At 31.8% G+C, this 72,089-nt stretch overlaps 2 protein-coding genes and 3 non-coding genes across 5 annotated transcripts; 1 reads left to right on the top strand and 4 right to left on the bottom strand.

Moving 5' to 3' along the window:
* Positions 1–23,045: 23,045 nt before the first annotated feature.
* TRNAN-GUU (transfer RNA asparagine (anticodon GUU)) lies at positions 23,046–23,119 on the bottom strand. Its single transcript has one exon. It is a non-coding gene; the product is annotated as a tRNA-Asn (tRNA).
* Positions 23,120–24,250: 1,131 nt separating this feature from the next.
* Positions 24,251–28,948, bottom strand: LOC139887909 (uncharacterized). Its single transcript, XM_071870957.1, has 8 exons — positions 28,549–28,948; positions 28,434–28,441; positions 26,275–26,329; positions 25,624–25,753; positions 25,387–25,556; positions 25,015–25,306; positions 24,825–24,865; positions 24,251–24,545 (listed from the first exon to the last, which is right to left on the bottom strand). Exons 1-8 carry the CDS (start codon positions 28,946–28,948, stop codon positions 24,385–24,387), a joined length of 1,257 nt encoding a protein of 418 aa, XP_071727058.1. The 3' UTR covers positions 24,251–24,384.
* Positions 28,949–36,806: 7,858 nt separating this feature from the next.
* Positions 36,807–41,175, top strand: LOC139887908 (endo-1,4-beta-xylanase 5-like). Its single transcript, XM_071870956.1, has 7 exons — positions 36,807–36,867; positions 38,336–38,382; positions 38,469–38,691; positions 38,833–38,996; positions 39,466–39,564; positions 39,645–40,424; positions 40,801–41,175. The coding sequence occupies exons 1-7, from the start codon at positions 36,807–36,809 to the stop codon at positions 41,173–41,175; spliced, it is 1,749 nt and encodes a 582-aa protein (XP_071727057.1).
* A 740-nt stretch (positions 41,176–41,915) lies between these two features.
* Positions 41,916–41,986, bottom strand: TRNAG-GCC (transfer RNA glycine (anticodon GCC)). The gene has a single exon. It is a non-coding gene; the product is annotated as a tRNA-Gly (tRNA).
* A 2,197-nt stretch (positions 41,987–44,183) lies between these two features.
* TRNAP-CGG (transfer RNA proline (anticodon CGG)) lies at positions 44,184–44,255 on the bottom strand. The gene has a single exon. It is a non-coding gene; the product is annotated as a tRNA-Pro (tRNA).
* Between the last annotated feature and the right edge of the window lie 27,834 nt (positions 44,256–72,089).

The raw sequence follows: 72,089 nt of genomic DNA, 5'->3' as shown, positions 1-72,089 counted from the left end.
ACCAGTTTCAGAATCAAATACCTAACCAATATTATATGCCACCACAAAACACCTTTACTTACCAAAATCCCATGATGATGAATCCATACCAAATTCAAATGTTCCATCAACCTTACATGCAACCACCCAAAAGATGTACGTATAAGAACTTCCGTGATTGCAAACCCTCCGAGTTCTCTGGAAGTACTGATCCGACTGTAACTCTCAATTGGTTGCGAGAAGTTGAAAGGGTATTTGAAGCGTGTCAGTGTGAACCCGAGCTGAAGGTAACATATGCTAGTAGACTGTTGAAAGGTAGGGCTATGATTTGGTGGGATTCTTTGATTTCTAGTATACCAAAAGAGCAAGTGAGTATGGTCACATGGGAGCAGTTTCATGGGAAGGTGTGTGAACAATATTGTAATCCATTTGATATGAACCGAATCAAGACTGAGTTTCTTGAAATGAAGATGACACCTCAAATGACGATCGATGAGGTAGTAGAGAAGTTTATGGATAAACTGAGGTTTGTACAACAATGGGTGCCAGACGAAGCGTCTCGTATTCAGCATTTTGTTAATATCATTCTGCCTGAGTACAGAACTTTTGTTAGAACAGCTACATCATTGTCTCAAGCTGTTGTGATGGCTAAGATGGTAGAAAGTGATGTTCAGGCTGCCAGAAATAGAATGTTTGGTAATGTGCTACAACAAGGTGGGCAAGTATCTGGTCAATCAGGATCTAAATTTAAGAAGTCTAGTGGGTTTAAATCGAAGGGTAAAAGTGGTCAGAGTAGTACTGGATCTGGATCAGGTAAAGGGAATTGGTGTCACACGTGCCGATCTTCTCACAGTGGTCAGTGTTCTGAGGCTACAAGAAGGTGCTTAAAGTGTGGTGTGGTTGGGCATGAGTCTTCAGCATGTCCGTATCCGAATAGTGTGTGTTGGAGTTGTCATAAACCAGGGCATTGTGCAGTTAGTTGTCCATCGAAGAGTGGTAGTTCCGGGGCAGGGTCAGGGGCGCGTTTAGCATCAGCCGTAGGGTCAACTGCCTCGAGTGGGCAGAAGAGGAAGAACCCTCCAACAGCAGAGGTAACGGATATTTATTCTTCACAGTTCTTTTGTTCAATTCACGGTAATCAATACACATAAGCATGAAAATTTTAGCGGACGCATTTTTTTACAAATTTGCTATAATTCGCTGTCAGTGTGTCTAATCTTGATGGGAACACTATTCTAACTTGGTTTTTGCTGTTCTCAGGAGAAAAGGACAAGGAGGAAGCTCAGAAATAATAACTGAGCAGTTGCTGGTAATTGGTGAGTGGGTCTATCTACGGATAGAGTTTAAGTAGCATATCATGCTACTGTGGTTGACTCTTTTACCATGCATAGTGTAGGAATTGCCATGATAGGATAATACCGTTTGCCTGATGTTGTATGTGAATTATGTGTACACTGTGTGAATGGCACCAGTCGGGCCTAGGGAGACTGGGGACTCGAGACCGTGCCTGGGAGAGGTTAGAGTCCGTATGAGGTCAACCGTGCCTAGGGGATGTTGGGTCCATAGGCTACTGATTGTAGAGTATAGTGTGAATGATGCATCCCCTGCATCTGGAAAACTATACTGTGAATTGAGTAGCAGGGACTATCGGTAGACTCAAGTCCGATCAGCTAGGAGTCGTGTGCTCGTACAAGCCGCCGATCCTCGTATTGTCTTATTGTATGCTAGTTGGTAGTTAGCATGTGTTGTTGTTAGTATATAGCTTGTGTGTGACTTAAGCTATATCTGTTAGATAGATTCCATTCACTTAGCGGTGCGCTAATCCCCCACATGTTTCCCCCTTTGCAGGTTTAGGTACTGCTAGTCGGGATGGGTATGGATGCAGAAGACATGTTTGACAACCCAACTCTGATGTGAACTTTTGTATAAATAATGTTTTGTAATAACGTAACACCGTTGTGTAAACTTAAACTTAATTACTCAGATTAATGTAATGACGCTACTTATAGTGTGTTAGTTAATAAAGTCTTCCGCTGTGTGTTAAAAAAAAAAATGGCCGGTGTTACAAGTATGATTGTTTTGATTTATATGAAAGAATGGATACTGTTGTGAAAGTAGGGAGTATAGTTGATGATTGCTGAATCAGTTTCGAAAAATGTAATCTATTAATTGTGAATTTATATATCTCTCGGGTATTACCTACCCGTTAAAAAAAATTTCACAATTAATATTTTGTACAAAAGAAGTTTATTACAGTCTTTATGAAAATATATGTGTATATTTTCTTTAGATGTAATATAGATTTAATGAGTAAATATTAAATTAAACTCATTTGTTTTATGGTTGGAACTAGAATTGAGTAATCCCTAAAACTTTATAAATTGCATAAGTATTTCTTCAATAATATTGAAATTATGAATCATTACTTTGTTATTTGTTGGTTTACGTGAAATTCTTGTGAACTTCGTAAGGTACGAATGATGTTATTTGAAAAGTTTCTAGTACATCGATGATGAAAGTGTAAAATCAAACATATATTCGAATAATACACTTGATTTATTATGAATTGGATTTTTATTGAATTGAGACAGAGATTGAAATTAACGATGGTTAAGTTGCGGATGAAGGACGTACATCATTGCATATTTGTAATATGAATTAACTGAGTAGTTAAGATTCACACATAATAGCTTAGTATGGGAAGATTTATTATGGTTTAAAAATTTATACATATAAAATATACATATAAATCTTTCGATTGGAAATGAGTTAATACTTCATAACTCGTTGATACAATATATTTGTTGTTGATTCGTAATGATGTCCACAATGATTCTTGAACTGACAGAGTTTGTGATGTTACAGGTGCTATTGATTCTGACGATACTGACGGCACTGACTGTGTTGATGATGCTACGGTCCTGTTGATGCTGTTGGTAAAACAATTCTAGCTTGTAAATCGTACACCATTTTCGATCAAAGTTTCTACTCTACCATCTCCGTTCACTCATCCGATTTACGATCAGAATTAAATAATCTCTAAGATTTTAGAGATTACATAACTGCCGCAGAGATATCTCTTCAATGAAGTTTATGAATTAATACTTCATCGTTTGTTGTTGTTGATATTCCTGGATATTTACAGGCCGTATGACGTTGATGTTTGAGATACAGATTGTGATGTTGCGGTGTGAGATGTGGATGTTGTTGTTGGTGGTGGTGATGGTACTGTTGGTGTTGCTGATGGTGGTACTGTTTATGCTGTTGGCGCTGCTGCTGGTGTTTGTAACCTTTGTACCATATTCTCCAAAGCCACTACCCGAGCGCGAAGCTCGTTGACTTCTTCTATTACACCGGGGTGATTGTCGGTTCGGACGAGCGGATAAATAAAATCTATAATTTGGTGTAGTATGCAATCGTGATGAGATACTCTAGAAATAAGAGAAAAAATGGTGTTTCGGATAGGTTCGCCTGTAAGTGCTTCAGGTTCTTCGCCAAGAGGGCAATGTGGTGGATGGAAGGGATCACCTTCTTCTTGTCTCCAATGATTAAGGAGGCTACGAACCCATCCCCAATTCATCCAGAATAGATGATGACTAATTGGTTGATCCATTCCGGTCACACTGCTTTCGGAACTTGAGTGGGATTCCATTTCAGAATCCGAGGGACTTGAACTAATGACGAATTCCATTTCATACGATTGAATAAAGAATTTTTCGATATGAAATGATTTTCCGGCTATCGGGTGGTATTCTAATTATATAGAGCAAAAGGTTTCGTAGATTACGGAGGAATTTACTGAATATGTCAGGCAAAGTTTACAGTAACAGATACCCTAAGATATGAATTATCAGATACGCTAAGATATGAATTTTGTCTATACACTATTCATGCAATCAATGCAATAAGATGTGTCTAGACTAAGAATGATAAGCAGGTAATTTCCGACAAAAATGATGAGCAAAACTTTTGACATGCAGACACGGTCGAAGTCCAGACTCACTAATGCATCCTAACGACTATCAGTTAGACACACTAATGCAGACCTGGTTCGCTAAGACCACCGCTCTGATACCAACTGAAATGACCCGTTCATATACACTATAAACGATTCATAATAGTTGATTACATCTCGAGGTATTTGACCTCTATATGATACATTTTACAAACATTGCATTCGTTTTTAAAAGACAAACTTTCTTTACAACGAAAGTTGACGGCATGCACACCATTTCATAATACATCCAACTATAATTGGCTTAATAATAATCTTGATGAACTCAATGACTCGAATGCAACGTCTTTCAAAATATGCCATGAATGACTCCAAGTAATATCCTAAAAATGAGCTAATGCACAGCGGAAGATTTCTTTAATACCTGAGAATAAACATGCTTTAAAGTGTCAACCAAAAGGTTGGTGAGTTCATAGGTTTATCATAACAATCATTTCAATATATTAATAGACCACAAGATTTCCGTTTATAAATATATGTACACTCGCAAGTGTATAAAAGTATTCTATAAGTTGTAGGCACCCGGTAACAAGCCTTAACGTTCATGTTTTACCCTCTGAAGTACACCAGATCAGGCGTGTTTAAAATAACCTCGAAGTACTAAAGCATCCCATAGTCAGGATGGGGTTTGTCAGGCCCAATAGATCTATCTTTAGGATTCGCGCCTACCGTACATAGACAAGTAGTTTAATGTTACCAAGCTAAGGGTATATTTCTGGTTTAAACCCACGTAGAATTAGTTTTAGTACTTGTGCCTATTTCGTAAAACATTTATAAAAACAGCGCATGTATTCTCAGTCCCAAAAATATATATAAAAAGGAGCAAATGAAACTCACAATACTGTATTTCGTAGTAAAAATACATATAACGTCATTTAACAAGTGCAAGGTTGGCCTCGGATTCACGAACGTATCAATATTGAGATTCAATATTGCAGGAAAGTACGTAGACGCAACGGAGATGATAAACGCTAGATTGACCTCACGAGCATACCCATTAACCATACCCATCACCTCCATAGCTATAACCCATAATTTCCTTAGCTTCGACTCATTCAAAAAAACTATTTTGAAATCACTCGGACAGCACTCCGTCGTAATATTTTATGTATACTAATAATATCTTGAAATAATACAGAGCAAATATATATATTTATATATATAAATCGATTGAGAGAGTTTAGAGAAATATATTTTCAAGTTTCTATGAAATAATGAAACCTACTGAATTCTATTTATAATAGATTTTTGAATTATTAAAGTGAATTATTAAAGTATGAATTATTAAGGTGAATTATTAAAGTATGAATTATTAAAGTGAATTATTAAAGTATGAATTATTAAATTGAATTATTAAAGTATAAATTATTAAAGTGAATTATTAAAGTTAAAGTAAAGTAAAAGTAAAGTAAAGGTAAAGTTAAAGTATATAGTAAAAGTATAAAAACTATGTATGTATAATACGCGTATAAATATATATAATATTAATTTAAATCGTTATATATATTTAATGAAATAAAATATAAATATCATTATATTTATTATACTGGTTAAGTAATGAGTTGTCAAAAGTGATTCTAGATATTTATAAAAGTTATATACGTTTTAATAATAAAGTTCTTTTTAAACTGAAAACGTCTTTGTACGTTTGAAAATAGATTAATAGAATATTATGGAAACCAATTCTTCACTAACTTTTGTCTAACTTTCGTAAATGTCACTTTTTATTTTTATTTATAAATAGCTTTATAAATTATTCTGAATATCGTTAAGAGGAATATATTTTCTCAAATCATAGTGGACCTTTCAACAGAGACTTGTAATCATAATTCAATGTTTCTGATAATTCAATCATTTAATATATATTTTTTTAATTTCGTTGAAAATCATATTGAAACAAATACGTTCATGTAAAGTATTATACGTTTAATACTTTATTAATATTCTCAAGTTATAATATATATATATATATATATATATATATATATATATATATACATATACATATACATATCTATTTATATATAACGATTCGTGAATCGTCGGAATTTGGTCGAGGTTATAATGAATGTATGAACACAGTTTAAAATTCTTGAGATTTAACTTAACAAACCTTGCTTATCGTGTCGAAATAATATAAAGATTAAAGTTTAAATTTGGTCGGAAATTTACGGGTCGTCACAACGAACAATGAATATGAAGATATGTTTTGATGATTTTGAGTAACTGATAGTAAACGAGTATTCTGAGATCAAATAGGGACCATAATTTGCTCTGATGTTTCAATTTAAAATGGAAAATCAACAGGTATTTTAATTTGCTATTTTAAAGGCAACAATGTTTCAAAATCAGCTGCTCTGATGATTTTGTTGTTTTAATTTTTTTTTTGTGAGAAGCTAACAGGTATTTTAAAATGGAAAGTAAATATAATTATATTATAAGAATTTTTAAAGTAAATATAATATAATTATATCATAAATTTATAAATTTAAAAATAAAAATTTTAAGAATTTTTTGCGCCGGTGGTCCCTTGTTTTTAGTGAATAAAAGAGTAAAAAGACGATTATACCCTCACATGCATTGCACATGACAAGGGTTAACGGACCTTTTTAACAGAAATTTGACAGAGGGACTCGAATTGCAAAATTAAAATAATTAAGGGACGATGATTGCCAAATTAAAAACCAAGGGACCAAAGTAGCGATTTGGAGTATAATAGAGGGACCAACTGAGCAAAAAAGTCTTTCGAATAGCCAATAGATGTAGCAAGTAGTCAGGACCCTTTAAATCGGAAGCCCACAACTCGCCACTAACAAATTCAACTATTACTACGAATCAGAAAATTTTGGATGTCTATTAATTTAACCGCTTAAAATAATTTTTCGTCGAAATTTAAAGAAATTTTAGAGAAGAAATAGAAAATTCTATGTCCTAAAAACTAGAGCGTCGAGAAATAAGAAAGAAAAAGGGTGCGTCGAAAAGCGTCAAAAAATAAAAGGTCGAAAAATAAGCGTCGAAAAACAAATAGTCGAAAAATAAAAATAAGAAAATAAAGCGTCGAAATTTAGAATTCTAAAAACTTAAGTCTAAAAGTTGCGTCTAAAGGTATTAAAGCTTAAAAGTGTAACGACCCGTCAAAATCGCTATTGACGCGGCACGTTAATCATTGATTTCACAGTGAGGTTTTGACCTCTATATGATACGTTTTGATAAAATATTGCATTCATTAAAATAAGTGACTTTCTAAACATAGAAAGTTATAAACATGTGGGCGAGTGCTTAGGTATAAGCAAAACCCCAAAATACATAAGTCTTTAATTTACAGGTTGACATCACAGTCCAATTATTTATTACACAACGCAGTTTTATTTTGAATGCAATAAACTTTGTACAAAGCATGAGAGACTCCATGCAGGCAACAAGCACATCACAGAGGAAGCATTCTAAGGACCTGAGAATAAAACATGCTAAAAAGTCAACACGAATGTTGGTGAGTTATAGGTTTAATTGCTCGAGTCATAAACATATATAAAGATAGACCACAAGATTTTATCAAAAGTTTATCAATAGATTCTACGTAACAGAGCACCCTGGTAACTAAACTTAACGCTATAGTGATAATTACCCCATTCGTTTTAAAACACGCAAACCAACGTGTCTTAAACTCAAATAACATACGTCTGTTAAAAGGCTAGCGCTCTAGCTCGGACGGGGATGTCAAGCCCTATGGATCCATATACAATTATTCGCGCCCACCAGTCCATATCCTATGTACTGGCAGCTACTAGTTACCAAAGCTAAGGGATTTTCGGTTTAACTCAGTGTAGAATTTTGTATGTACTTGTGTCTTATTACGTTTAAAATAAATTGCATGTATTCTCAGCCCAAAAATATTTAAAGTATTTAAAAAGGGAGACTATAACTCACAGTTCAATATTGAGACTCAATATTGTGGGCAAATTGCGTAGACGTAATGATGGTAGACGACTGTATGGTTGGCCTTGGATTTAAGAACAATACCCCGAACAATACCCAATATTTCCTTATTTTAAAACGGTTTGAAACCCGAATTAAAACACCCTCGTACATACCTTATTATTATTAAACTTAAGTTAAAATTAAAATTATAATTATAAATATAAATATTGTTTACAGAAATAAGTGAAATTTTACGTCGAACAAGTTGGCCTTTTATAGGCATATTTCCTGAATTTAGTCCCCATGCGATCGCATGGGTTTTCAGTGCTTTTGCCATGCGATCGCATGGCCGCCTGAACCCTTTTTGTTTGCTAGTTTGTCGACATCAAATAGTGTTTACTGTAGCACATGCGATCGCATGGGTTTTCAGTGTTTTTGCCATGCGATCGCATGGCCGTCTTTTCCGTTTTTGTTTGCTAGTCCGTCGACATCAAATAGTGTACTGTAGCAAATAGTGTTTACTGTAGCAAATAGTGTTTACTGTAGCAAATCACTGTAGCAAAGTCGTTTTCACTGTAGCACTGTAGTAAAATACGGTTTCACTGTAGCAAATAGTGTTTTACTGTAGCAAATAGTATTTTACTGTAGCAAAGTAATTTTTACTGTAGCAAATAGGGTTTTACTGTAGGAAAGTCGTTTTTACTTGTACATATATATATACATACATATAATTGTTCATGAATCGTCGAGAGTAGTCAAAGGTAATTGTATATGTGAAACAGTTCTAAAATTTTGAGACTCAATCTAACAGACTTTGTTTAACGTGTTAAAATAATAAATCGTATAGAGAATTGGTTTAAATAAGTCAAAAACTTTCGGGTCATCACAGTACCTCCCCGTTAAAGAAAATTTCGTCCCGAAATTTTGAGTAGTACCTGTTTCATGAGCGATATCAGTGAACAAATGTGGATACTTTTGCTTCATTTGATCTTCACGTTCCCAAGTAAACTCGGGTCCTCGTCTTGCATTCCAACGAACCCTAACTATCGATATTTTGCTTTGTTTTAATTGTTTGACCTCACGGTCCATGATTTCAACAGGTTCTTACAAAATGGAGTTTATCATTAATTCGTATTTCGTCAAGAGGAATTAAGACATCCTCTTCAGCTAAACATTTCTTCAAATTTGACACGTGAAATGTGTCGTGAACACTACTAAGTTCTTGCGGTAGCTTTAATCGATAAGCAACTTCTCCAATTCTTTCGGTGATTTCAAAGGGTCCTACGTACCTAGGACTTAACTTTCCTCGTTTACCAAATCGTACAACGCCTTTCCAGGGTGACACTTTCAATATGACTTTGTCGCCCACTTGAAATTCTAGCGGTTTTCTTCTTACATCAGCATAACTCTTTTGGCGACTCATGGCCGTTTTCAATCGCTGTTGTATTTGAATGATCTTTTCGGTGGTTTCGTGAATAATTTCTGGTCCAGTAAGTTGTCTTTCTCCTACTTCACTCCAACAGATAGGAGATCTGCACTTTCTACCGTAAAGTGCTTCAAATGGCGCTGCGTTGATGCTCGTATGATAGCTGTTATTGTATGAAAATTCTGCCAACGGTAAGTGTCGATCCCAACTGGTTCCAAAGTCAATCACGCATGCCCGTAACATGTCTTCCAATGTTTGTATTGTTCTTTCACTTTGACCATCTGTCTGTGGGTGATAAGCGGTGCTCATATCTAATCGAGTTCCCAATGCTTTTTGTAATGACTGCCAGAAACGTGATGTGAATCGGGTGTCGCGATCAGATATGATGGAGATAGGTACACCATGCCTGGAAACTACTTCCTTCAAATATAGGCGTGCTAATTTCTCCATACTGTCTGTCTCCTTTATTGGTAGAAAGTGAGCTAATTTAGTTAGACGATCAACTATCACCCAAATAGTATCATGACTACTTGTAGTCCGTGGCAATTTCGTAATGAAATCCATGGTTATTCTTCCCATTTCCACTGCGGAATTTCTGGTTGTTGCAGTAATCCTGACGGCTTTTGGTGCTCAGCTTTGACCTTTGCACACGTCAAACATTTGCTTACATAAGTAGCAATTTCTGTCTTCATATTTGGCCACCAATAAAACTTCTTGAGATCGTGGTACATTTTCCCATTTCCTGGGTGAATTGAGTACCTCGTTTTGTGTGCTTCATCCAGTACTAGTTGCCTTAGATTACCATGTTTTGGTACCCATATCCTATCAGCAAAATACAGGGTTCCATCGGCTTTTACTTCAAGCTGTTTTTCTAACCCTCTGCTCATTTTGCCTTTTTCATTTTCTTCTTTTAAAGCCTCTAACTGTGCTGCTTGAATTTGCTTTGTGAGATCAGTACGAATTGTAATATTCAAAGCTCGGACCCTAAGAGGTTTTACTCTTTCTTTTCGACTTAGGGCATCAGCTACAACATTAGCCTTTCCGGGGTGGTAACGGATTTCACAATCGTAATCGTTTAACAACTCTACCCAGCGACGTTGCCTCATATTGAGTTGTTTTTGATCAAAAATATGCTGAAGACTCTTATGGTCAGTGTACACTGTACACTTGGTGCCATATAGGTAGTGTCTCCATATTTTGAGTGCAAAAACTACTGCTCCAAGTTCCAAATCATGCGTCGTATAGTTCTTTTCATGAATTTTTAGTTGTCGTGAGGCATATGCGATAACTTTTGTGCGTTGCATTAATACACATCCTAAACCTTGGCGCGAAGCGTCACAATAGATCACGAAATCATCATTTCCTTCCGGTAATGACAAAATGGGTGCAGACGTTAACTTCTTCTTTAATAACTGGAATGAGGATTCCTGTTCCGTGGACCAATCATACTTCTTTCCCTTTTGAGTCAATGCAGTTAAAGGTTTGGCGATTCTAGAGAAATCTTGAATGAATCTTCGGTAGTAACCAGCAAGACCTAAGAATTGGCGAATTTGTGTTGGAGTCTTCGGGGTTTCCCATTTACTAATGGCTTCGATCTTGGCGGGGTCAACTTTAATTCCATGTTTACTGACAACATGGCCCAAAAATTGTACTTCTTGTAACCAGAAATCACACTTCGAAAATTTTGCGTACAATTCTTCTTTCTTGAGTAACTCCAGTACCAGTCTTAAGTGTTGCTCATGTTCTTCCTTGTTCTTCGAGTAAATCAATATGTCGTCGATAAAAACAATGACAAATTTGTCTAAATATGGTCTACAGATGCGATTCATTAGATCCATGAATACTGCTGGAGCATTAGTTAATCCAAAAGGCATGACTAGAAACTTATAGTGACCGTAACGAGTTCTGAACGCGGTTTTAGGAACATCTTCTTCCTTCACTCTCAGTTGATGATATCCGGAGCGTAGATCAATCTTAGAATAAACACTTGATCCTTGCAATTGATCAAACAAATCATCAATCCTCGGTAATGGGTACCGATTCTTGATCGTTAATTTGTTTAATTCTCGGTAATCTATGCACATTCTCATAGATCCATCCTTCTTCTTGACGAACAGAATAGGAGCACCCCAAGGTGAAATAGTGTTTTACTGTAGCAAAGTAATTTTTACTGTAGCAAATAGGGTTTTACTGTAGGAAAGTCGTTTTTACTTGTACATATATATATACATACATATAATTGTTCATGAATCGTCGAGAGTAGTCAAAGGTAATTGTATATGTGAAACAGTTCTAAAATTTTGAGACTCAATCTAACAGACTTTGTTTAACGTGTTAAAATAATAAATCGTATAGAGAATTGGTTTAAATAAGTCAAAAATTTTCGGGTCATCACAAAAAGGAATTCTATATCCAAAACAGCAATAACTTAAAAAGTACTAAAATCTTAAAACTGCGTCGCAAAATTCTAAAGCACCTAAATCTTAGTCTAGAGAAAAAGCACTTAAGGGATTTTACGGCAAAGCCTAAAAATATAGAAATAAAAATAAACTATGGCTTTTACTATATCTTAAAACTAGTTACGAGCGATAAAAATACAATTTACGAATTAAACGATTAAAAAGATACGAAATATAAAAATAAAACTTAAAGTTTATAAAAGTACAATTTTTATAAAAGTACAATTTTTATATTATTATTTTATAAAAGTATTAATAAAACTAATTAACACTTAATATTACAAATTAATTAAAAAACTAAAACTAAATATTAAATAATTAAACCCTAATCTTAATTAATAATAATAATAATTATTAATTACAACCCTAATTCGACGGATCCAATGTTTCAGGCATGTCAAATCACTCCATGCGATCGCATGGAGTATTAGTTATAAAGTCATGCGGACGCATGACCTGCGGATCCAATTCAAATATTGGGCTGCTACAGTGTAGTGGCCCGATTACTTTATATATATATATATATATATATATATATATATATATATATATATATATATATATATATATATATATATATATATTTTCTCTGTTTTATATTTTTGTAAAATATTTATATAAAACTTATAAATAAGAAAAATTTAATTATTAGTTTTTATAACTTTTCACAATAAAAAGAAATATAAACTTTTTAAATTTAACTAAACTTAAAAATATAGAGATATATTTTTTTCTTTCTTGATTTTATATTTTTGATATTTAAAACGAATTTTTACAAAAGGAAATTAAGACTTAATAAAAAAAATCTTTTTTATATATATATAGCGTTTCGCTTTCGGGTCCTCGGCAGCGGCGCCAAAAATTACTTGATGTTATGCGAGGTGTATACGAAATAGTTATATTTTTATTACGAAATACTATTAAATACGATACAATTTTACACAAGTTATTTATTTATTTATAGAGTGGATATACCTAAACCTTTCTACAACACTTATAGGCAGTGTACCTAATCGTACAGTAGTGTAGTTTTTAGTAAGTCCGGTTCGTTCCACAGGGAGCTAGCAAAGTTTAACGCTATATTTTTAAAACTATATTTGTATATATATATATATATATATATATATATATATATATATATATATATATATATATATATATATATATATATATATATATATATATATATATATAAGTAGTATTATTATTATAAAAGGGGTTTTTACCGTTTAATGACCGGTTTGTCGATTTTATGTCTTAAGTCGCAATTAAAACCTAATGTAAAATATTAAATATACAAATGACTTAATTTAAAGCGTAAATTAAATGACGATAATAAAAGTGCAATAATTTAAAGCGCGATAAATAAAATGACGATAAATAAAATTGCGATAATTAAAAAGTACGATAATTAAAAGTGCGATAAATAAAATGACAGTAAATAAAAGTGCGATGAAATATGAAATAAAAGAATTATGCTTATTTAAACTTCCGTAATCATGATGTTTGACGTGTTGATTTTTTGTTTATTACCATTGGTTAATTGTCCTTTGTCCTGGATTATTCAATATGTCCATCTGGTTTTTGTCCATAACAGTCCATCAGTCATAAATATAAAGTGCGAGTGTCCTCGTCAATTTATCCTTATATCCGAAGTCAAATATTCCAACTAATTGGGGAATTAAACTTTAACAAGGTTTTAGTACTTTGTTAATAATTACGCCAAGTGTCCTTGTACATAATTCACCCTTGTTTTAATGAGTCCATTGACTATTAATCCATTCCCGTATCCGGTCAAATGAACGATTATTAGTACTTATAAATATCCTGCCCATCGTATCCGATCGAGTGTATATGGTTATTTATAGGTACGTCCAATTGTAAATCTCTATATTAAATTAACGAACTTTCATTCAATTAAACAAATATAAAGCCCATTAATAGCCCATAGTCCAATTTCCACAAGTGTCGGTCTTTTGTCCAAACCCCAATTATGGTCCAAACCCCAATTACCCCGTCTTTAATATTTAGTCTAACATCACGATTACTTCGATTTAAATAAGCATAATAATAACTTAGCTACGAGACATTAATTTAAAAAGGTTGAACATAACTTACAATGATTAATAATAGCGTAGCGTTACACGGACAGAATTTCGACTTACACACTTACAACATTCGCCACTATAACCTTATTATTATTAATTTAAAATTAAAATTAAAATTATAAACATAAATATATATATATATATATATATATATATATTTGAGAGTAAGAGAGATTGATGAAAAGGTGTCAAAAAATTCGGCCAAAACACGCGAACTTTATAGGACCTCAGCTGCTACAGTGATCCATGCGACCGCATGGATGTTGTGCTTCCTGGCCATGCGGTCGCATGGCCGCCTTTTCCTGGTGACATATGCTTCCAAAAACGTGGGCTGCTCGAGTTTTATAATATATATAATATAATATATATAATTTTATATGATTAATTATATATTATATTATATTCTTGTACTCCGTTGACTTGTAATTTTAGCTCCGTTGCGTCGCGCGTTGAGAGTTGACTCTGGTCCCGGTTCCAAATTTTCGAACGTCCTTGCGTACAATTTAATATCTTGTACTTTGCGTTTTGCGGCTCGTACTCTTGTAACTTTTAGACGTTTCTTATCAATAAATTGAACCACTTAGATTGTACTTTGTACTTTTTAGCTTTTTGGTTGTTTGCGTCTTCAAATCGTCGAATCTGTCTTTTGTCTTCACCTTTTATTATTTAAACGAATATCACTTGTAAATAGAACAATTGTAAATAAAAGCTTGTCTTTCTTGAGGGATAATGCTATGAAATATATGTTCGTTTTTAGCATTATCACTGAACTATAAAACAGACATATGCTATTTGAGTTTAGTACATGTTGGATTGCGTGTATTGTACATGTTGGTTGCATGCATGTTAAAACAAGGGTACTTATTATATATATACGTTAAAGTTTAGTTACCAGGGTGCTCAATTTTGTAGAATATTTTGATAAACGTTTCTGGATGAAACAACTGAAATCTTGTGATCCACCTTTATATACAGATTATGCGCAATATTTAAAACTATGAACTCACCAACCTTTGTGTTGACACTTTTAAGCATGTTTATTCTCAGGTTTCTAGAAGTCTTCCGCTGTTTGCTTATACGTTATACAAGCTATGTGCATGGAGTCATACATGCTTTATTCGAGAAAACTTTGCATTCACAAAATCACCATGTAACTTATTTTGACTGTAACGGATGTAGTATTGTAAACTATTGTTTACGGTGATTATCTATACGTAGAAATCATCAGATGTCGAAAACCTTGGATTTATATATTCATTTATGGTGTGCCTTTTCAAAAGAATGCAATGTTTACAATACGTATCATATAGAGGTCAAAACCTCACTATGAAATCAATGAATAAAGTACCGCGTCAATAGCGATTTTGACGGGTCGTTACAACTAGTATCTATTACATACCTCTTTTATCATCAAATGCACCCACACAAATTAATTAATTAATACAATGTATGTTGGTTGAGATTTTCTTCGTGTAGGGTAAAATAATCATTAACCGGATATATCACTGAATCGCGGTATCACTTTATGAAAGTAATTATTTGACCCTTACTGTCGAGGTTACACGAATATTACTTTGGAAAAAGACATAAATCGAGGAATTATTCATAAAATGTATTATGTGTTTCGTTGTGCCTATCTTCCATGTATCGTTTCTTTTTATATAGGCATAAGAACTTATGATATTTTATCGGCCAATTAAAATTTCATAAAGTTCCTCCATAATGGTTAACAAGCAATTTCATGACAATTCCTTAATGTCATTAAAATTATAAGAATAAGTTGCAAATTCATGTCATTAAACCATAAGATAATTTTTAGGACTAGTGTTAATGATATTAACACACAAGTAGGTTATAAGACTATGTCTTCATGAAATTAATTAATCCAATTACATTACATCACAGAGTGGTTACAATACTAGTCTTAATGTTATTAAAGCTCAATATAGTAGTAAACTGCTTGTCGGTCCGATACATTTTTCAATTACGTGTTGTTTGTTTTTTAATATGTTTTTTTCTGAAGATATGCCGACCATGTCTATAAAGAAGATGTGGTCTAAATGTCTGTATGCTCAATAGTGAAGTCTGTTTGTTTTATGTCTGCAGAATAACTAATTATGTCTGCAGCACTTAGATGCACATTTCTAAGTCTGCGAGATTGCAGACAGAATATGACATTATTTTATCTTATACTTTCAGAAAAATAAACAGTCTGCTGTAAAAACGTCTGCGAACGCGCAGACATAAGACATAATAAGGTCTACAAATTGAGAAACAAAAAACACCTTAATGAGTGTACACTACATACCTCTTAACTCATTTTCAAGTGGAAGACTCAAATCATTCAATTACGATAAATTGTCAACAATGTATCATTCTTAATGCATAATGTACAACAAAAAAACAATAACCACCGTTCTCAAAAATGCTTGAAATTGGTTTGGGGCATTACCCTACATCATTGGCGCTAGTAAGGAAGCTTGCTAGTAGTGGTACCAATTTTTAACGCGAGTATTGGCGTACCATTGCTAGTGTTCTTAGCGTTTTGGCATGTTTATTATTTTCTTTGTCATATGTTTTATGCCCTGTTGGCTGGAACAATGATTTAGGCTCGTAGTTTTATTTTTCGTTTGTTTAGCTTTGGTTGGACATCCTTTGTATTTATTGTACTCGTTGATTTTCAGATCAGCTAAAAAGAAAGAATTTTTCTAAGCATAGCCCTAAGAGCTATACTTAAATTTTTAGGACATGCATTACATGGTTGTAACTAGTTCAAAAATACCCCACTAACTTGCTAAATAAGCACCTTTCTACACTTTTTTACTATAATTCATGCAAACAATGTTTTCTTAAGCATAGCCCTTAGAGCTGTATTTAGAAAACCGCAAAATAAAATAAAATAATAAGACACTTATAAAATAACATGTAATAATATTTCAAACTTGTCGTTTGGTTTGATACCGATGTTCTGGTTGGTTGTTTAGTTGGCCAAATACTCCAACATGTTAATATAATTGTAAAGACTAAAGATTATTAGTATTAGTATTAATTATTTATTTTCATAAAATATGAATAGAGAATGTCAAAAAGTTGAAAAGGGATAAGGTAAGAGACCTGCACTATTATATATTTATGTAGAAGTTTCACATTAACTTTTAAACATTTTTAAATTTATAAACAGTATGTTAATTAATTAATACAGTATAAAAATTACATATGAATTAACATCTTTTTATCTTTAAACAATTAACATTAACATTAACATTAACATTAACATTAACATTATTCTCTATAACATAATTATCACTATTCACTTTAAATAACTAGAACATAATATATGGTCGATGGGCATTGAAATATTAAGAACATATTGATGGGAAAATAATCACAACGGACAATCTACAAAGCGGAAACAAACCCGTTTGACCAATACTTTCCCGACCCGTATGAACCCGTGAGGAAACTAACAAACAAGCTATATCAAATCCAACCCAAATCAGTCCCCAAATCTGTTCCAAATCAGTAGCAAATACGAAATAATCAAGCACACACTAAAACACGAGACTTTTTACGTGGAAAACCCCTCAAAATCGAGAGTAAAAACCACGGGACTCGTAAGCCACTTAAATTCCACTATCATCAACAAAGAGAGCAATACAATAATTCTTCTCTAGATCAACTAGAGGCATACAACATCATCATACTCTTGAACAACAATAATCAACAAGTATATGAAACAATTAAAGACAAAAGAAGAATTTCATCACCCAAAATTCTGCTACTGTTCGGCCTGTTGTAACTCGAGCTACAGAACACTTGAGACGAATTCAACGGTTGAAAATGTTGGCACTGATGTCAGGAAGACACAGCCCAAAAATGAAGAAGATTCAACGGTCGGATCTCCGGGGATCGAAGGTTTTCTGGCCTGCTGTCACTGTAGACGGGAATTGGGGTTTTGACTCTTTTTCTTGATCTCTCTGTGATCTTTCTTTCTCTCTTGATGATGAAAACAGCTGCACCCAATTGAAATTTGAAATGCCCTCAAATAATTGACCAAGTCAACCAACATTTGGGCCTAATTTGTTGGGCCTTGGGTTTGGTTTTAATTTCCTCATATTTGGAAACTAAATAAAATACCCAACAAATCTCCCCCTTTTCAATTATGAGGAAGGAATCGCCATCCCGGCGATCGAGCAACATACCTTGAGCTTCTCACTTGCTAAAGCCTTTGTAAACATGTCGGAACCATTATCATCGGTGTGAACTTTATCAAGTTCAAACGAACCATCTTCAAGACGTTCTCTAATCCAATGATACCGCACATCTATATGTTTTGTCCGCTTATGATACATAGAATTTCTAGCCAAATGAATCGCACTCTCATTATCACAAAGAACCACATATCGTGATTGCTTAAACCCAAGGTCTTGTAGAAACCTTTTCATCCACAATAGTTCTTTGCACGCTTCTGTTGCTGCCATATACTCAGCCTCGATTGTAGACAATGCAACACACTTTTGTAACCTTGATTGCCATGAAACTGCTCCCCCTGCGAAAGTCATCAAATATCCAGAAGTGGATTTCATGTTATCTTTGTGTCCTGCCATATCTGAGTCTGTATAACCAACAAGCACCGGCTCTCCATTTCCGAATGTGATACCTAACTTTGAAGTACCTCGTAAGTATCTCATAATCCATTTAACCGCTTCCCAATGCTTCTTACCCGGATTTGACATAAACCGACTAACAACACTTACCGCATGAGCTATATCTGGCCTAGTACACACCATAGCATACATCAAGCTACCAACTGCTGACGCATATGGAACTATATCCATCTCCTCAACATCCTCCTTTGAAGTAGGACAATCTCTTTCTGTTAGCTTAAAGTTGTTTGTAAGAGGGGAACTAACCACTTTAGCATTCTTCATGTTGAATCTACTTAGCACCTTTTCAATGTATTGCTCTTGTGATATATGTAACGTCTTAGCACCTCTATCTCTAGAAATCCGAATGCCAAGAATCTGTTTCGCTGGCCCCAAGTCTTTCATAGCAAAAGACTTGCTCAATTCTCGCTTCAACTGCGCAATTCTTTTAATATTTTTACCAACAATTAACATATCATCAACGTATAACAACAATATGATGAAATCATCATCACCAAACCTCTGAAAGAAAACACAATGATCTGAAGTTGTCTTTCGGTAGCCTTGCTTTCCTATAACCGACTCAAACTTCTTATACCACTGTCTCGGTGCTTGCTTCAACCCATATAAACTTTTCTGAAGTCTACAAACATAATTTTCTTTACCCTTAACCCGAAAACCTTCAGGTTGCATCATGTAGATTTCCTTATCCAAATCACCGTGAAGAAAAGCAGTCTTGACATCCATCTGTTCAACCTCAAGATCAAGACTAGCAGCTAATCCAAGAACCACTCGAATAGATCCCATCTTCACAACCGGTGAGAAAATCTCATCAAAATCAATACCCTTTTTCTGGCTGAATCCTTTAACGACTAACCTAGCTTTGTACCTTTGTTGTGAAGTAAGCTCATCTGTCTTCACTTTGAATACCCATTTGTTTCTCAAAGCTCTCTTGCCTTTAGGTAACTTCACCAGCTCATAAGTATTGTTCTCATGCAAGGAATTCATCTCATCTTGCATAGCTTCACCCCACTCTTTCTTATGCTCATCTTTCATTGCTTCTGAATAACATTCTGGCTCTCCCCCATCAGTAACTAATACATACTCATCAGCAGAATATCTAACAGAAGGATGACGGTCTCGGGTAGACCGCCTAAGTGGGACAAATGGGGGCACATCTGGTACTGGAATCTCTACCTGCTCCGGAGCATCACCAACATCAGTACCATGTTCATCATTCTGAACATCATCTCCAACATGTTGTGGAGTAACTGGATCCAAATCAACAAGATCAGTACTAGGTTGAGGAACTGAATCTGTCTTCTCAACATCTTTTAACATCTGATCTTCTGTAAAAACAACATCTCGGCTTCGTATAAGTTTCTTCTGAACTGGATCATATAACCTGTACCCAAAATCATCTTCACCATAGCCGAGGAATACACATGGCTTAGTCTTCATATCAAGCTTTGATCTCTCATCTTTGGGAACATGAACAAAAGCTTTACATCCAAAAACTCGTAAATGATGGTAAGAAACATCTTTGCCGCTCCAAACCCTGTTAGGAACATCAAAACGCAAAGGAACACAAGGGGTTAGATTAATAATATGAACTGCCGTATTTAAAGCCTCACCCCAAAAGGAATCGGACAACCCTGCATGTGAAAGCAAACATCTAACTCTCTCAACCAAAGTTCTGTTCATCCTCTCTGCTAAGCCATTCAACTGAGGTGTCTTTGGTGGAGTCTTTTGATGCCGAATACCATTCTCCTTACAATAAGCATCAAATCTGCCAATGTATTCACCGCCATTATCAGTCCGAATACACTTGAGTTTCTTCCCCGTTTGCCTTTCAACTAGTGCATGAAATTCTTTAAACTTCTCATATACTTGATCCTTTGACTTTAAGGTATAAACCCACACCTTCCTGGAATGATCATCGATGAATGTAACAAAGTAGAAACATCCACCAAGTGTCCTAGTCTTCATAGGCCCACAAACATCTGAATGCACTAGATCAAGTATGTTCTCCATTCGAAAAGGAGAATGACTCTTAAACGCAACTCTGGTCTGTTTCCCTGCCAAACAGTGAGAACACTTACTCAAATCAATACTACTAACACCCGACAACACATTCTTCTTGAACAAGATAGACATCCCCTTTTCACTCATGTGGCCAAGTCTTTTATGCCACAACTCAGTAGAATCAACATTGTCCACTGCGTTAACAATGTTCTGGATGATCTTCGGACGCGTGATGTATAATCTTGAGTCTTTCTTGCCTCTTCCCACTATCATAGAACCAAGAGTTAGTTTCCAAATACCATTACCAAAACCGTTATAATAACCATCATCATCAAGAATGTCTGTTGAAATAACATTAAGTCTCATATCCGGAACATGTTTTACATTATGCAAAACTAACTCCATTCCCGTGTCAAATTTCAAACAAACATCTCCAATACCAACGATCTTTGATAACCCGGCATTACCCATCCTAGCAAATCCATAGTCACCTGGAGTGTAAGATGAGAAGTGATCTCTACAAATTGCTACATGACATGTAGCACCACTATCAACAATCCAACTCGTGTCATCATGAGTAAGATTGATCATATCATAATCAATACAAACAAAGAACTCATCCGTAATAGTGTTAACTTCAACCTTATCATCATCACCACCATCACTTTTCTTTTGTTTATTCTTGTCATATGCCTTTTTCTTCTCATTCTTCAACTTTGGACAATACCACTTTGTGTGCCCCTTTTCATGACAATTATAACACTCAACGTTAGCAAATTTGCCTTTGCGTGAGCTGCTACGATGATTGCCTCTTTTACCCTGACCTCTACTATGACTTCTCCCCCGCGTTTCTGTGACCAAGATATCTGACTGTGAAGAGGAACCTTGTGACTTTCTTCTCATCTCTTCATTCAAAATACTACCCTTAGCCAATTCCATGGTGATAGTACCATTCGGTGCAGAGTTGGACAAAGATGTCCTAAAAGTCTCCCAAGAGTCCGGTAATGTACCAAGTAACCAGAGACCCTGAATCTCATCCTCAAACTTGATACCCATACCTGTAAGCTGATTTATAATACCCTGATATGCATTTAGGTGATCTGTAATAGGAGTCCCATCATGATACTTCAAAGCCATCATCTGCTTAATTAAGAACAACTTGTTATTCCCAGTCTTTCGTTCATATAACTGCTCAAGCTTTTTCCATAAGGCTTTAGCATCAGTCTCCCCAGTAATATGATTCACAACATTATCATCAACCCACTGCCGAATATACCCACATACTTGTCTATGCAAAATTTTCCATTGAGCATCAGATTTTTCCTCAGGTTTATCCTCAGTAAAAACAGGCAAATAATAATCTTTCACATAAAGAAGATCCTCCATTTTACCTTTCCAAACATGATAATTTGAACCATTTAAACTAATCATTTTACTTGTATTAGCTTCCATCTTTCACACAAGTCAAATCAAATAACCTAGCTCTAGATACCAATTTGATGGGAAAATGGTCACAAAGGACAATCTACAAAGCGGAAACAAACCCGTTTGACCAATACTTTCCCGACCCGTATGAATCCGTGAGGAAACTAACAAACAAGCTATATCAAATCCAACCCAAATCAGTCCCCAAATCTGTTCCAAATCAGTAGCAAATACGAAATAATCAAGCACACACTAAAACACGAGACTTTTTACGTGGAAAACCCCTCAAAACCGAGAGTAAAAACCACGGGACTCGTAAGCCACTTAAATTCCACTATCATCAACAAAGAGAGCAATACAATAATTCTTCTCTAGATCAACTAGAGGCATACAACATCATCATACTCTTGAACAACAATAATCAACAAGTATATGAAACAATTAAAGACAAAAGAAGAATTTCATCACCCAAAATTCTGCTACTGTTCGGCCTGTTGTAACTCGAGCTACAGAACACTTGAGACGAATTCAACGGTTGAAAATGTTGGCACTGATGTCAGGAAGACACAGCCCAAAAATGAAGAAGATTCAACGGTCGGATCTCCGGGGATCGAAGGTTTTCTGGCCTGCTGTCACTGTAGACGGGAATTGGGGTTTTGACTCTTTTTCTTGATCTCTCTGTGATCTTTCTTTCTCTCTTGATGATGAAAACAGCTGCACCCAATTGAGATTTGAAATGCCCTCAAATGATTGACCAAGTCAACCAACATTTGGGCCTAATTTGTTAGGCCTTGGGTTTGGTTTTAATTTCCTCATATTTGGAAACTAAATAAAATACCCAACACATATTTAGAGTTGTTTGATGTTTATTTCAAGTATATTGGTATTAATTATCTTGTACGAATTCCAATTTCGCATCAAAAAGCTGTTAGAATTTATAAAACCTCAGCCTTTACATTTGCACAAAGACTTGATTATAAAATTAAATAAAATGAAAAACGCGCTAGAAAGACTTGATTATAAAATTAAATAAAATGAAAAACGAGCTAGAAGGAGGGCTTGAACCTCCGACCTTGTGGTTAACAGCCACACGCTCTAACCAACTGAGCTATTCCAGCTTTTGTTTCACCTTGTCTTTCGAATATTATATATACCATATAACGCAATGTCGCACGTAAATCATTCATCTAATCCACCAAATTGAATAACATAAACATAATCAAACTCCGCCTAGCTTCTAAATTTATGATCCAAAAAGATCATTTTTTCAAAAATCATCAAACTAAAAATATGGAAGGACTAATTCCAATGTTAGTGCATTTCATGAAGAAACAAATGTCACACAATAGCTACGGTTCTCTTTCAGCCATCTTACCTCGCAGCTAGTTTTCATTGGACCTTATGTGAGTTCGAATATTGAAGGTTCATCACATCATCACACTAGATCGGAGTATCAATCACCAACGAAGGATTACATCAAACGAAGATCGGGATTTGGTTGTATGCCACATTCAAAGAATTTCAAGAGAAGTTTTGGTGGTTCTACTCCAAACCCCTCAAGTTTCTAAGTCCAAAAAGTGGTGAAATATTAAGACATTGAAATTTATAAAACAACTTTTATTGGTTGATCAATCAATTGTAATATAAGGTTCGTGTTGAATTTATGAATTGTATAATCATGTACGTGTGTACATCTTTATTACTATACTAGTATAATGAAAATAATGGATAATGGATTAATAATGATTATTGAATCATCTGTTTCGTATTAGTTTTTACGTGTCCTCTATTTTACTGCATTAACAAGTAAACATTTCTAATTGACGATGTCTACAAGGTATACTGTCATTCAGGGCAATGTTCAATTAGAATCTTTGACTCATCCGTATTATGAATAATTATGCGCTTAATCATTAAGTTTTATCAAACAGACTCTTATTTTCATTAAAAATATATACGGAGTAATATATACAAGACCTATTAGTAGTTTAATCCCCAAATTCAAAGTGACAAGCTGAATCAATAACTAGTGCTGGTCTTTTAAGCAAGTCAAGCTACAATAAGCTAATAAGTGATTAGTAAAGTAGTTCATTACTTAGCCCATTAATTCCAACGCTTTCATAATCATAAAACTACAATATTACATATGCAATGCATACAATAAACTTACAATAATCATAATCATAATCATAATCATAATCATAATTATACTAAACCAATTCATAGCATAAACTTAATTAATAGCGCTACAGTTTACTTGCAGGACATAAGATACTCCAAAAGCAAATTCTTTCATCCTTAGCTACATGAAACGCAGTCCTACAGTAACAGTTTACGATTTCCCACCGTCAACTCAAAAGTAACCAAGAACATGATGCACGATTCAAATGAAGTTTTTTAGCGTACCCATCACTGAAAACTCGACTTCAACAATAAGATTATCATTCAACAAGAAGCCATTAGCTGTGTCATTGAGTTCACTCAGTGTCATAAAAGACGAAAAACCCCAATCATCATCCGAATTGCAGAACCAGTTATCAGTTTCTGCAATGTACATTAGTACAATCATCAATAGTTACATAATACAAACATCATGCAGAAGACATATTACCTATATATCCAAGATGAATTTTGGTATATTAGAATGCGGTTTAATATTCTGTTTCCAAGTGTTGAACAACATATTTAAGCCTAATATTAAGAGAAACTAAGAAGATAAGATACTTTGACTTTTGACCCGAAACTTGAACTTTGCATAAACTTGCCAACCATCAGGAAACGAAGAGGCATCATGAACACATAAATAGATCGATAAATGTGTACCTTTCCCAGCGTTAAGTCCTTTGGGATAAAGCGATAGCTTCCTGTGTGTGTGAGGTTCCATAAAAAAATTAGATAAAAAAAATGACATTATTAACAAGTCGAACGAGTGCTTTGTTTTAATTTTAGAAAAATAAAAAATGGCAAATGGAATTATTAGTGAATATGAGAAAGTAAAAGCCTATGTATGTACCACTTGACTTTGCCAATTTTGAACACTTCTGAATACAAAATTTGTTCTGTTACAGCTGAGAACTTCTCGATTTTCCAGGTGTGTTTATTCATATTTGCCGGAGGTTTTGTCATCAACAGGCATCGATCTGCTTGCGTAAATGCCGGAACTGCAATAACCTCGACTCCAAACACGCATGAATCATTGAATAAGTACCCGTTTCCACTTTCCATAAATAACTTTAATGATATTAGTTCGTTAAAACCCCATTGTTTCTTCCTCTCATGAAACCTTGTTCTGTTTCCATCAGCATCTATGAACGAACAGATTAAGAAAAAATGAATATTTTTTTTTAAAAATATTCAAGCAAAACATCAATGGAAGGAAATTTACCTTGAAAAGTAACGTAATTTTGACGTATATGATCATAAACAAAAAAACATACATCAACGCAAACCTCCCACCCTTTGGGTAAATTTTCAGTGTCGCATATTACCGCATGCAACGCGATGTGCTTTCCCTCGTTTTCATCATCGTTTCCATTTGGATACAAATCTAGTCTCCTGAATTTCAATTAAGGAGAAACTTAATAATTGCAATTATGCAAAGAGTTTAAGATAGGGAGCTGACCATTTATGACCACTGGCTTCGAAAATATCCGATTCAATCCTGAACGTTTGAGCTTCGAGAAGAAGGGAGAACGTCTCGATCTTGAGCATATAGTGTGCTGGTTCATGTTTTCTTTTTGATATAAACATACCTGCTGCAGAACAAGACATAATAATCCTAGTTGATTAATTACCCAAAAGCAAATATCTTGGTTAAAAAACATCAATTATACTTTACGGATAAGTACCAACTTTATGATTACTACAGTATGTGAAGCGCATATATGCTTGTCTGATTCACAAAGATTTCTGTAATTATGCAGCTTATTTCACAATGTACAACCCCAAAATGCGTAACTTTGAACTCTTAATATAAAACCCTCATTACATCATCATTATCTTCTTATTTTTTGGATTAGCGAGGAAACCCCCTATATGAACGAGCAAACTGGCTCCCCCATAGAGGGTAAACCTCGGGTAATCAAGCCCCCGAGCGCAAGACCTGGTACCGGGTGAATTGCGCATCATGCGCACCCTCTAGTCACACTCACTTTCTAGTACCGGGTGAATTGCGCATTGGGCTACCCGGTGTCCACTCAGTCAAGCCTGCGTGGTTAAGTTTATCTTCTTATTTCACTAGTCAATAAAAAAATTTGATCCAATAGGAACACACACACAAAAACTGCAAATAATGCAACAAGCTTAACAGCAATATGGGCATTATCATTCTGTAACAAAAAAAATATTAAGAAAAAAGTGGCAAAAAAAGGTAAAAAGATACCACCTTATACAAATTATGGAATTATCAAACGGAGTGAAAGTTCAATTTTCCACACACTGAACAGTAAAATTTCAACTTTTGACAAACTTAAGGATCTAATTACAGTTACAAATTGAACTTCAACACGTTTGAGGAGCGACTAAAATTTTAGTTATCCCTGAAATTAAACATGGAGAGACCGAAAACCCCTAATAAAAAAACACATTATAATAATTCGATATCCTTACTGATCAACAATAACATTTCTTGATAATTTTGATTAGACTTATATGCATTTCAAAATTAAAGATTACCTCAAAATCTGCAGTCACAAGTTTACTTTACTGATTGGTGGTTTTGACTTTGAGTTGAACTTCTTTCACTTCACACTTGACCGCCAGTTGTTCACTTTTATTTTTCTGATGATGAACCTCTAAAAACCCGGAGAAGATTTGTGTACATGGGCTTTATCATTTATTTGTATAATTGGGCCATCCTTTTTATATTTCTTTACATTGGGCTTTTATTATTCACTTTGGACTTGATGTATGTTATTATTTTCCTCCGACTCGATGTATTAGTGACTTTTGAATTTTCATCTTTTGTTTTCGTCCAAATATCTATTAAGACCAGTTATAACAGAGCGTTAGATCGATTTCATCAGACGAGGTGACACAAATCTGACGCCGGTAAGGCTTCTAACGCAGTGTTACCGGAAACGCCTATCGAGCGTTAGTCGAAAACCTGACGGAGAAGGAGACGAGTGTGAGGGAGATGTGGAATGCTACGATTGGTTGATGCTTATTGCCCTTCCTTTATTTTATTCTTACTTTTTTTTTTTTTTTTTTTTTTTGTTGCTATTCTTGCTTCTCCTACTTTAAATAAAAATGTTGGTTGCTTAACTTTGAAGAAGAAGAAGCAGCAGCGATGACATACGGAGTATATTTTATATTTTAAGTTTAAAAAAGAAGTCCATAATTTAATTTATATTTTGCTTTGGGCTAATATATTGGGCCATTTTTTCTCAACATTATTTTAATTTAATAATATGATTTAATAAAGGAAGGTGATTCTCACACATTACTTTTTGATCCATGTACACTTTTGTCTCATAAAATTACAGTTATGTCCATAGGGGGTTGAACTTATATTATTATTGTAAGTATAATTAAGGATAAAATATGTAATTATGTATACATGAATTAAAAAATATTGTGTGAGGATCACCTCCCTTTAATCAAACAACTATTTAAATTTAAAGCTATAAGTTTATCATTTTAAATTATTAAATATTATTTATGTAAAAAAGAAATTAATTAGATAAAAATTGATGAACCCTACAAGAAAACTATTATCATGTCACAGTCAAATTGTATTTTTTGGTGAAAAAGTACACTAACTACATGTGATGTCACAATCACGGTTATATGTGAGTAAAATAATGGAATAATCTAGACTATGTATATCTGAGTAAAATAATCACTCTTACATAGGTTATTGTTATGGGGGATGATTCTAACACACCATTTTTTGATCTTCACACACCTATTTTAACCTTTTATTTTTCTAATAATACTCCATTTCTTTAAATTAGTGTGTGAGGATCAAAAAAGGGTGTGTTAAAATAATCTCCCTATTGTTATGATTCTGTAACTTGAACTTGAAAAACCTCGTACATTTATCTTTTATTTTCCACTCTTATCAGATACGCCTCATTATGATTTTTGTCTCTTAAAAGCAAATTACATATTGATATAGTATATATATAAACCTGTGATTACACAATTTGATTCATACGTTTGATTTTTGTATCATCTTTGAAGACTTCATGTATTTACAATCCCTGACTTCTTTATTTCACAGTTTTAGCTATACAATCATCTAAAATATATAGATTATAGATATGAGTCATATGAGAGAAAAAGTTATAGACAATTTTTTTTTTTTTTTAATTATTATTGTGAGATTAATGTTACATTTGCTCTTCATATACAATATTCCATATATAACCTTCATCATTGCTGCAAGAAACTTGTTACACAACATGTATATATAATAACACCATCATATACTAGTATAGCTGCAATTATTCAGTTACCATGCCGATAATGCGCACAAATAGTTAGCGATTAGTCCATAAACAATGCATTAATTAGGCGTAATTGCATAGGCCATAAATGCAATAACCACCAGGCATGCACTTGTTCCCACAAGACCCACAGTTCCTCTTGTCATAAGCCAAGTTGACACACTCACCACCACAACACGAGCTCGTAAACTTGCACTTATTCTTGCACACTCCACAGTTGTGTTTATCCTCGCTCAAATCCATACACTTGTTATTACAACAAGTCGAGTTTTTCCCTTCTAAAATGTAGCAAATCTCGTCGTCTTTTTTGCAGTGGTCTGCTGCTTGTCGAGAGTTTTTGGTCTTGATTAGAAAACGATTTGGTCTCGTTGAAAATGGTTTCACCACCATGGATGATGATTCGTTCGAATTGTTTTCTTCGATGGAGGTAAACGTTAGAGTAGTGATTATGGCGATGGTAATGAAGATAGTGACACTGACTTTAATCATGTTCGACATTGTTGTGATGATTTAAGGAGAATTAATTGAAAGATAACTCGAAGAGATTTTCGATAAATGGCTAGATTTGAGTAAATTAGTTGAGATGAATGAAACATACGGTTATGGAAGTTATATATATAGGTGTGTTTATTGGTACGTGTTATTAATGTTCACTCCCCCATGAAGTTAGCTTAATTTAATACGGTGAATTTGTGTGTTGATTAGGACACACTGCAAGAAGTTGCCATAAACCTATACTGTGGTACGTGGTAAAAAAAAAAAAAAAAAAAAAACAAAATTTTAAAAATGGTTCGAATTCTTGTTACCGGTTCTTAAGTTTGCTGGAAAAGTCAACTTACATGTTTTGTTGTAGAAGATTTCATACAACTTTGGCGTTAACTTTATAAACTAGTGAAACAACACAATGTATGTGGAGATATTATGTAGAAGTCAAAAGGTTATACATGGACGGTAATTAATTTTTGGATTTTCTTCAACTTGAATTAAGCAAACATACAACTATATTCAATGGCGGAATCAGAACTCTCTAACACTAGACAAAATTTACGTGTCCGCAATTCATCCGGCTATGAGTCTCGTTGTTCGGGGAGCTTGTCACCCAAGAGAAGGGCTGGATTTGGGGTTGTGTAAAGTGTGCAACCGCAAAAAACCCATAGTCTAAAGGGCCCGAAAATATAATCCAACAATATATTATATGGCTTATTTATGTATAAGGTTCTAAAAATAATACAATTTTTGTGATATTATTGAACTTATGCTTATCTATAAGAAAAATTTTCATATTAAAAAAAAAACCTCTTTTTACTTATTGAACAGTGTCCTTTAACTTAACGTGACGGTCATGCCCAGGGGCTTTACACGCTTGGTGGGACCCATTGTTGTTGTTGCTAGGAAAGTTTCTGTTGCAGCGGTGAAAGAGTTTGAAACAAAATTGAGTTGTTGATTCTTAAACATTGCGATCGAGACCATTCATATGGTGCCCGCGAAAGTCACATCGCAATCGGAACAAAAGTGTTGCAACCGTGATATGGTGACAAGAGCAAAAGCTTGTTTAGAACATAGCATGTCGCAACTGGGATATGGGTCTATCGCGACCGGGATGCGACCCAGACGGGGAAGACGTTGGAACTTGATTTGGACTCCTCGTTTGTATACGAGTCGTCTTTGTTTTCACTATATAAAGAGAAAATACATGTATGCACGAAAATAATCAATAAAAGACTCTAGTTTGGTATGTGGATTAAAGTTATCTCGTTGATTACATATAACCGCGTTAAATCTTGTGTTCTTTCATTTTTCGCATTTTGCTTTCGTTTGTCGTCGTGAGTGGATGATTGTGCTTAATCACATGCGTTATTTGGGTCCTAATTAATCCTTACGTACAGTTTCCTATTTGAACAAACAAAAAAAAAACAAAAAAAACAAAAAACTTTAATAAACCAACTTCTTTATTAAATTTCGAACATAAAACAACTTAAAAACGCAGCAAATGATCGGGTTTCCGACTGAAAGTGCGTATAGGTGGGTTGGTTATTCTCCCGTCAGTAATTCCAAATAGTTTCCTTTAAATAAAACAGCCGCAAAAGTGCACAAAAACAGTTTAAATACGGTAGCAAGATAGGCCAGAAATAAACGCAGACAGTGACAGATCTAAGAATTGTAGTCACGAGTGTCACTAGTTAAAGCTAAAAAAATTACACTATTTAATGGTTTTACCCATAAAAAATTACATTATCCAATTGTATCACTAGCTAAAACTATAAAAAAAAAATTCACGGCATTGCATATTTCACTGGTAACCCGTGCTACCAGTGCCAATACATTAGTTCCGCCCCTGACCACAAAACCATACTTAGAGTGCGTTTGTTTACCTCTTCATGGAATGGTTCATCACGGAATGCTGAACCATTCAACATTCAGTGCGTTTGTTTTTGACATCTGAATGACATATGGTGCTGAATGGTTCAACATTCAGTGCTGAACCATTCCGAGATGAAACACTCTCTTAACCATTAAGAGGCTAAATTTTATGTAATATTCTTCTTAAATCGTATCCAGAACACTTATCAAATAAGTATATTGAAGTTTTTTGTTAATGTTAAATGGTAACAAGTTGATCTAATTCATTCATATTGATTTTTCTAAATGATTATCAAACAACTTATTGCCATTTAGAACTAAATTCATTCATATCCTTTGAATCATTCAGATTATGAATCATTCAGTGCTTAATCATTCAGATTTATCAAACGCGCCTTAAGCTAACCAAAAAACTGCACAAAAGCGCTATCCAAAAAGTGCGCGGTTACACTTGTGTACTCGCAGGGCTAGAGGTCTCGGGTTCGAGCCTCGTCACCCGCTCTAGGAATTGAAATATATTCCTTGAAGGTGGCCCAAAGGGAAGGTTTTACCGACCCGCTCCGGGACTAAGATCCGGCCCGCCTGCCTCTCGGGATGGTTAAAGGGTCGGATCCTCAGAGTGTGGTTCGGGTTTCCTGCCCGAAAGCGCGTGTGTGTGTGCAAATGATGACTAGGCTTCGGTCCGGACTGATACAAGTTTGCTTTTCAAAAAAAAAAAAAAAAGTGCACAAAAGCTATAAAAAAAAGTGCACAAAAGCTACCCAAATTCATCACCAAGACCATATGTACTATAGTTACACGAATGACAATTTTTCCCTTCCCATTATTTTCTTCTAGAAAGTTCTGAACCAATTTACTAAGACAATTTCAGCTCTGTCACAAACTCCCAACTATTAAATGACTAAATTAATTAACTATATAAATGACTAAATTTAGTAATTAAATTGAATAATTAACTATGTAAAAGAAACTAGAAAACAAAGTAACAACTTCAAATTAATAACAAGTTGCAAAACAAAAGTTTTATAAACTCTAATTCATAAACCCTATACTAATTACATAAATAATAATATATTACCTGTTTAGGTCAGAAACTCACAATTATTCTGTTAGATTTGTTAATTAGTCGACTTCGCCACATAAAGTAGCCACCATTTACTATTTTCCAATTAATATGATGTTATCATCTACTATTCGCCAATCGTCTAAGGTTGCAGAGAATCCCCTTAGTTCATCAAAAATAGTTCAAAATCTAAGCCCCTTGTTAGATTTGTTATTCGCCTAAAAAATTCAAAATTTAGATTTGTTATTTGTTAATAGTTAGATTTGTTAGTTAGTTCATCTCAACTGATTACCACCATATAAACTCAAAACCCTAAACCTTAAGCCCTAAACCCTAAACTCTAAATCGAGCTAAATCTTGAAAAAAAAACTTCACATATGATGGGAAAAAAACGCTCGAAAAATAACATTCAAGAATAACATTACGCATGATGCATGCTATTAGTTTTTTCTTTGAACGTTTTCCCGACAAAATAACAACGTTCATCACCAAATGTCTTTTGTGAATGTTCATATTTTCGTGTTCTCTTAATGTTGGGAAAAACTAAAAAAAAAACGAAAAAATAAAAAATAAATATTACTTCCCCTTCTCCACTAAAAGAGTGCAAACTGGATAAACAAATGTAGACCACAAATGATCATTCATCATCCAGTGATGAATGATAATTTATCATTCATCACACGACAATGAATGATTAATTCATCACTGATGAATGATCATTTGTGGTACACATTTGCATATACGGTTTGTACTTCAAAATTTAGTTTTCCATATATGATAACAACAACAACAACAAAACCTAATACCATATGTGTGGTGTATAAGGGATGTGAGATGTACACAATCATTCTCTTATCTTTGAAAAAAGAGAAGTCATGTAACGACCCTGGATTTTTCCAACGTCAATTATTAATAATTATTATTATTAATACTTGTGATTTAACGAATGCATGTTATTACATTTACATGTTGCCATGATTGCCCGTACTTGACTTTAAATGCCCGAAACGTCTTTGTGACACACGAAACTTTTACGAATAATATTTTTGAATATTATTTACATTCATGATTAATTTATTAATCATTTTAATTAACTATGGTTACTAGTTAATTACTTGGGCTTTTATTGGATTATTATTTATTTGGACTTGGGCTTATTCATTTAACTTGTTACTTACATACATACTTGGGCTTATAAGTCCACCATACTTCTTAAATGGATTACTTAGCCCATTCTTTCATGTAAGTAGCATCATTAAGTTACAACTAGTTGGTTTAAGTCACATTGGAATCTAGTTACCACACCTTTTCCATAAAACTACCTCTAATATCCATCTTTTAAGCTTTTTCATGCAAGTAACCATTGAATTAATCCCTCCCCCCTTTGTACTTAAGCAGGCCGTCGGCCTAGGGGTGGCATAAGGGGTGTTTTGTTTCAAATTTTTCATTATTTCTTACTTGCATTCTCTCATTACAACAATACACTCTTACTTGCAACTTTTCTTTCTCTCATTTCTCTCTCAAATTGTAAGTAACAAAACTAAATGTTCTTCCTTTTCTCCTCTCTAAAACCGAACCAAAAACCTTCATCATCATCATTCTTTTGTTTAATGTTACTTGTTCTTTGATTATTGTTTTGTTACTTGTTGTAGTTGTTACTTACTTGTAGTTATTACTTACATGTTTTCAAGAATCAAACTTACTAGTTTCATTCTTCTTTTATCTTGTATTTACAAGAACAAACAAGAACATAAGCTTTCTAGTTATGTTCTACACTTGTTGTTTTAAAAAGATTTAAGTTCATGTGTTGTGAAAGCATACTTGTAATTCATGTTAGTAAACTTTAAAGTTTACTTTCTTAAAGATCAAACTTTGGTTTGAATCTTTAAAGTATGAACAACCCATGAACTAGTTACTTGTTTACTTAGTTTATTTCTTCATATTATGCACTTTAAATTCATGTTTGTTGGTTAAGATTGGTCAAGTATTACTAGTTAACTTTGATCTCATTAATCTTGAACTAAAAGTTAACTTTAAAAAGTTCAAGAACATAGAAGTGTAACTCTTTAGTTATAACTTCATACACTTGTGTTAGATTTAACTTAATAACTTTAGATCTAAACTTTTGGGTCTTGGATCTTCAAGATCTAACTAAGAACTATGTTCTACATCTTAAGATCTTGATTAGTTAGTTTACTTTCAAGTTTGTAACTTATTATTAGTTTTAAAGTTCATGTACGTGTTAGATCTAAGACTTTGATGTAACTTTGGTTCATCAAAACACTTGCAACACTTAAGTGAGTTGTGCTTCATGTCTTAGACTTACACTTGGGTTATGATGTTCAAACCTTGGTGAAAATGATGCAAACACATCAACGAGTTGTACACTTGAAGCTATATGCATAAAGGATTAGAACCATGATAAGCATCGAGCACCAAGAACCACCGGAACCTACTGACCCTACTGTTTTACTGTTTATGTGTCTGACCCGTACGACCTGGGCTACTGTAATTATGATTTTCAGATATCTCTGTTCGAGTAGATAACTTTTCATATAGGACTCGTCTTAATCCGAGTTACGGTTTAGGATTTATGGCCCTCCGATCGTCACTATGTCCATTTAACGTTGTGCTGAAAATTCTGACCTACTCGCACTTAGACCGTCGCCACGGTCAAACGAAGACGAGTTTGCTTCTGTAATTTTTACCACAACTAAAGGACTCATATACGGAGCCATGGCCACTGGTCTCACCTTATTTCAGTAGGTATAGAGGCCGTGGTGACTGACCGAACTCAGCCTTTGTTTTAAACTCTTTTCATGAACGAAACTTACTTTACACCTTTTGTTTGATGATGACCCTTAAGACCTTATTTACATACTTTTAAACCTATTCGGATGATTTACTGACTTAGTACTATTTGACTTAGGTTGAGGACTTTCCGGACATACACACTTGCTTATTTCCCGAGTCATACTTTACCGCTACTTTATCATTGTGAGTTATAGCATTCCCTTTTTACTTTAACTATTTTGGGAACTGAGAATACATGCGGATTTTATATTTTACATACTAGGCACGAGTACTTAAACTTATATATGTGTGGGTTATACAACGGCATAAACATTCCCTTTAGCTCGGTAACGTTTAATCATTGGTTTTTGAACCGTGAACGCGAATCTTAGATATGGATCCATAGGGTTTGACATCCCCACTCGGGCTAGTCGCGCTAGCATTTAACGAGTGTTTAATACTTCGTAGACATACGCACTTGCCAAGTGTACTTTCAGGGGGTATAAACGTTAAGTTAGTTACCAAGTGCCCACGGTTAACATATACTTTATCATACTGTTTTGAAACGCTCTTTGTAGCACTGAAATCTCGTGGCCTACCTTACATACTGTTATACTTAAACTATAGCTCACCAACCTTTGTGTTGACGTTTTTAAGCATGTTTTTCTCATGTGCTTAAGGTTGCTTCCGCTGTGTACTAGTCTTGCCGTAGACACCCACTGCTCTAGTGTTATCACCGCATGAACTGTTGATCCTGCATTCATAACTTTAATACATTTGAAACTATATTTTGTAACGACCTAAGGGTCACATACATTTATTCATGCTTGCTATTCGTAGAAGCATACTGTTGGTGTAAAACATTTGGCGTCGATTATGACGTCATCTTTCTATCATGAATGCAACTTCTTTTATTACAGCATATAGTACTTAACCTTGTAATGATCCTGTTGTTGATGATTCGTACACGATGGTTTTGTACGGGGCATCACAAGTCATTTATCCACACAGAATGATACACTCCAAGAAGTAGAGAAAGTCGTCCATCTCTCTATTCGACGGATAAAGAGATTGCTTTGTCCTCCGAGCAATAAGTAAGAAAAAAATTTATAAAAAAATTAAAATAAAATGAAAAATAAAACATGAGACGCCATGAAAATGATAAGATCAAATTTTCATGAGTTTTAAATCAAGTACATTAGTGCCAACGGTTCAATTTTTAAATTGACCCACCAATGCCGAACCAACGTTGGGGCGGTGTCATCTAATCGTCAGTCACAACCAACGCCGAAGTCTTACGCTCGAAGTGATAGCCAATACCGTGTGCTCGTATCTCTTTCCTCTTTTTGTTAAAAAAGTCTAACTCAATTGTGATCAATTAATCTTCCGTTACAAACACTAGCTCGTATAATTATTAAATTAACTTTAAAATAATTCTTGAAAATAGTATTGATTTCTTCTAAAAAAGGTTAGGAGTATATTATGTTAGAGTTTAAAGTTGACTTTCAGTAGTTTTAGGAACGAGTATCTTTATCCTCGATTAAAAAGATGTTTGTCTATATATTTTACCTCACTAAATCCGACATATACCAAAATTATGTACTCCGTATTGTTGTTGTTTTTGAAAATAATATACATGTGGGAATATTAGTGTGTTATTCCAAAATTTGTTAATAGTACAATGAGTTTAAACACCAGCAAACCTTCCATAATTTATATTCAATTAATTGATATGACCGGTAAGGTAATATATTTACAAGTAGAGTAAGAACCAACTGTATCATTTATAGATGATTACAAATATGCGACATTTCAAGCAAATACAATATATTTAATTACACTTGATCAAAAAATATATAAGGTATTTATTACATCTTATTACATTATATAAACACCCTACATTTTCTACATATTATTCCCTCACTCTTATTCAATCCAGTTCTCAACATCTGCTAAGATTTTTTTTAGCGTCATATCATATCGACCTATATAACACGTAAGCAATACATTTTGAATCTATATACTCCAATATAATATATGTATTTTGTTGTGTTTTAAAATTTTAATCATTTATAGTTAGTGTTTTGTTTATGTTTAAGGTTATTAATCGATATATCTCCGAGACTTAGCTTGTTTACAATGAAGAGGAGAACATGGTGTTATGTGGATTTGAGTGTGTTCTTCTTTTTCTTAATTTCAGGTGACACTTACATTTTTGTTATATTCAACTCTATGAATGATAAAGTAAATACAATTCCAACATTATTAACTTTGTACATTTTTTCTACAAAAAAATAAATTAAATTCATTGATTATGTGTTTAATGAAGTTAACTAATTACGAGTTTGAGTTAGTTTTGCTTTTTATTGGCGCGAAGAAAACTTGCGACAACTTAAAGAAGAAATTATGTTATCGATCGATTGATACGTTCCTTCATGATACTACACTAGTTATGAAATTTTTTCTTGTGTGTGGCGTTTTTGTGTGAAATACTCCTAATATTGAAGAACTTAACATATTACCTGTAAATATTATAATATAATGATGTATATATGACAAAGGCAACACAAACTAAGAGAGATTGCGTCAATGGAATTATATTTTATTTTTTGAGTGGTTATATGAGTTAAAAATGTGTCAATACGTTATATATTATTTCTCTTAGTAGCTATATGAGTTAAACATATAGGCAAGGTTGATATATTATTACTTTAATTTTATCTTTTTAAAAATAATAATTATTAATAATGGTGACAATATAAATAATATAATAGTACTATATTATATATTATATACGGTATAATACCGGAATAAAAAAACAATAGTACTATTAATGATAGTAATACATACAATGTTTTAATTAATATTGAAATGAAATGTTTGTATAATAAATAATATTTCAAAGATAGTGTTCTTTTTTTTCTTTCGAAAAGCAGAATTGTATTAAACTCGAAGGGCTAAAGGGAGCCCAGCCCAATACAGTACACGAACTTAAGGCTATCTTGAGCCCAACACAATATACAAACACAAACACGCTAGTTATGGAGTATACAAAGTTATATGACTGCACATGGAAACTGTCTCAAATTAACACTAATTGAAGAGATGCTAGTTGCAGAGTGTGCAAATCAAAGATAGTGTTCTAGTTGGGGGTTTAAGAATCTAAAGTGAAAATCAATTTTAATCTTCACTGATTGATTACAGCTTCGGTGCCTTCCTATTAGGACAAATTTATTTATAACCAATAATCATAACTGTTATAATTACGTAGTATAATTATACCTTTTAATAAGATATAATATACAATTATAAATTATAATAATTATATTCATATTCATTGATTCTTTGATATTGCATGTTACGGGGTATCTGAATTTGTATTGTTGACTTTATAATTTAAATCATTCTTAATCAATCATATGACCTTTTAGATTAAAATTTCATTTACCTTCGGTAACCTTGATTTTTATGTATGTGACAATTAACTAAAATATTTCTTAGATAATTTGAACAATATGAATATACAGATGTTGTTAACTTGACTTATATGAATATAAAAAACCTTCAATTAATTGATATTTATATTTTTTTATTATCATAAATCATAACATAATTTCTTATAAAGTTTTGTATGTTTTTTTTCATTTGTGTTTGAATCTTGTGCACAGGATTCTTAGCAGATGCAGTACCATATGACTATAGTTTTACTAATGAGGTAACTTAAAACTGCAAGCTCTTTCAAACAAAATCCTTTTTTAACTGTTACAAACAGATTAAACATAATTCTTATTCATGTTACAGTGCTTAGAAACACCTAATAATCCTCAATACAAAGGTGGAATAGTCGTTAACCCCGAGCTAACAGACGGATCAAAAGGTTGGACATCTTTTGGCAACGCGAAACTAAAACTGCAAACATCGCAAAATGGAAATCAGTTCGTCGTTGCTCATCAAAGGAACCGATCTTTCGATAGTGTATCTCAGAAGTTTGTATTAGACCATAACAAACTTTACACTTTTTCTGGTACAATGTTCAGTTACTAAAAAAAATTACTTTTCTGGTACAACTTTCAGTTACAAATTATGTTTTCTGTTGTGTTGATCATATAAATTTTTTTTTTTTTTTTTTTTTTTTTTTTTTTTTTGGTATTTGGAACAAATGTAGCATGGGTGCAAGTAAGTCATAGTAATGCAACTGTAGTTGCTACGTTTAAAACGCCAACTGGGTACTACAATGCTGGTTTAACAATCGCGAAATCTGGCTGTTGGTCAATGCTTAAAGGCGGCTTAACTGTGAACGAGTCTGGCTCTGCGCAGCTGTATTTTCAGGTATAGTATTTATATTTATTGCGCGAATTGTCACTGTTTAAGCATACGTTTAAGGAAATAAGTATTGATGATTAACAGGGTGTTTAAACATGTTTTGAAGGGGGGAAATAATTAATCTTTTACTATTTTAAAACTGTGATCTCCATCATTATGAAGGAGCCTTTTATAGAAGATGCTTTTATTAATGGCATGTGGGCTAGATAACTAAATTAAACACACAGTTTTGATTACAAATGATTCAGTCGCTCGGGCGGCTCGTCACCCAAGGGTTTTGCTCGCTGGTGAGGGATCCAATGTGGTTGTTGCTAGGGAGATTTTCTCTGCGAACAAAAAAAAGAATGTTTTGTTGAAAATTAAACAAAACAACCATCTTTGCTAATTAAAAAAAAAAAAAAAAAAAAAAGCTGAAAGGGTTGGGCTTTTTCAACTGAAGGTAACAATTTGTTAACTTGTTTGTTGTTTTTCGCAGAGCGAAAATATATCGGCTGATATATGGATCGATAGCGTTTCATTACAACCTTTTACGCGAGAAGAATGGAATTCTCATCACCATCAAAGCATTCAAAAGGTCAAAAGTTATAACAGTAACCACTGATCAAATGATTATAATTTTAATTTATAAAAATTAACTTTTTGTTAGTATGACAGGTTAGGAAAACTAAGGTGAAAATTCAGGTAGTTAATAGTAAAGGCCAACCTTTAACAAATAAGACACTAACAATTGCACAAAAGTATGCAAAGTTCCCATTTGGATGTGCAATTAATAAGAACATTCTAAACAATCAAGCCTATAAAAACTGGTTCCTTTCAAGATTTAAGTATACTACATTCGAAAACGAAATGAAATGGTACGCAAATGAACCTCAACAAAATCACGAGGACTACTGGGCAGCCGATCGGTTACTTCAGTTCGCTAAATCAAACGGAGTTTCAGTTAGAGGCCATAACGTGTTCTGGGAGGACCCAAAATATCAACCATACTGGGTATACAAACTTGACCCAAAACAACTAGCAGCAGCAGTCGTAAAGAGAATAAACTCAGTCATGCGAAGATATTCGGGTCAAGTAATTGCGTGGGACGTTGTAAATGAGAATTTGCATTTTAACTTTTTTGAAAGTAAACTTGGCGCAACAGCTTCATCGAAATTTTATAAAACTGCTAGAGCTCTTGATAGATCTGCTGCTTTGTTCTTGAACGATTTTAATAGTATTGAATCTCCCGGGGACCATGTTTCGTCGCCCGATAGTTACTTATGGAAAATTAAACAGATTCGGGCTCAGGGTTATAACGGGCCGTTATCAATTGGGTTAGAAGGTCACTTCAGTCAATGTAACATACCTTATATGAGATCTGCCATTGATAAAATTGCAACTTCAGGACTGCCTATTTGGTTAACTGAAGTAGATGTTCATTCCGGCCCAAATCAGGTATCGATTCGCTTTTATTTTATTAATTACTTCATACCCATGAAGTATTTATGCATAATTAGACAAAATTTCATGGATGATCCGTGTGATTTGTATCGGATTACACTCGTATGGTCTCTATGCTTTTTTTCTTCAATGACGGTCCCTGTGATTTGCACTTGAATCACCAGTGGTCTTTGTCCCTACGCTCTCAGGGACCATTAGTGAGCGTTAGGGACAGGGACCAGTTATTAAGTGCAAATTACAAGAACCATGATTGACCAACAAAAGCACAGAGACCATGAGTGTAATGCGAGACAAACCACAGGGACCATTCATGAAAATTTGTCGCATAATTATCATACGTTAGCCCTTAATTTAAGAATGTGAATAACAGGCAACAGTATTGGAGCAAGTTTTAAGAGAAGCTCATGCACATCCATCAGTAAATGGGATAATTTTATGGTCAGCTTGGGATCCAAAAGGTTGTTACCGAATGTGTTTAACCGATAACAATTTTCGCAATTTGCCAACTGGTGACGTTGTGGATAAGATACTTCGCGAGTTTTTTGGTGCAGTTATTACAGCCACCACAGACTCTAGCGGTTTTTACGAGACTTCGCTAACTCATGGAGATTATGAAGTTACTTTTTCAGATTTTAATAGTAATCAACCTAGAAAATATGCAAAAGCTCCTAAAATGCCTCAGTATTTGAAGGTTGAAGCATTAGGTTCGTCTGAAGACATCTTGCACTTCAAAATAGTAGCTTGATAATATTAATATAACTACCATTTTTTTGTAGTTATATTATTGTAATAATTTCAGGCATAGATTTTTCATATCCTGAATGTAATGGCATCTTGATTATGAATAATAATTTAGGTTAATTCAACGTTAGTATTTCGTTTAGTATCGCATATTCGTATCACATCTTCTTTCTATTTATATCAACTGATGAAGTTAACAAACGTAAACTGTAGATTAAAAACAATTTATGTAAAATTGGAGAACAAGGTTAAAGTATCTAATGCTAGTACCAATAGATTGCTATAGAATAAAACATAGTAATACTTCTAGTGTCCGAAACCTGTTATATGAAGCGATCAAAGCTTCTTTTATACGGCAAGAAACGGGAATTTAAAATAGATAAGATCCGAAGATCAAATAGAGTACAACCGATAAACTGTAACTACCCCAACCAAGATGAAAGCTTCTAACTTTAAGCATAAAACAGAAGTTAATACTTAATAATGTAACACTTCCGGATCTCATTAACCATAAATCCATATATGTAAAGCTACTTATTTCAAGGATAAAATAAAAAGGAAAACAAATAAGAGCTCATTAACCATAAAAGCAGAAGTTAATACATACATTAATAATGCAACCTGTTTTATTTTGAAGGAAAAAAAAAATAAGAGCTCAGAAAGGCCTGTAAATGTCTCCATTTGCGCCAGACATATATGATGGACCCCTCCACCAATAAGGCATAAGACATCATAGCTCAATAATGCACCAGCCGGGAATCGAACCCGGGTCTGTACCGTGGCAGGGTACTATTCTACCACTAGACCACTGGTGCTTTTGTTATACGTTTCTGCTATGTCCCTAATAACCAATGTAATGAACATTAACCATTAGAAACTTATAAACGTAATTCAAGGCTCGTTATTAACCAAGTGAATATTAAAACAAACTATATATGGAAGGCTGAAACTAATATGCCATATATGCTTTCATTGAGCACTTTGTAATAATATTACATACATACAAAAGAAAGATTACCAAAAATCACCGCAACAACAAATGAAAACATCCAAAAGTAGACCCGTGCTCAAGACCCGCCTGTGAATCGCTGACCCGTCTTTTAAGGCTCTGATGTAAGCATATGCCGGTGTAAAGCTAGCCCACGTTCTTTGATTTAGTGCTACCGAGTGGTTTCAACCATCCCAAGGTAGCCCAGTGGTTGGCGGCCCTGACATCCTTGTAAGAGGTCTCAGGTTCGGATCTTGGGGTGGCCAGGAAATAGTTGAAAATAGCCAGAGAGTATTTTTGATGGGTTGCGTACAATACAGTATGGGGTCGGGTTACCCGCCCTCCGAGTAACCCCACTAGGGAAAACCTTACAACTTTCTTGAGTGGTGTCAACCATCATTCATTCATTATTTACACCTCAATAGCCTCACTTGCAAGACCATTTTGACCGTAAACTGTAATCATTGTGTTACCCAAAACATTTTTAAGGTTGATTCCTTCGAAAAGTCAACGTCTCCTAGTTTTGCGGACATATTCACCACCGCATTTTCGATAATTAAATCATCTTTCAAATCAACACCTCCTTAGAACAAAACCATGGACACCTTTGCTGCTCAAAAATTCTCAGACTGGGCAGTACTAGATGCAACGCTTAATGAACGTCAACAAATCAGGCTTAAACCCATTCATTAGCATCTCATGAAAAAGTTGAGTGCATGATCGGGATACTTGGGATACTGTTCTGCTCGTAAGCAATCTGTAATAGGGGAATATGCAGTATGAAGACACCGACCAGATTGGAAAATATAGAAAAATCGTTACTTTGCTAGTTTGGAAATTGGAAGCAATCTCTAAAAGCAAAACACAACAAATATAGTTAATTGAAAAAATAATGACAACATAATCTGCAGTAAATATGAAAAGTAATCGAACTAAGGGCATACAGAGAGTTTTAGGAATAACAAACACAATTATAGTCGAACTAGTTCAATGACAATGATAGATCATTAACCAGATACTTAAATGGCTTAGATCCTGTAAAAAGCTCTATTAGCTAAAAAATCATGTTTCTTTAACAAAAAATATTTCAAAATGTGCAAACAAACGGCCGTTCATTAAAATGTGTGTTCGTACATCAGTTTAGAAAAAATTGTGTTCTTTGCGCTTTATACACTAAGAAAGCTTTTATTCTATTCTAACCTATATAAATGTTAGCAACATGATATAGTAAACAAACAATGAAAAGATATGATCATGATGAACATGAGAATAAGAAACCTTACCTACCTGTGATTAGAAGCTAAACAGCTTCTGTACCAACATATATTGCAACTATTTCGGCTTTCGGCACAAGTTAAGACTTTGAATAATATCAAGCAATTATAGAGTAAACGTTGAATAGTACAGTATTTAAGAAATATTGCAGATTTTGATCTTAATAATCAGCTAGATTGTAACTTTAATTCCCTGTATCAACCTGAGTATAATGTAGAATTACTGCTACAATAATTGCTAATGGAATAAATAAAAGAGCATAATTAGCCCTATTAGGCACTAAATTTTTTTTTTTTTTTTTTTTTTTTTTTTTTTTTTTTTTTTTAAGGCATTAGGCACAAATTCTTAAACCCCAATAATAAAATACCTCAAAATAATTGATTTTAAAATAACTGAAAAACAGACTAGTCAGAGATATGTTTAATTCGAGCAAAGCGTCAATAGCGCTTAAATCCAATGATCAACTGATTGACAAAAATTAAAATAAAAAATGTTTTTAAATTTGTTACCTTTTTTTAACACTCAGAGAAATAGATGATTTATTGTTGGCGTTGTTGATGTTCCAGAAGTAGAAGTGGCAAGTCATGAGCGATTTGGAGTTTAGGCGACGAGAGCCGACGGTACGGCGGAGTTGCACCGGAAAAATAAGAAAGCCGGTTATAAATTATAAAAGCTTCGAAATAACAAACCATTTTAACGCCTTCAAGAGTACACAAATAAGAAGTAATTTTACCAAAATAACATTGGTAGGGGCATTCCGAGAATCGAACTCGGGACCTCTCGCACCCGAAGCGAGAATCATACCACTAGACCAAATGCCCAGTTGTTAGTTGGGTGAAAAATTTTAATATAGAAATTTCTCGATGCATCTATATGACAGCAGGTTTTCATTTCGACTTAAAACACAGAAAACACAAGCTCCTAAAAAAATCTAAATTTATATCAAATTGCTTAACATGCCATCTTTATATTTCACATAAGAGCATGTTATGAGTTGTAGGATCAATAATGTAATGTAATGATGAATGTATGTGGTTAATTAGTTATACTGCATCCTTTGTAATAGGAGTAGTATTCAGGGTCATTTGTAATAGTATTTGTTATAGCCTATTTTTATTTAATGATGTTAGTGAAATAACTTAGTATTGTCATCTCCCTCGGCTTCCCAGTTTACACAAGTTTTTTGAAAGATATCAATGGCATTATATTTGTCGATGTCCTGAAGATCATGAATGAGTTTATAATGTATTACTTGATCGTTATCCAAAGCCAAACCTTGATCCATTTAAAGTTCCATCTCATGATCATTCTCATAGATGAAAGCAGCAAGGAGATCTTGCTCGTTCTGTTTTGATCTGATGCGGAAATTGGAGTGTCAAGATTTCACGTCAAGCTTTAGAAATAATTTAAATGCTTAAAGTTGATAATGGATTAGAGGACCAATTTCGAGCCCGCCTAGTTGTCCTTTGTATGTCTCAGTTTGGATATTCATTTTTCGAACGATGAAGGTCCTTTTTATATAAATTCTCATCATTTTTGAAAGACAAAAAAACTATTGGTGATGGTAAGATCACTCCCTTCTCATTGTAGCCATGAAAGAAAGTGATGGAAAATCGTGTGTACTTTTAGTCAGATTAACGTAGCGGATACTTAAAATAATAATATTTTATTATTTCATAAAACATTTACAAGATTAAATATTCATATATTTAATGAAACATGCACACGATTAATTTATCCCAATGATCCAGTTACACCATAATAATTGTCATGAATATTAAATCATAAGATGAGTTAATGATATACCTTTATTGAAGAACGGAGAGAAACTTACGATCAAAAGTATGACCGTCTCTTTGGATAGTCCACACTACACTTCAAACGACCGTCAATGGATGCTAGTCCAAATCCAAGTAACAATTAATCAACCTTTGATTAATTTAATGAAACAATAATAATCCTCCGTATAACTCTTGTTTGCAAGAACACTTAAGCATCTCTTCATGCTAATTAATTTAACGAATTAAAGAGCCAAGGATGAGATAAAAAAGAGTTCATTTGATTTGCGATGTATGTGTTTCCTTTTTTTTTTTTTTATGACTTACGCTTCGAAAAACCAATCAATGCTTATATTTATAATATATGTGTAAAAGTAAACATTGAATTGTAAAGTTCGTGAAACAAAACGCGTACAAAGTTATTTTATTTCTATCTATATTTTGATTCCCAAAATCTAATATTGATTTGGTTATAAAAAGTCGTATTTCTCAAATACTTCAGGGGTATGTTATGTAACTTATAATTAATAATTTATATCATGTCGCTTTCATGTAAATAGTAAATTAATTAATTTCGTTTCATTTACTATTCATATGAATAGTAAATTAATTAATTTCGATTTACTATTTTGTTACTTGAGTAATATATATACATCAAATATATATTTTATTTGACGTCTCGGTGTATATGTGTGTGACCCAGAAGGCTCAAATGAAGTTGGCCATATAGTTATATGTTGTACCTTGCACATTAATCCTACAGACTCCCACTTGTGCATGGCACAACACTAAGTAACTATACAAACAATGGTAAGCGTCTAGCAACACGTCATTGTCCCCAAATTCATGTGAGGGTAGTTTCTCGAAACTGTTTATGGTAAGTTTTAAATGTCATTCGTCCTTTTGTTTCAGATACTTTAGTTAAACTTGAGATATGGATCATCAATCATTCTCATTTGTTTAACAATTTTGTTTCTCGATCTTAGAACTGAATTAGATCACCAAATTAATTAAGTATCATCTTAATTACATCTGGGTGCGGCCACACAAATATCTTATTCATTCATCGAGGAGCTCAAAAAGTATCTAACTACAAACATTTTAGAGGAACAAATCCTATATTGCATACACGTGTCTATCACAAGCTTTACATTATACCCAATAATGGCCTTTATAACAGCCTTATTCAGGACAGCGTTTAACCATATCAAAATACAATGCTACACTCATCAAGACGGGCGTGCATCTCAAGTCTAAGGACACAAAAACATAATCACTAAAAGATTTACTACTGACTACAATTCATGTAGTGACATCTCATGGTTGGGTCATTCCAATATTCATCATCAATGAATACATATGAATTTTGATCTCAACAAGTTAACTATTCATCATCAATGAATATAACCAAAATTTCACATTAATCTTAATTCATGTTATTCCCATAACATGACCGATTATGGAGATTTTGAATAATCAACAATTATTCATGGATTAAACATGCTAATATAAAACACAGTGATATAAATGAAAACGATCATACCAACTATATATCAATTCATTAATATAAAACTACTTAATATTTCAAAAATATCCAAATACTAAATTACAAATGAAAAAGATCAGAAGCATAACGAAGTCCAGTTTTACTAGAATGATCATCATGCTTGTTGTACATCATGGGCTTCATGAACGGGTCAGCCACATTATCATTTGTATGAACCTTTAAGAATACTAATATCATTCCTCTTAATGACTTAGTGAATGTAGTCAACCCTTTGAAGAATGTGCCGGATACTTTTATGTACATGTGATTATTTCAAAAGTATATTAACACTCGAACTATCACAGTACATATTATAGAAGATTAAATGTTGTGCACTACTCTGAGTATAACAACAAACTTCCTTATCCATACAGCTTTCTGAGCAGCTTCTCAGTCAACAATGTATTCTGCTTTTGTTGTAGATTGTTCAATAGTTCTCTGCCTAGAGCTCTTCCAATCAACTGTCTTGCCCATCATGACAAAGAAACAACGTGACTGGATCGAGAATCATCTTGATCAGTTTGGAAACTAGAATCAGTATAAAACTTAATACTTAACTCTTCTTCCAAACCACCGTAAAACAAGAACATATCATTAATACTCTGCAAATAATAAAGAATATTCTTAACAACAATCCAATGTACTTCACCTGGATTATGTTGACAATGACTCGTCAAACTCAAAACTAACGAAACATCGAGTATAGTACATATCATGGCATACATAATGGATCATATAGCCGAAGCATATGTGATACATTTCATTTGTCTCATCTCATCTGCTGTAATAGGACTTTTGAGACTTTCTCAAGGTTATGCCCTTTTGCATTGGCAAAGCTCCATGCTTGGAGTTTTGCATGCTAAATATCTGCAAGATAATGTATGTACTTTGATTCAAAGCAATAAGTCAATTGGATCAATTGTATAGATCCTCATTCCAATAATATAAGTAGCTTCATCAAGATCCTTTATGAAAATACATTTTCCAAGCCAAGACTTAGCAAGTTGGAATGTTATTTCTAATAAGTAATATGTCATCAACATATAAGATCAAGAAGACTACTTTGCTCCCACTAGCTCTAATATAAACTCAGGGCTTATCTTGGTTTTGAGAAAAATTAAACACTTTGATTTTCTCATTAAACTTAAGATTCTAGCTCCTGGATGCTTGCTTTAATCCATAAATGGATTTTAGAAGCTTGCATACTTTATTAGGATGCTTAGGAATCATAAACCCTTCCGGCTGAACTGAAAGGACCAGTTCATATACATTATAAACGATTCACAATAGTTGATTTCATCGCGAGGTATTTGACCTCTATATCATACATTTTACAAACATTGCATTCGTTTTTAAAAGATAAACTTTCTTTACATCGAAAATTGACAGACATGCATACCCTTTCATAATATCCACTATCCAAACTATAATTGACTTAATAATAATCTTGATGAACTCAATGACTCGAATGCAACGTCTTTCAAAATGTATGCCATGAAAGACTCCAAGTAATGTCTTTAAAATGAGCTAATGCACAGCGGAAGAATTCTTTAAATACCTGAGAATAAACATGCTTTAAAGTGTTAACCAAATGGTTGGTGAGTTCATTAGTTTATCATAATCATTTATTTCCATCATTTTAATAGACCACAAGAATTTCATTTCCAGTTCTCATAAATATACGTCCCATGCATAGAGACAAAAAAATCATTCATATGGTGAACACCTGGTAACCGACATTAACAAGATGCATATAAGAATATTCCCTATCAATCCTTCGGACATGATAAAAACGAATTCGAAGTACTAAAGCATCCGGTACTTTGGATGGGGTTCGTTAGGCCCAATAGATCTATCTTTAGGATTCGCGTCAATTAGTAGATCGGTTTACTAATTCTTAGGTTACCAAGCAAAAGGGGCATATTCGGCTTCGATCATTCACCCATATAATGTAGTTTCAATTACTTGTGTCTATTTCGCAAAACATTTATTAAAAATTGCGCATGTATTCTCAGCCCAAAAATATAAAGGGTAAAAAGGCAAACGAAACTCACCATAATGTATTTCGTAGTAAAAATACATATAACGTCATTGAACAAATGCAAGGTTGGCCTCGAATTCACGAACATAAATTAAGTATATATATATTTATATGCTGGTCAATATTTGTCTTAACAAATTAGGTCAAGTCATAGTGTACCACAATCCTAATGCTCGAGACTAATATGCAAAAAAATCAACAAAAGTCAGTTTGACTCAAAATGATTTCCAAAATTCATACATGATTGTTATATAGTTTAAATATCGTCGTTTTATATTTTTTTGAGTATTTTTAAAAGATTTCAATAGAGTAAATAATATATGATAGGTAGTATTAATATAATTATATTTTTTTTAAGTATTTTTATAATAAGAATATACTTTTTATATATTTTAAGTAATAAAATTCATAAAGTTCATTTAATATCATAAAAATAATATGATAGGTAGTATTAATATAATTATGTTTCACGTAGTACAATATCTTTGTATCACATATTTATTTGATAAAATAATATCGATAATAACAATAGTAAGTAAAAGTTGTGTTATTTTGTAATAATAATTATTATTATAATTATGATAACTTTAATATTTACGATACTTTTTATTATTAACTTTAAAATAATAATTTTATTTAAAGTGATAATAATAATGATATTTTATATTAACAATGATATTCCTATTAAAAATAATAATTTAAAAAAAATGATAGTTTTAATATTAATAACACTTTTGATAATAATAATGATAAAAATTATGAAAATGATATTTTTATCTAAATCAATACCTTTCAATATTTTAATTTCATCATGATACTTATACTCATTATTTCCTAATCAATTTGTTAATAGCTTTTAATCGTCTTTTATATCGCGTTCATATTAATGATAATAATAGTAATCATAATAATTAGGTGTTACTAATATTAGTTTTAATTATAATAATACTAATTATAATAAATATTATGATAATATTAATGATAATACAAATTATAACTTTAACGATAATAACTGTGACGACCCGGAAATTTTCGATCAAATTTAAACTTGATCTTATATGATTTCGACATGATAAGCAAGGTCTATTTAACTGAATCTCAATAATTTTGAAACTGTTTCCATGGAATCAATTAACCTTTGACTATGCTCGACGATTCACGAAAAATTGTGTGTAATTAAATACGTAGTATAACATTTTGAATTAATAAATTATAATTTAATCAATTGAAATTAAAAATGTAAAATGATATAAAGAATAATTAAGTCATTATTAAAATGGGTAAATATATATATGAATATGATTTCTATATAATTAATAATTATATGTATATTGTATATAAATATATAAATATTATATATTAAACGCATGTTATTATATATATATATATATATATATATATATATATATATATATATATATATATATATATATATATATATATGTTATGCAATTATTAAGTATTACATAAATAATAAATTATAATATTAATATATTTAATAACAAATTAAGATAAATGTTATATTAATATTATTGTTATTACTTTCATTAATATTGAAAACTGTATTACTAATATTATTATTTGTAATATAAAAAAACAATTTATTAATATTAACATTAAAAATATCATTATAAACTTTAATATAAACATTGGTATCATTACTCTAAATACTATTATTATTATTATAACTATTATTAACAGAATTATTATGCTATTATTATTAATTAATATTATCAATATTATTATTAATTATTATCAATATTATTAATATATTTATATTTATTAATTATTAATATTAATTATATATATATATATATATATATATATATATATATATATATATATATATATATATATATATATATATATATATATATATATATATATATATATAAATTATAAAAATCAGATTCAATTACATGAACCTGTTTCACGTCCCCATCCAATCCAATTTTCTCGATTCCTTCTGTCTCTAAATTATACGAATCACAAATCAAACAAAGGAATAAGCCAAAATTCTGTTAGACATCGGTTTCAATCTTTATTATTATTTTTTTTATTTTTCTGTTTTAATTAGCTAACAGACGATGTCAATTATGATATAAATGATGGAATTTCACATAGTTATGACCAGATTTAGCTAACTTCACAACCTCTTTATCAATTTTTAATACTGTAAACTTTTATCTGATTAAATGGTACAAGAAAATGAAGAAGAACAGACGGCACCTCTGTTTTGGGTATATTTTTTTAAAAGCTCAATTTTGCAACAAACTTAAAGATCTATTAATGAAGTTTTATTAGAAATCTTTTATTAAATCTATCTAAAAAATCCCAGCCGTTAATTCTTCCTATTGTTTACAAATTTTGGAGTCAAAGTTCTAAATAAAAAAGTCAAACAATTTGTTCATGGAGAAATTCGAGTCCTTTTTTACATTTTAAGTTAAATTAACAATTCAGATAGTTTCTATTGACAATTTGAAACCTTCTTCATGAAGCAATCGTGGTCTCTAACGGCCTATATAATCGAATCTGATTTTGAGTTCAAAACGTGTTCTTCAGCCTGCTGTTTCTATTTTTTTTTTCTTTTCTGGTTAAATCAATTCAACTTGGTTAAACATTTCTGTGTCAATTATAAATTGTAACTTAATAAAATTGATTAGTTGTTATGGTGGTATAATCACTGATCAATTTTTCAGTTTAAAGGGAAAGGGATGAACAAATAAAATACGGATTTAATATATATTTCTGTTCAGTTATAAATCAATTAAATGAGTGCAGCAGAATGGTTAAGGTGTTGTTCGGTTTAGTGGGAGGTCGTGGGTTCGAGCCCGGCTATGAGCATTTTTTTAAAAAAGGGCTTTAAAGGTAGTTTTCTTTTCTAATAATAATAATAATTATTATTATTATTATTATTATCATTATTATTATTATTGTTATTATTATTATTATTATTATTATTATTATTATTATTATTATTATTATTATTATTATTATTATTATTATTATTGTTATTACTATGATTATTATTATTATTATTGTTATTATTATTATTGTAATTATTATTATTAATATCATAGTTATAAGAATTATAAGTATTACTAATGTTATTATTATTATTATTAAATGTTATGAATATTAATATTATTATTATTATTATTATTATTATTATTATTATTATTATTATCATAACCCTAGTTATAATTATGATTATTATTAACAAAAGTATTTTATTAAGATTACCATTAATAATAAGATTGTTATAATTATTATTATCAAAATAAGTATTATTATTAAGTAATATGATTATTAATATTATCATTATTAATACCAAAAACTAACTTTTTAAAACAAATAAATATTTTGTACATAAAATATACTTATTACATATACTAAAATTATATTAAAGTTTCATATAACTATATATATCAAACCTATTAATATTAGTTACATAAATACATACAAATAACAAAACTATTAATTTTCAAGTATAACATTTAAACAAGTACGTATATAAATATGGATATATTAATATAACTATATGAAGAATAACCATTTTAAATATATACAAAAAATAAATATACAAATTAAAGATATAATAAATAAATTTGATCAGTTACGATTATATGTTTTAATATATATATTCGAATGATATAGGTTCGTGAATCCGAGACCAATCCTGCATTGTTCAATTTCGTCATATGTATTTTTACTACAAAATACAAAATTGTGAGTTTCATTTGCTCCATTTTTAATTGCTTTTGCAATATATATTTTTGGGCTGAGAATACATGCGCTGCTTTTATAAATACTTTACGAAATAGAGACAAGTGATCAAAAATGATAATTATGCGGATTGATGTGCTAGGTAATTTAGTTACATGTTATAAGAGCATGTGAGCGCGAATCCTAAAGATAGATCTATCGGGCTTAACACCCCCATCCTGTAGGCTGCACTAGACATAAGATCTAGTGGGCGGATGTTTAGTACTTCGAGAATTTTTTATACACTTGCGAGTGTACGTATCTATCTTTGCGAAGATGACTTATTATATTATTGTTAAGGTTGGTTACTGAGGCCACAACATAAGCAGAACGGTTTTATACACTTGCGAGTGTACATACATTTATAAACAAAAATCTTGTGGTGTATTAATATATTGAAATGATTGTTATGATAAACCTATGAACTCACCAACCTTTTGGTTGACACTTTTAAGCATGTTTATTCTCAGGTATGAAAGAAATCTTTCGCTGTGCATTTGCTCATTTTAAAGATATTACTTGCTTATCATTCTTAGTCTAGACACTTCTTATTGCATTGATTGCATGAATAGTGTAGAGACAAAATTCATATCTTAGCGTGTCTGCTAATCCATATCTTAGCATAACTGTTACTGTAGACTTTGTCTGACACGTTTCCTTAATTTCCTCCGTAATCTAAGGAATCTTCTGTACTATACATAGATATTCTATGTAATTAGAATATCATCCGATATCCGAAAATTATTTCATAAAATCCTTTACCTGACCGTGCAAGATGAATTCCGCAACCCGTTCAAGTTCGTCGGATTTCGATAACTATTCCGATATGGATTCTCACTCGAGCTCTGAAAGCAGTGTGACCGGAATGGATCAACCAATTAGCCATCATCTATTCTGGATGAATTGGAGATGGGTTCGTAGTATACTTAGTCATTGAAGACAAGAAGAAGGTGATCCCTTCCATCCACCACATTGCTCTCTTGGCGAAGAACCTGAAGCACTTACTGGCGAACCTATCCGAATCACCATTTTCAACCTCATTTCCAGAGTAGCTCGACACGATTATATTCTATCCACAATTCTAAACCTTATTCATTCGCTTGTTCCAACCGACAATCATCCCGGAGTAATCGAAGAAGTCAACGAGCTTCGCGCCCGAGTTGTAGCCTTGGAAAATATGGTTCAAAACTTACCAGCACCAACATCAATACCAGTACCACCAACAACCCAAGTTTCAACATCACATGTCTCAACATCACAATCTATATCTCGAACTTAATCATTGTTCTACGAATCGTTCTACATCATTTATGTTCGTTTTACATGGCGATTATGTAATCTCTAATGTTTTAGAGATTATGTATTCTAGATCTAACGGTAAATCAAATGAGTTTAATATCATATTAACTCATTTAAATCCATGATTACATCTGGAAAAAATATATATGTAAATATATTTTCATAAAGATTGTAATTAAAAATTCTTTCGTACAAACTGTTAATGATAAAAATATTTTAACGGGTAGGTAATACCCGAGGAATATTTAGATTTCACATTAATAAGTTTCACTGTACATTCTTTCAAATCTGATTCAATAGTCATTTACTATCCTACTTACATCTACAGATATATGAATCCGTTCACCACAGAATAACCAGTTTCATTCAATTTCATATTTGGATTCTGACCTATCCGAATCCAACAAGTGGCATAATGAAGAAAACATTAGACAAAATAAAATTTGTTAGAAATAAACAATTTAACTATGAGAAGAATTTTGTTAAGAATCCACGCTAACTGTTCCTAGCTAACTGTTCCTAACTAACTTATTACATTTATTTATCGCAATTTAATTATCGAAATTTTAATTCTCGCAATTTTATTTATCGTCATTTAATTTCTGTTATTTATTTTATGCACTTTAAATATCGAGACACGTATACAAGGTTTTGACATATCATATCGACGCATCTATATATATTATTTGGAATAACCATAGACACTCTATATGCAGTAATGCTTGAGTTAGCTATACAGGGTTGAGGTTAATTCTACAATAATATATATACTTTGAGTTGTGATCGAGTCTGAGACATGTACACGGGTTACGATACGTATTAATTAATTTGAATATTATATATTAAGCTATATATGAATTATTGGACTGTTAACTGTGGACTACTAACTGTGAACTGCCAACATTGGATAATTAAAATGAATTAAAATGTTGATTATAACATATGAAACTAAAAAATTCTTCAAGTTTGCCACTTGGTTTTATCTTAAACCTTATTTGTATCTTGACGATTACAATCTGTAATGACCCGGAAATTTCCGACCAAATTTAAACCCTAATCTATATACGTTTCCGACACGATAAGCAAAAACCCTAATGTTGAGTTTAGAAAGTCTGAAATCTATATCTGGATAATTAGTTACCCTCTTGACCAAGTCCGACGATTCACGAACAACAATTTGTAAATAAATACATATAAAATTAAATGTATATAAATAATAATAATTTAGAATATTAATTGAAATATTATATGATTTAATGGTAGGAAATAAATATGTAAAATACGATTATGTTATTAAATATATATATAGATATTTATGTTAATACTTGTAAATATATAATATTATATTTATTTGTTAAAAAAAAAAGAGATATAATCAACACAATTAGTTACTTAAACTTTTTAAAAGAAAGAGCGTATATTAAAGATAAATGATTTTGAGCTTAATTGGTAAACGTCGGTAACACTCAGTTGATGTTTTGTTAGCTTTAATATAAATATTGTACATGTTCATGAAAGATTAAAAATAAAAGTTGGAGTGTAATTTGATCACGAAAATTATAGGTTTGATAAAAATATTTTTTTTTTTTTTTTAGTTTAAGTTTTAGTACTCCGTACACGTTATTTGGAACAGACAATAAATAATTAACGAACCATTTTTGATCAGGTTTCTACCAGTTAATGAGTGAAATGATTAAATATAATTAATCTAAAAGTTTGGGATTTTTAGGAATACATTTATACACTAACTGTTTAGCAATGGACACGCTCCGTGAAAACTGTCTTAGGAAAAATACAAAGGAATATCACGAGAGTCTATACTGTTTTTTTTTTCCACATGAGTAAAAGTTGATTTAGTCTATTATTATTATTATTATTAATTAATATTAATATTATAATTATAATTTGTATATATATATATACTTTACCTGCATATAGAAGAAGAGAGCAACCATCATCCTCCCCTCTCTCTCTCTCGATCTCTTCCCTCTCTCTCTCGATCTCTTGGGCACACCCACGGTCATCCATCACCCACAACCACAAAAAAAAAAACGTCGAGTATGTTTCAATCATTAAACACAATATCTATCATCGTGAACCATCCTTATCTCTCTTTTCTCTTATCCGAAAAACCACCATTTACCACCTTCTCCATCGATCATCACCTTCCTTGTTTGGTCATCACCCTCTACAACCTTCGTGAACCAACCATCTCGACATCTAAACCGAACACTCCTATTTTTTTTTTTTGGGTTCTTTTCTATCACGAACAACACCACCTTCTTTAACCACCACTCACGACTACCACCCTACAAACCACCATAAACCACCACCCTTGAACTACAAACAACCTTATTAAAACCGTTACGTTGATTCTATAATTGTAGTTACAGCTCCTATTATTTGTTTTCTATCTTACACCGAACCCAACACCAACTATTTAGTTTATGTAAATTTTTTTTGCTGTATTAATCCGAAGGAAAACCACAAAAGCCGTCACTTGCCACTATTGTTATTATATAATTTTTTTTAAAAAAAAAATAAAGTGTTAAACGTGCACCTCAGTTTACCTTTTTGATGTTAACCAAAAGCATTCAGGCCACAAAAGTTTTTATGGATTTTGCTAGATAGATTTTAAAGAGTGGGCCGTAGGATTTATGAAGTTGGGCCAACACAAGCCGAATACGGGTTTAATAGATTAAAGTGGTGAGTTATTTCAGAAAAACAAGCTTGGTCGAGTGGTTTCTTTGGTGTGATGCTTAGTGAAAGGTCCTAGGTTCGATTCCAGCCTGCTGCGCCTTTTTGCCCCCTTTTCATTTAACAGCAGGCCAAATGACTTATGTGGGTCGAATTCTAGATTTCCTGTTGGGCTTATGAAATTGATGTTGGGCCGAATTAAATATGTGTAGTCTTGATAATAAAGAACTACGGATTATATTCAGTTAGTTAATGAAATAAAATAGAAAGACACACTAGCTCAATTGATTGGTGTGTTTGGGTGTGAGCAGGAGGTCACGGGTTCGAGTCCCGTCGCGGGCAAATCTTTTTAGGAGGCCTATTAAAGGGTATAACCATTTTTCTTTATCTATTATTATTATTATTATTATTATTATTATTATTATTATTATTATTATTATTATTATTATTATTATTATTATTGAAATTATCATTATTAATAAGTTTATCATTTTATTTAAATAATATTATTATTAAAAGTATCATTTTATTTATTTATTAAAATTATTATTATATTATTATCATTAAAGATATCAATTTTATTAAAATTAGCAATATCATTTTTACCACTAGTATTATCATTATTATTAGAATAAAAGTTAGTTATATATAAAAAAATATACTTAATAAAACTATATTATATTAATTTTCTACTTAATGTATATAAAAATAAATATAGTTTATTTAATAAAACATACAAGATAATAAAATAACAATTAATAATAATATCTAAATTTGTTCGATTACTACCATATGTGTTAATATATATATAAATGATATAGGTTCGTGAATCGAAGGCCAACCTTATAAGTTACCAATGGTGTTATATGTATTTTTACTACAAAATACATTAGGTGAGTATATAGTCCCTTTTTGAACTTTAAATATTTTTGGGATGAGAATACATGCACTGTTTTTATAAATGATTTACGTTATGGACACAAGTGATTAAAAATGATATTCTGAGGATTGATGTGCTAGGTAATTTAGTTATATGTTATAATACCATGTAAGCGCGAATCCTAAAGATAGATCTATCGGGTTTAACACCCCCATCCAGTAGGCTGCACTAGACATAAGAACTAGTGGGCTGATGTTTAGTACCTTGAGGATTATTTATACACTTGCGAGTGTACATATCCATCTTTGCGAAGATGACTTATTATATTATTGTTAAGGTTGGTTACTGAGGCCTCAACATAAGCAGAATGATTTTATACACTTGCGAGTGTATTATATTTTTATATATGAAATCTTGTGGTCTATAGTTATTACGCTGCTAGCATCAAACCTATATATCTCACCAACTTTATGTTGACCTTTTAAAGCATGTTATTCTCAGGTACAAATTTAGTCTTCCGCTGTGCAATAGCTCATATTAAGGACCTTACTTGGAGTCGATCATCGCAATGGAACCAAATGTTGAAGATTTCGTCCAGGGGGATAAGGACGGGTCCTCACAGGTGGTATCAGAGCGGTGGTCTTAGTGAACTAGGCCTTGCATTAGTGTGTCTAACTGGTAGTTGTTAGGATACATTAGTGAGTCTGGACTTTGACCGTGTCTGCATGACAAAAAGTTTTGCTTATCATTCCTAGTCGGAAACTATCTGCTTATCATCTTTAGGAATTGCCTGCTTAAGTCTAGACACGTCTTATTGCATTTACTGCATTGATAGTGTATAGACAAATTCATATCCTAGCGTATCTATTACGGTAAACTTTGCCTAATATTTTCCGTAAATTTCTCCGTAATTTAAGGGATCCTGGTACTATATATATTTATGCATATTATGCATTGAGTATACCATCCAACTCTCATTGCTCTCACTAAGCTTTTCATACCAAAAATCTTTTTGTAATCGCGTACGATGGCCTCCACGAATCGGCAAAGTTCCTCTGACTCCGAAGATAGTGTGACGGGAGCGCACCAACCGATCAACTACCGTGAATTCTTTAGAAAGTGGGGATGGGTTCGCAAAATACTTACTCTATGGAGAAATGAAGAAGGTACTCCATATCATGAGCCGAATCTACCGCCTAATGTCGGAGTACTCGACCCGATCACCGGCGAACCTGTTCGCAATACTGTTTATACCCTCGTTGCAAGAATTTTTCATCTTGAGGCTACCATTAACGGAACTAGAGAAGATATCCAACCTCCATCTCACACTAATAATCGGCCAGGGTTAGTAGAAGAAGTCACCGAACTTCGCGCTCGAGTAGTAGTTTTGGAGAATATGGTGCAAAACTTAACAGCTCCATCAACATCATCGGCACCAACATCAACACCAGTACCACCAACAACCCAAGTTTCAACATCACCTGCTTCAACATCTCATTCTGTACCTCGAGCCTAATCATTGTTTTACGTATCGATCTATCTACTTTATCTCCGTTCTACATATCGTTTTACATCGATTATCTTCGCTTTACATATCGTTCTACCTCATTTATCTTCGTTCGACATGGCGATTATGTAATTTCTAAAGTTTTAGAGATTATGTAATCTAGTATTAACAATAAATCAAATGAGTTTAATATCCTATTGACTCATTAAAATCATAATTACATCCGAAGAAAATATATATGCAAGTATATTTTCATAAAGATTGTAATTAAAAGTTCTTTCGTACAAACTGTTAATGATGAAAAATATTTTAACGGGTAGGTAGTACCCGAGGAATATTTAGATTTCACATTAATAAGTTACACTGTACATACTTCGAATCCGATTCAACGGTCATTTACTATCCTACATACAACTACCGATATACGTATCCGTTCACCACAGAATAACCATTTCCATTCAAATTTCATATTTGGATTTTGACCTATCAGAATCCAACAAGTGGCATAATGAAGAAAACATTGGATATAATAAAATTTGTTAGAAACAAACGGATTAACTAATTGAAATATTGTTAAGATTTCACGCTAACTGTTCCTAGCTAACTGTTCCCAGCTAACTGATTAACATTTAATTTATCGCAATTTACATTCTCGCAATTTTATTTATTGTTATTTAATTTCCGCACTTTACATACCGTCGGGACACATGTACAACAATACGTCGGATTAATTCTGAGACAACACGTTGTGCAAATGGGTCATGATATATATTTATTTAATTTACGCACTATAAATAACGGGACACGTATACAAGGTTTCGACTTATCATATCGACCCATCTATATATATATTTCGGAACGACCATAGACACTCTATAGTTGGCTATACAGGGTTGAGGTGGATTCCAAAATATATATATGGTTTGAGTTGTGATCAATACTGAGACCGGTACACGGGTCACGATACGTACTATTTAATTCGAATATTATATATTAAATTATATATGAATTTATCGGACTATTGGACAATTGGACTCTTGGACTGCTAACTTTGGAAAATTAAAATGAATTAAAATATTGATTAAAACATATGAAACTGAACATTTCTTCAAGCTTGCCACTTGATTTCATCTTAAAACCTCATTTGTATCTTGACGACTCCAATATGCGTTCGAACCCTTCATGATACCTAAAAATACCTCAATCGAGAAGTTGAACCAGTCGCACTTCGTCTACGGAAGAAAAGATTTATGCACCTGAAAAACTCTCGAACCCAAATTTGTAGTTTAACACGTATCCGTGTTGAATCCTTTACCATTTATTAGCAAAAACAACCTTAGAACTCCTTTTCAGAGTAGCCAAATTTTGTCACAACTCCAGCAAGTTAACCTCGATTTCTCAGCAAGATTAGTCTTATCATAACCTCGATATATATATATATGTCGTTCTTTCGTCGTCGTAACCGGAGAAGCTTTTATATTCCATCATATTAACATCAGCATTTAATCATCTAAAACACAAATCTCCTAAAACTACCTCGGTTCGATAACCGATAACCCATATCTGTTAACTTTGAAAATGTTGACGAAGCAGCATGTTGTAGATGGTCTTAATGGCCAAAAGTTGATAGAAAATTTAGTACCGAAAGGCGAATTATGCAAAACTATGAAGAAAGCCGTGGACAAATCACAAAGAATAAGTTTGACTTCAAAAAAAAAAAAATCCAAACAAATTCAGTATCTGCTGAAACCGTTAGTAAGAACCCTACTCGTTATTCTAAACCTTTCCAGATGATACTCTTCATCATCATCATATTTTAGATATTATAAGACATCTTCGTATCTTCCGTTATACCTATTCTTCATATTTTTGGAGATATTCTCACAACTAATATTATCATTTATCTCTCTGTAATATCTGCGTTACATCATAAAAGAAACTATTTTAGTTTCTAAATTCCGAAAACCTCTGAGTTTAAAATATGAATGTTTTGAAGTAGTGTTGGGAACTGATACATGAATTAGTATAATATAATGACACTTGATCAACGTCATTATATTACAGTAAGTCATGTTGAGTTTCTAATGGAATGTGATGATTCACAGTACCATCATCATGTGACATGTTACACGGCTCTTACATTCTATCCAATCTTTAAATATATCAAGAAAATATTCTCTTGATGATTCGGTCTTTTCCAAGATATTCTGGTAATGTGACAAATCAAAATCGTGTCATTACCATTTCCTCCTAAGAGCATTAACTATGTTCATTCCGAATTTCATACCTACGAATTTCGAACAATTGCTCGCTTGACTAGAGGACGGGAAGAAGAAACGAAGGGACAAAGCCCCAAAATAGAAATTGGGATATAGATCACAGTAAATAGGAGAAAACATTAACTGTGGATGACAATGATTATGGAAGATAGAAGTAAGGACATCGAAGTATAAGAGAAGATATGAAATCCAACAATCACCCTGAAACTACAAACCGTGCATATCAAAACGTGTTGTCACGTAAAGGCATGGGAAGATTAAAAACACTATAACCCCAAGATAATAGTAGAAGTAAATAAAATCTTCCGGTGGTAGATGGAAGAGGAGAATGACGGATGTGAAAATTAGGAGTATATCAAGAATCAGAATTTGATGGAGCATATCGACGAATGTTTTGAAATAGGAATTAAGGAGAAAGAATAGAAGATGTGAGTTGTGAAGAATAAGGAAGAGAAGGGGGTGAATTTATAGTAATATATCCGACAGAGAAATTGAAACAGATTGCCACATCAAATCAAAGAAGATCCTAATCGCCGAAAAATCAAATCTTATTACATAAGATTTTCTTTAAAATCCCATAAATTCCGGAAATTAATCCTAACCACATTATCGGTTAAAACGATTCCCTATTTACTCATTTCACTCATTTGTGATAGTTTCACTCTTACGCTTCATATAATCAAATCGTTTTATCTACATTACTCAATGATGATAAAACTCCATTATAACCTCATATTCATCATGAAAACATCCTCGTTATTATCTATAATGATCTCTATCAAATTTCGAGGACGAAATCTCTTTAACGGGTAGGTACTGTAATGACCCGGAAATTTCCGACCAAATTTAAACCCTAATCTATATACGTTTCCGACACGATAAGCAAAAACCCTAATGTTGAGTTTAGAAAGTCTGAAATCTATATCTGGATAATTAGTTACCCTCTTGACCAAGCCCGACGATTCACGAACAACAATTTGTAAATAAATACATATAAAATTAAATGTATATAAATAATAATAATTTAGAATATTAATTGAAATATTATATGATTTAATGGTAGGAAATAAATATGTAAAATACGATTATGTTATTAAATATATATATCGATATTTATGTTAATACTTGTAAATATATAATATTATATTTATTTGTTAAAAAAAAAAGAGATATAATCAACACAATTAGTTACTTAAACTTTTTAAAAGAAAGAGCGTATATTAAAGATAAATGATTTTGAGCTTAATTGGTAAACGTCGGTAACACTCAGTTGATGTTTTGTTAGCTTTAATATAAATATTGTACATGTTCATGAAAGATTAAAAATAAAAGTTGGAGTGTAATTTGATCACGAAAATTATAGGTTTGATAAAAATATTTTTTATTTTTTTTTTTAGTTTAAGTTTTAGTACTCCGTACACGTTATTTGGAACAGACAATAAATAATTAACGAACCATTTTTGATCAGGTTTCTACCAGTTAATGAGTGAAATGATTAAATATAATTAATCTAAAAGTTTGGGATTTTTAGGAACACATTTATACACTAACTGTTTAGCAATGGACACGCTCCGTGAAAACTGTCTTAGGAAAAATACAAAGGAATATCACGAGAGTCTATACTGTTTTTTTTTCCACATGAGTAAAAGTTGATTTAGTCTATTATTATTATTATTATTAATTAATATTAATATTAATATTATAATTATAATTTGTATATATATATACTTTACCTGCATATAGAAGAAGAGAGCAACCATCATCCTCCCCTCTCTCTCTCTCGATCTCTTCCCTCTCTCTCTCGATCTCTTGGGCACACCCACGGTCATCCATCACCCACAACCACACAAAAAAAAAACGTCGAGTATGTTTCAATCATTAAACACAATATCTATCATCGTGAACCATCCTTATCTCTCTTTTCTCTTATCCGAAAAACCACCATTTACCACCTTCTTCATCGATCATCACCTTCCTTGTTTGGTCATCACCCTCTACAACCTTCGTGAACCAACCATCTCGACATCTAAACCGAACACTCCTATTTTTTTTTTTGGGTTCTTTTCTATCACGAACAACACCACCTTCTTTAACCACCACTCACGACTACCACCCTACAAACCACCATAAACCACCACCCTTGAACTACAAACAACCTTTTTAAAACCGTTACGTTGATTCTATAATTGTAGTTACAGCTCCTATTATTTGTTTTCTATCTTACACCGAACCCAACACCAACTATTTAGTTTATGTAAATTTTTTTTGCTGTATTAATCCGAAGGAAAACCACAAAAGCCGTCACTTGCCACTATTGTTATTATATAATTTTTTTTTTTTTAAAAATAAAGTGTTAAACGTGCACCTCAGTTTACCTTTTTGATGTTAACCAAAAGCATTCAGGCCACAAAAGTTTTTATGGATTTTGCTAGATAGATTTTAAAGAGTGGGCCGTAGGATTTATGAAGTTGGGCCAACACAAGCCGAATACGGGTTTAATAGATTAAAGTGGTGAGTTATTTCAGAAAAACAAGCTTGGTCGAGTGGTTTCTTTGGTGTGATGCTTAGTGAAAGGTCCTAGGTTCGATTCCAGCCTGCTGCGCCTTTTTGCCACCTTTTCATTTAACAGCAGGCCAAATGACTTATGTGGGTCGAATTCTAGATTTCCTGTTGGGCTTATGAAATTGATGTTGGGCCGAATTAAATATGTGTAGTCTTGATAATAAAGAACTACGGATTATATTCAGTTAGTTAATGAAATAAAATAGAAAGACACACTAGCTCAATTGATTGGTGTGTTTGGGTGTGAGCAGGAGGTCACGGGTTCGAGTCCCGTCGCGGGCAAATCTTTTTAGGAGGCCTATTAAAGGGTATAACCATTTTTCTTTATCTATTATTATTATTATTATTATTATTATTATTATTATTATTATTATTATTATTATTATTATTATTATTATTATTATTGAAATTATCATTATTAATAAGTTTATCATTTTATTTAAATAATATTATTATTAAAAGTATCATTTTATTTATTTATTAAAATTATTATTATATTATTATCATTAAAGATATCAATTTTATTAAAATTAGCAATATCATTTTTACCACTAGTATTATCATTATTATTAGAATAAAAGTTAGTTATATATAAAAAATATACTTAATAAAACTATATTATATTAATTTTCTACTTAATGTATATAAAAATAAATATAGTTTATTTAATAAAACATACAAGATAATAAAATAACAATTAATAATAATATCTAAATTTGTTCGATTACTACCATATGTGTTAATATATATATAAATGATATAGGTTCGTGAATCGAAGGCCAACCTTATAAGTTACCAATGGTGTTATATGTATTTTTACTACAAAATACATTAGGTGAGTATATAGTCCCTTTTTGAACTTTAAATATTTTTGGGATGAGAATACATGCACTGTTTTTATAAATGATTTACGTTATGGACACAAGTGATTAAAAATGATATTCTGCGGATTGATGTGCTAGGTAATTTAGTTATAAGTTATAATAGCATGTAAGCGCGAACCCTAAAGATAGATCTATCGGGTTTAACACCCCCATCCAGTAGGCTGCACTAGACATAAGAACTAGTGGGCGGATGTTTAGTACCTCGAGGATTATTTATACACTTGCGAGTGTACATATCCATCTTTGCGAAGATGACTTATTATATTATTGTTAAGGTTGGTTACTGAGGCCTCAACATAAGCAGAATGATTTTATACACTTGCGAGTGTATTATATTTTTATATATGAAATCTTGTGGTCCATAGTTATTACGCTGCTAGCATCAAACCTATATATCTCACCAACTTTATGTTGACCTTTTAAAGCATGTTATTCTCAGGTACAAATTTAGTCTTCCGCTGTGCAATAGCTCATATTAAGGACCTTACTTGGAGTCGATCATCGCAATGGAACCAAATGTTGAAGATTTCGTCCAGGGGGATAAGGACGGGTCCTCACACAATCTGCGATTCAAACCTTTCATGATTCTTGAAAACACCTCAATTGAGAGGATGAACCAACCGCACTTCATCTACGAAAGAAAAGATTGATGCATATAGTTATGCATCTGAAAACACTCGGAACCTGAGTAAACATTTAACACGTATCTGTGCTAGCTCCTTTGGCATTGTTATTACCAAAAATAACAATGCAATTCTTTTCCAAATTAGCCAATTTTATCGCAGCTCCAAATCAACGTCGACCTTTCATTCGAATAAGTCTTATTATAACCTTGATATATAAGTTTGTCTTCCGTCATCGTTACCGGGAAATCGTTTATATACCACCACATTAGCAGTAAACTTACCAACAATTTCATTAATCTTTGATTTTTTTTGAAAAATCATTATATTCATTGAAACCCTATCATGTACTCATCTACATCTTATAACGAAAATTGCCATACCAAAAACTGAGAATCAGCAAATCAGTATTCAGAATCTCGCAGCGTTTCTACGTCAACAACTATATGTATACATATAACATCTATCTCCTAGAATTACGATCTTCAATTCTGAAATTCTGAAAAGCACTCTAGTCTACGAATCAATTCTTTGAATTTTGAGAAAGCTGATGAAACAGCGAAAACTGTTGATGACTTTAACAGTCAAAAGTATGATGATAAAGAATGGAGTGTTGGAAACGCTCAATAGAAAATTTAGTACCAAAAAGCGAATTATGCGAAACTATGAAGGAGGCTGTGAACAAATCACAAAGACTAAATCTGCCTTCAAAGAATCCAAATGATTCAGTAATTGCTGAAGTCATTAACGAATACCTTGCTTCTGATTCTAAACCTTTACGAACAAATCTTATTCATCATTCATCGATATTAGAAATTCTAAGATATCATCGTATCTTTAATTATAAATATCCTCGATATTTTTGAAGATATTTTCATAACTATTCTTATCTGAAATCATTTATCTCTTCACGATATCAGTGTTACATCAGAAAGGAAACTAATTTAGTTTCTAAATCCTGAAAAATTTGAATTTAAAATTTGAATGTTTTTGAAGTAGTGTTGGGAACTGAAGCATGAGTTAGTATAATATAATGACACTTGATCAACGTGATTATATTACAGTAAGTCATGCTGAGTTTCTAATGGGACGTGATGATTCACAGATCATAACATCATCATGTGCCATGTTACATAACTCTTTCATTCTGCTTAACTTCTGAACATATCAAGAAAATATATTCTTGATAGTTCTATTCTCAGTGATTCTGATAATTTGACAAATCAAATCGTGCGATTACGTTCTTTCTTGTTTAGAACATTAAGTTCATTCGAAATTCCATACCTAGGAATTCTGGACCATTACTTGCTCTACTTAAAGTCGGGAAGAGAAAACAAAATTATGGAACTCCAAAATATAAAGGAAATAAAGAGGGTGATTTATAGCGGAATATCCGACAGAGCAATCAAAACAGATTATCGCATTTACGAAAGAGGATCTTAATTTCTCTAATTACCGAAGAACCAAATCTTAATACGAAGATTTTCTCCAAATCCCTTAAATTCCGGAAATTAACCGTGACTACGTCACCGGTTAAGATGAACTTGCATTTACTCATTTCATTCTTTTGTGATAGCTTCACTCATACTCTTCGAGTAGTCGAATTATCTTATCCATATTACTCAACAGTAATAAAACCCTATTTATCAACTCATTTTAGTCATGAAAATATTTTTATTGTTTGCCATGACAACCTCGATCAAATTTCGGGACAAAATTTTTTTAACGGGTAGGTACTGTGACGACCCGGAAATTTCCGATCAAATTTAAACTTGATCTTATATGATTTCGACATGATAAGCAAGGTCTATTTAACTGAATCTCAATAATTTTGAAACTGTTTCCATGGAATCAATTAACCTTTGACTATGCTCGACGATTCACGAACAATTGTGTGTAATTAAATATGTAGTATAACATTTTGAATTAATAAATTATAATTTAATCAATTGAAATTAAAAATGTAAAATGATATAAAGAATAATTAAGTCGTTATTAAAATGGGTAAATTTATATATGAATATGATTTCTATATAATTAATAATTATATGTATATTGTATATAAATATATAAATATTATATATTAAACGCATGTTATTATATATATATATATATATATATATATATATATATATATATATATATATATGTTATGCAATTATTAAGTATTACATAAAAAATAAATTATAATATTAATATATTTAATTACAAATTAAGATAAATGTTATATTAATATTATTGTTATTACTTTCATTAATATTGAAAACTGTATTACTAATATTATTATTTGTAATATAAAAAAAACAATTTATTAATATTAACATTAAAAATATCATTATAAACTTTAATATAAACATTGGTATCATTACTCTAAATATTATTATTATTATTATAACTATTATTTACAGAATTATTATGTTATTATTATTAATTAATATTATCAATATTATTATTAATTATTATCAATATTATTAATATATTTATATTTATTAATTATTAATATTAATTATATATATATATATATATATATATATATATATATATATATATATATATATATATATATATATATATATAATTATAAAAATCAGATTCAATTACATGAACCTGTTTCACGTCCCCATCCAATCCAATTTTCTCGATTCCTTTTGTCTCTAAATTATACGAATCACAAATCAAACAAAGGAATAAGCCAAAATTCTGTTAGACATCGGTTTCAATCTTTATTATTATTATTTTTATTTTTCTGTTTTAATTAGCTAACAGACGATGTCAATTATGATATAAATAATGGAATTTCACAGAGTTATGACCACATTTAGCTAACTTCACAACCTCTTTAACAATTTTTAATACTGTAAACTTTTATCTAATTAAATGGTACAAGAAAATGAAGAATAACAGACGGCACCTCTGTTTTGGGTATTTTTTTTAAAAGCTCAATTTTGCAACAAACTTAAAGATCTATTAATGGAGTTTCATTAGAAATCTTTTATTAAATCTATCTAAAAAATCCCAGCCATTAATTCTTCCTATTGTTTACAAATTTTGGAGTCAAAGTTCTAAATTAAAAAGTCAAACAATTTGTTCATGGAGAAATTCGAGTCCGTTTTTACATTTTAAGTTAAATTAACGATTCAGATAGTTTCTATTGACAATTTGAAACCTTTTTAATGAAGCAATCGTGGTCTCTAACGGCCTATATAATCGAATCTGATTTTGAGTTCAAAATGTGTTCTTCAGCCTGCTATTTCTATTTTTTTTATTATTTTCTTTTCTGGTTAAATCAATTCAACTTGGTTAAACATTTCTGTGTCAATTATAAATTGCAACTTAATAAAATTGATTAGTTGTTATGGTGGTATAATCACTGATCAATTTTTCAGTTTAAAGGGAAAGGCATGAACAAATAAAATACGGATTTAATATATATTTCTGTTCAGTTATAAATCAATTAAATGAGTGCAGCAGATTGGTTAAGGTGTTGTTCGGTTTAGCGGGAGATCGTGGGTTCGAGCCCGGCTATGGGCATTTTTTTTAAAAAGGGCTTTAAAGGTAGTTTTCTTTTCTTATAATTATAATTATTATTATTATTATTATTATTATTATTATTATTATTATTATTATTATTATTATCATTATTATTATTATTGTTATTATTATTATTATTATTATTATTATTATTATTATTATTATTATTATTATTGTTATTGTTATTACTATTATTATTATTATTATTGTTATTATTATTATTGTAATTATTATTATTAATAACATAGTTATAAGAATTATAAGTATTACTAATGTTATTATTATTATTATTAAATGTTATGAATATTAATAATATTATTATTATTATTATTATTATTATTATTATTATTATTATTATTATTATCATAACCCTAGTTATAATTATGATTATTACTAACAAAAGTATTTTATTAAGATTACTATTAATAATAAGATTGTTATAATTATTATTATCAAAATAAGTATTATTATTAAGTAATATGATTATTAATATTATCATTATTAATACCAAAAACTACCTTTTTAAAACAAATAAATATTTTGTACATAAAATATACTTATTACATATATTAAAATTATATTAAAATATCATATAACTATATATATCAAACCTATTAATATTAGTTACATAAATACATACAAATAACAAAACTATTGATTTTCAAATATAACATTTAAACAAGTACGTATATAAATATGGATATATTAATATAACTATATGAAGAATAACCATTTTAAATATATACACAAAATAAATATACAAATTAAAGATATAATAAATAAATTTGATCAGTTACGATTATATGTTTTAATATATATATATACGAATGATATAGGTTCGTGAATCCGAGACCAATCCTGCATTGTTCAATTTCGTCATATGTATTTTTACTACAAAATACAAAATTGTGAGTTTCATTTGCTCCCTTTTTAATTGCTTTTGTAATATATATTTTTGGGCTGAGAATACATGCGCTGCTTTTATAAATGCTTTACGAAATAGAGACAAGTGATCAAAAATGATAATTCTACGGATTGATGTGCTAGGTAATTTAGTTACATGTTATAAGAGCATGTGAGCGCGAATCCTAAAGATAGATTTATCGGGCTTAACACCCCCATCCTGTAGGCTGCACTAGACATAAGATCTAGTAGGCGGATGTTTAGTACTTTGAGGATTATTTATACACTTGCGAGTGTACGTATCCATCTTTGCGAAGATGACTTATTATATTATTGTTAAGGTTGGTTACTAAGGCCTAAACATAAGCAGAACGGTTTTATACACTTGCGAGTGTACATACATTTATAAACAAAAATCTTGTGGTCTATTAATATATTGAAATGATTGTTATGATAAACCTATGAACTCACCAACCTTTTGGTTGACACTTTTAAGCATGTTTATTCTCAGGTATGAAAGAAATCTTTCGCTGTGCATTTTCTCATTTTAAAGATATTACTTGGAGTCATTCATGGCATATTTAGGTCAGTACCTCGCAATGGAACCAGATGTTGATGAATTCGTCCAGGTGGATTAGGACGGGTTGTTAAAATAACGATAATAATAATAATAAAAATAATAATTTTTAATGGTAATACTACTTATTGATAATAATAATACTAATAATAATAATAATGATAATAATAATAATAATTAGATAAAAACTATAACAACGATAATAACGACGATAATAATAATCATTTTCAATACTAATATAAAAATTCAATTGACTATAACTTCTAATCCGTTCATCGAAACCATTCGATATCTAAATGAAAAGTTCTTAATTTTTCGCTAGCTTTCCAACAACATGCATATCTTATACCTTATCTCAACCGCATATGTAACTTATTCAGGATTCAACATAACCTATCTAACGGCAATATCAAAAGTACAAGCATGCATAATCCTATATACTCGAGCACTAGTCAGGGATACACTATTAATATTTAAAAATTAAATTATGAGTGCTTTCGTATCAATATTGAGATTCAATATTGCAGGAAAGGTACGTAGACGCAACGGAGATGATAAACACTAAATTGACCTTACGAGCATACCCAAGAACAATACCCATAACCTCCATAGCCATAACCCATATTTTCCTTAGCTCTATCCCTCTCGAAAAACCCGTTTGAAATAGCTCGTTCATGACCTCGTCGTAGTATTTTATGTATATACTACTAATAATATCACTCCTAATAATACTACTAATATTTATTAATAATAATCTTTAATAATAATAAATACTTAGAGAGTAATATAGAAGAGAGGTCGAGAGATAGGCAGAAGAATGAATGAAATGAAATCATAATTTTGATCGAGCTTTAAAGAAGTTGTTACCAGCTCATGTCCTTTTTTTTTATTTCTACCGACACCTATGAGACTCATATGATCAATCGTTGATCCAATTACGTACACATATAAATTTTTTAATTATATATTATATTTAATTCTTATAATTATTTAAATATTATATTTTATTCTCGTGCATAGTTGATTTGTAATTTTTACACTGACGTGTTGTACGTTGACCCTCGACTTAAGTACCGGTTTCAGTTTTTCGAACGCATTTTCGTACGCTTATAAAACTAGCTCTTTATATTTCGTGATGTGTACCATTAACAAAATGTAGACTTAAATTAATGAGTAACTAATCCACTCCAAGTGTAACTTAATATTTTGAGTGTTGTGATCATTTGCTTCTATAAATCAACATCTCACTATATATATATATATATATATATATATATATATATATATATATATATATATATATATATATATATATATATATATATATATATATATATATATATATATACAATAGTATTATTTTTAAATAAAAACATTTTATATTAAAGTTATATTTTATTATTTGGAAAAATGTATATATATATATATATTCATTTAGATATATAAGTTTCTATATATTAGGAATATTTATTTGCTAATATAATATTTAGTCTTTCAAATATTAGTTATAATTCAAAATTCATTTTCAAATCGTTTTAGTAATAGAAAATATTATGTCGTGACACGTTTACGTTTTTGAAACAATATATTTACAATTTATAATACTAAGCTTTAATGAGGTTCTTCAAATACAGTTACCTTATAACATGTTTTAATAATAAAGTTCTTATTAGACTGAAAACGTTTTAGTATGTTTAAAACTAAATCGAATAGATATTATAATTCTGTTTTCCAAAGCTAACTATAATTAAGAATCATTTTTGTTAATGTTTAAAAATAATGG

Source organism: Rutidosis leptorrhynchoides, chromosome 2 (genome assembly GCF_046630445.1).
Source record: "Rutidosis leptorrhynchoides isolate AG116_Rl617_1_P2 chromosome 2, CSIRO_AGI_Rlap_v1, whole genome shotgun sequence".
NCBI lineage: Eukaryota > Viridiplantae > Streptophyta > Magnoliopsida > Asterales > Asteraceae > Rutidosis > Rutidosis leptorrhynchoides.
This window is presented reverse-complemented; position numbering and strand designations above follow the sequence as displayed.

Coding starts and splice junctions, on each gene's coding strand:
- LOC139887909 (XM_071870957.1), bottom strand. CDS start 28,948: ATGTCGAACATGATTAAAGTCAGTGTCACTATCTTCATTACCATCGCC. Junction 25,307..25,386: donor AAATTACGTTACTTTTCAAG/GTAAATTTCCTT, acceptor GTTCGTTCATAG/ATGCTGATGGAAACAGAACA. Junction 24,546..24,824: donor AGGACTTAACGCTGGGAAAG/GTACACATTTAT, acceptor TGTACATTGCAG/AAACTGATAACTGGTTCTGC.
- LOC139887908 (XM_071870956.1), top strand. CDS start 36,807: ATGAAGAGGAGAACATGGTGTTATGTGGATTTGAGTGTGTTCTTCTTT. Junction 38,692..38,832: donor CAAACTTTACACTTTTTCTG/GTACAATGTTCA, acceptor GAACAAATGTAG/CATGGGTGCAAGTAAGTCAT. Junction 40,425..40,800: donor TTCATTCCGGCCCAAATCAG/GTATCGATTCGC, acceptor TGTGAATAACAG/GCAACAGTATTGGAGCAAGT.